Source organism: Setaria viridis, chromosome 3 (assembly GCF_005286985.2).
Source record: "Setaria viridis chromosome 3, Setaria_viridis_v4.0, whole genome shotgun sequence".
Taxonomy (NCBI): Eukaryota; Viridiplantae; Streptophyta; class Magnoliopsida; order Poales; family Poaceae; genus Setaria; species Setaria viridis.
The window spans coordinates 17,177,230-17,247,889 of record NC_048265.2 but is presented as its reverse complement, the minus strand read 5'-3'; the positions used below and the strand labels follow the sequence as shown (position 1 = coordinate 17,247,889).

The 70,660-nt window shown below is 48.4% G+C and overlaps 4 protein-coding genes and 2 long non-coding RNA genes across 6 annotated transcripts; 3 read left to right on the top strand and 3 right to left on the bottom strand.

Annotated features, from left to right (window-relative positions):
* Positions 1-19,737: 19,737 nt before the first annotated feature.
* Positions 19,738-21,516, bottom strand: LOC117851055 (uncharacterized acetyltransferase At3g50280-like). The gene has a single exon (XM_072292750.1). The coding sequence runs from the start codon at positions 21,468-21,470 to the stop codon at positions 19,998-20,000; it is 1,473 nt and encodes a 490-aa protein (XP_072148851.1). The 5' UTR covers positions 21,471-21,516; the 3' UTR covers positions 19,738-19,997.
* An 11,357-nt stretch (positions 21,517-32,873) lies between these two features.
* LOC117848767 (coronatine-insensitive protein homolog 1b) lies at positions 32,874-36,279 on the top strand. The gene is made up of 3 exons (XM_034730302.2): positions 32,874-33,646; positions 34,609-35,083; positions 35,170-36,279. The coding sequence occupies exons 1-3, from the start codon at positions 33,129-33,131 to the stop codon at positions 35,971-35,973; spliced, it is 1,797 nt and encodes a 598-aa protein (XP_034586193.1). The 5' UTR covers positions 32,874-33,128; the 3' UTR covers positions 35,974-36,279.
* A 10,027-nt stretch (positions 36,280-46,306) lies between these two features.
* On the top strand, positions 46,307-47,051 carry LOC117849816 (uncharacterized). The gene is made up of 2 exons (XR_004639097.2): positions 46,307-46,651; positions 46,816-47,051. It is a non-coding gene; the product is annotated as an uncharacterized lncRNA (long non-coding RNA).
* Positions 47,052-55,704: 8,653 nt separating this feature from the next.
* LOC117849815 (uncharacterized) lies at positions 55,705-59,359 on the top strand. The gene is made up of 8 exons (XM_034731509.2): positions 55,705-56,148; positions 56,284-56,374; positions 56,453-56,601; positions 56,681-56,924; positions 57,011-57,124; positions 57,203-57,385; positions 57,670-57,871; positions 58,687-59,359. The coding sequence occupies exons 1-8, from the start codon at positions 55,778-55,780 to the stop codon at positions 59,181-59,183; spliced, it is 1,851 nt and encodes a 616-aa protein (XP_034587400.1). The 5' UTR covers positions 55,705-55,777; the 3' UTR covers positions 59,184-59,359.
* A 1,989-nt stretch (positions 59,360-61,348) lies between these two features.
* On the bottom strand, positions 61,349-62,202 carry LOC117849817 (uncharacterized). Its single transcript, XR_004639098.1, has 2 exons — positions 61,806-62,202; positions 61,349-61,710 (listed from the first exon to the last, which is right to left on the bottom strand). It is a non-coding gene; the product is annotated as an uncharacterized lncRNA (long non-coding RNA).
* A 5,791-nt stretch (positions 62,203-67,993) lies between these two features.
* On the bottom strand, positions 67,994-70,080 carry LOC117850631 (transcription factor DIVARICATA). Its single transcript, XM_034732488.2, has 2 exons — positions 69,087-70,080; positions 67,994-68,992 (listed from the first exon to the last, which is right to left on the bottom strand). Exons 1-2 carry the CDS (start codon positions 69,533-69,535, stop codon positions 68,548-68,550), a joined length of 894 nt encoding a protein of 297 aa, XP_034588379.1. The 5' UTR covers positions 69,536-70,080; the 3' UTR covers positions 67,994-68,547.
* Between the last annotated feature and the right edge of the window lie 580 nt (positions 70,081-70,660).

Sequence of the window (70,660 nt, the reverse complement as noted above, 5' to 3'; positions counted from 1 at the left end):
CCATGGGAGACAATCAAGTTTGGAACTTGGTTGACCCACCTAATGGTGTTAAAGCCATAGAGTGCAAGTGGATCTATAAGAAGAAAAAGGACATGGATGGAAATGTTCACATCTATAAAGCACGACTTGTCGCAAAAGGTTTTCGACAAGTTCAAGGAGTTGACTACGACGAGACCTTCTCGCCCGTAGTGATGCTTAAGTCCATTCGGATTATTCTAGCTATAGCTGCATATTTCGATTATGAGATATGGCAGATGGATGTCAAGACAGCTTTCCTGAATGGAAACCTAGCTGAGGACGTGTATATGATACAGCCCGAGGGTTTTGTCGATCCGAAAAATGCTGGAAAGGTATGCAAGCTTCAGAGATCCATTTATGGATTGAAGCAAGCATCTAGGAGTTGGAACATTCGTTTTGATGAAGTGGTCAAAGGGTTTGACTTCACCAAGAACGAAGAAGAATCTTGTGTTTACAAGAAGGTTAGTGGGAGCTCTGTAGTATTTCTAATCTTATATGTGGATGACATATTACTGATTGGAAATAACATTCCTATGCTTGAGTCCGTAAAGACTTCACTGAAAAATAGTTTTTCGATGAAGGATTTAGGGGAAGCGGCATATATTCTGGGCATTAAGATCTATAGAGATAGATCGAGAAGGCTTATAGGTTTAAGCCAAGATACTTACATTGACAAAGTGTTGAAGCGGTTCAGCATGGAAGAGGCAAAGAAAGGGTTCTTGCCTATGTCACATGGCATACATCTCAGCAAGACTCAGTGTCCTTCGACTGCTGATGAGCGGGATCGCATGAGTAGAGTGCCATATGCCTCGGCTATTGGATCTATCATGTATGCAATGATAAGTACTCGCCCAGATGTTTCATATGCGCTAAGTATGACAAGCAGACACCAATCTGATCCAGGTGAGAGTCACTGGACAGCGGTGAAAAACATTCTTAAGTACTTGAGAAGGACTAAAGATATGTTCCTCGTCTATGGAGGTGAGGAGGAGCTCGTTGTAACAGGTTACACCGATGCTAGTTTCCAAACCGACAGAGATGATTCAAAGTCACAATCAGGATTTGTGTTCACGCTGAATGGTGGTGCTGTTAGTTGGAAGAGTTCCAAGCAGGAGACGGTGGCCGATTCTACGACAGAAGCCGAGTACATCGCGGCTTCGGAAGCCGCGAAGAAAGGTGTTTGGATAAGGAATTTCCTCATTGAGCTTGGTGTGTTCCCGAATGCGTCCAGCCCATTGAATCTCTACTGTGATAACAATAGGGCAATTGCGCAAGCAAAGGAGCCAAGGAACTACCAGAAGAACAAACACGTAATGCGGCGATTTCATCTCATTCGAGACTTCGTTAACCGGGGTGAGATCAAGATATGCAAAATACACACGGATCTGAACATTTCTGATCCGTTGACAAAACCACTCCCGCAGGCTAAGCATGATGCGCATGTAAGAGCTATGGGTATTAGATACCTTCTAGATTGACTCTAGTGCAAGTGGGAGACTGTTGGAGGTATGCCCTAGAGGCAATCATAGAGATGATGATATTCCATTTGTATCCATGATTTGTATGTTGTGTTCATTGAATATCCATTGAAGGCTACTTGAATTGATTTGCAATTATGTGAATTGTATGTGAAACTCTTTACTTGTATGGTTATTCTAAAGTTGTCCCTAGTCGGAGTTCATGTGAGGACACACATGAATATTAGACTAGCACATGTATTAGTTGATGACTATGTTTCACAAGTCATGGACATGGAGATGTTGAACTAATAATGTGGACACATGTGGAGACATGTGCTAGGACTGACCCAACACGAGAAGTAGTTCTCTCTTTAAACAACATATACGCTTTGTCCTTAGACCTGAGACTGTCGCATGTATTCTAGATGTGGATCGACCTACTTAGGGGCTATCAAACGCTACGCCGTAACAGGGTAGTTATAAAGGTAGCTTTCGGGTTTGTCAAGAAGCATGCTATGAGACATGGTCAGTCAAGATGGGATTTGCCCCCTCTGATTGAGAGTGATATCTCTGGGCCCCTCGAGTGATCGGATCCGAAAATGCATGGCCATGCTACGTACGGTTAAGAGTTAACCTACAAAGGGATTCCGAATCACAGGATCGAGAAAGAGCGGTCGGCTTGAAGCTAGACCAAATATCGTGAGGCAAAGGGATTAGCATGTATATTATGTTGTGATGGTTCGTCTGATATGATCTTCGTGTGCGTATAGGAGTTGGCACGTCTTGCTAGAGGCCGCTACCGACTATTGGGCCGAGTAGGAGTACTCGGGCCATGTCTATACGTATCCGAACCCATAGGGTCACACACTTAAGGGGCTCGAAGCCCAATTCGGATCTGATCCGAGTTGGATTAGGTTTAGGAGTACTAATGGGCCTCGGATCCAGAGGCCCATCAGGAACCTCTATAAATAGAGGGGTGGGGGCGCCCTAGGGTCGACACCTTTTGGCGAAACACACCTGTCGCGCCTCCCACGCCCTCGCCTGTTGCAACTCGCGAATCTAGCAGTCCGGCTTGCGACGCTTCCTCCCTGCACGTGTGGATACCTTGGAGGTGTTGCGCCTGCAGCACTTGGACGAGCCATCGACGAGCCGCCGACGAGCCATGACAAGCCGACGACGAGCCGCGGCACCGGAGGCGATCTTGCTGCACGTGGAGGAGCTGCTGGACGTGACGTTGATCGACTACGTACGACTACGTGATCGTCTTCACTGCATCGACGCATATCTACATCTTCCGCACCAGTAGTGCGTTGAGTGGTAATCCCGTGATCCTTATACGGCAGTTCTTCCTGGTTATACGCGGTAGAAATTTTGATTTGCGCTAGTGTAGCCTACCTCGTATCCCAACACAATTTCCATACCAGATCCCCTTGGGAGAACTGCTTGACTTTGACCTTCTTGTCATACCATCTGGCTACCTTCTTTTTATTCTCCTCAATGCTGATCAAGGCCCTCAAACGTTGACCTGCCAAATCATCGAGTTCCCTTTTCATGAGCGAGAAAAAGTCGTCGGCAGCCAACAAATCCTGAAGCGATGTACGTCTTGACCCCGTTCTCAACTCCCATGGCAATACTGCCTCGTGACCATACACCAGTTGATAAGAAGGTACCTTGGTAGACCCGTGGCAAGCCATCCTGTACGCCCATAAAGCTTCGGTCAAACATAAGTGCCACTTTTTGGGCTGTTCTTCGATCTTCCTTTTGATCAACTTAATTATCCCCTTATTGGAAGATTCGGCCTGGCCATTAGCTTGAGCATAATACGGGGAGGAGTTCAGCAGCTGGATCCCCATATCGGCAGTGAATTCCTCGAACTCTCCCGAAGTGAACATCGTTCCCTAATCGGTTGTGATAGTTTGAGGGATGCCGAAGCGGTAGGCAATGTGGTCTCTTACGAAATCGACCATAGCGGCCGATGTTACGGCCTTTAATGGAATCGCCTCCACCCATTTGGTGAAATAGTCCGTGGCTACTAAAATGAATTTATGCCCCTTACTTGATGGAGGGTAAATTTGTCCGATGAGGTCTATTCCCCAACCTCTGAATGGCCATGGCTTGATTATTGGATTCATGGCCGATGTGGGTGCACGCTGCATGTTTCCATATTTCTGACAGTCTTGACATCCCTTATAATATTTTGAAACAGTCTTCAAGGATCGTCGGCCAATAATATCCATTATTCCTAATCATCCACTTCATTTTATGAGCCGATTGGTGAGCTCCGCATACGCCTTCGTGGATTTCCCCCATCAGGATTTTTGCCTCCTCCATTCCCAGGCACTTGAGCAGAACTCCATCAATCGTTCGGTACAACAAATCGTCTTCTAGTAATACATACTTCGTGGCTTAAAAACGCACTCGCCGATCCACTTTCTTGGACGGATCTTTTAAATAATCGGCAATCTCTTTTCGCCAATCGTCGGCCGTGAGTTCTAGAGTCATGGCGCCTTGAATCGGCCGATACCCGGATGCGTGCTGGGCAAGCCTGTTGGCCTCCTCATTATAGTTTCTGGGAATATGCTCAATAACCGCGGACTTGAATTCTTTCAAAAGTTGGAGGCAGTCCTCGTAATAAATTCTCAAAACATCATATTTGCACTCGGATCTTCCTGTCAATTGGTCCACGATGAGCATGGAATCCCCAAAAATTTCCATAGTGTCGGCCTTGATCTCTCTTAACAATTGTATCCCTTTTAGGACAGCCCGGTATTCCGCCTGGTTATTAGTAGCGGATGCTTCTATCGGCAGAGAGAAATCATAACTTGCCCCCCGAGGCAATATGAGAACGATGCCGATTCCTGACCCGGCGCCGCATGACGAACCATCAAAATATAGAGTCCACGGAACTGGTTCCACGACAGCGACTTTTGGTCCGCAATGCTGGGCGATGAAATCGGCCATGACTTGACCTTTGACGGCTTTGGCCAACTCGTATCTTAGATCAAACTCTGATAAAGCCAAGATCCACTTTCCAATCCGCCCTTTCAAAATCGGCAACGACAGCATGTACTTTACTATGTCATCCTTGCATACGACTACGCACTCTGCCGATAACAGGTAGTGTCTGAGTTTGGTGCATGAGAAGTGAAGACACAAGCACAATCGCTCTACCGGGGAGTATCTCGTTTCAACGTCCAGAAGTCTTCTGCTAACATAATATATCACCCGTTCCTTTCCTTCGAACTCCTGTACCAGCACCGATCCGATAGCTCATTCGTCGGCCGACAAGTATAGCTTGAATGGATTATCAACCTGTGGTGGGACCAATACGAGTGGAGAGACTAGGTATCGTTTGATGTCTTCCAGTGCCTTGCGTTGTTCTTCTCCCCATACGAATTCTTGGTTGGGTTTCAACTCTAATAACGGTGTGAAAGCTTGGATGCGTCCAGACAGGTTGGATATGAATCTTCTGATGAAATTGACTTTGCCGATTAAGGGCTGCAGCTCAGTTTTATTCTGTGGAGCCACGACTTTATTGATAGTCGCTATGATTTTTCGGTTGACCTCTATCCCACGCTCATGAACCATGAATCCTAAAAATTGTCCAGCGGATACGCCGAAGGCGCACTTGTTCGGGTTCATTTTCAACCCATGCTTTCTCGTGCATTTCAATACTTGCCGCAAATCAGCCAGATGTTCCTGGTGTCCCTTCGACTTGACCACGACGTCGTCGATGTAAATCTCTACCAGTACGCCGATGAGTTTGTGGAATATGTAATTCATGGCTCGTTGATATGTAGCGCCGACGTTCTTCAACCCAAAAGTCATTACTACCCACTCGAACCAACCGAGGTGGCCTAGGCATCTGAAAGCCGTTTTCGAAATGTCTTCTTCGGCCATTAATATTTGGTTGTACCCGGCGTTTCCGTCCATAAAACAATGACTTTATGACCCGCGGCCGCAACTATTAACACATTGGCTGTCGGCATCGGACATCCGTCCATCGACATAGCCTGATTAAGGTTCCTGAAATCAATGCACACGCGCAGCTTCCCATTCTTCTTGTATACAGGCACAATGTTGAAGATCCACTCGGCATAACGGCACTGCCGAATAAATTTTGCTTCAATCAGCCTTGTGATCTTGTGTAACACCTGGTGTTTTAAATCATCACAGGTAGTTAAGAAAAATCAAAAGCAGAATTATGGAGAAAAGAAGAAGAAAGTGACTAAAAGTCAAATTCGAGTCAAATTTGACCAAAATTTGAATTTTGAGTTCTAAATTCGGAAAAATTTGGCAAAGATATGAAATGGGAGCTTAAGAGTGTTTAAAACTTTGGGAAACCAAGATGTGAGACTAAACCTAGTCCTAAACATCTCAAGAAAGGTAATTGAAAAATCAAATTGAGAAGGTACTGTTCACTGTCCGACAATGGAATTTTTAGAAAAACAGCACAAGTGTCCATTTTGGAAATTGATTTCTGCCAAATTTTCCAAATAAGTGGACCAAGGCAACTATACAATATTGAAGTATAGACTTTGGACAAGTATACCAGGGTGTTGTTGATCAGGAACTACAAAGGAAACAAATTTAATTTAGGGCCTAAAGTTGGCACTTTTCCATTCTCGGCTGAATCACTGAAGCTGCCATTTTTCCTAAGTCTGAAAACAGTAATAAGTGCCTATGTTTGGAGCTGAATTCAGGAGAATGTGGTACAAGAAGTATAGGTGATTATGAGCAAAATGGAATCCCTGATGATTGTAGAGTATAATTGGTTAGTAGTTGGATTAAAAAGAAGGGATTTAGGCCACTGAAAGTATTTTCAAAGATGGGTCAATGACCCTCATCAAGTGACTGTCGAACTGAATAGGGTATTCAAAGGGATTCAGTTAAACTGAGAAAAGAATTCAAAATTTGACCACGTTGGGATGTTTATCTCGGGCAAGAGCCAAAATAAAACTTGGAGAGCTCGAGATTATCTGCAACATTGCTTAAAGGACCTTGGGACCATCGGATTAAAAATCGACCATGATTGGGGTCTGAATTTCGGGCGTCAGAAAAACAAAGAAGGGGGGGGGACGACAGAGCAGGGCACGACGTGTCACCGCCGGCGTCGTCGACCCTCCGCCAGCACAGCAGCTACACCACCTCCTCACCACGCAAGCCTAGCACTAGGCCACGGTGTCGTCCATGCGCACGGTGAAACTTCGTATATCTACCGCTCCCGCCGCCGTTGCTTACCGTGTGTCCTTTTTACCGCCGCCGCCCCTCTCTGTCACACCGCTGCCGCCGAGCAAAATTCCTCCACCACACCGCAGCTCTCGTCGATTCCTTTCGTCCACACCTCCACTCACACCCTACCAACAACCCTAGCAGCTTGTTGCCCAGCCTCTCCGCCGGTGTGCCCTACACCGCCGTCGTTTCTGTCCACCACCGCCGCACCTCCTGCTCACGGTGAGCTTTACCTTGCCGTCGTTCTTTTTCCTTGTGGTTAATCATAGGTAAGTCCTTGGGATGCTAGGAAGCTGTAGGGGTAGTCGACGAGGTAAGTTGCACCGTCGTCGTGCTTAGTCCAACCGGCCGTTAGCTTCGCCGCCCGCCGCCATGGAGAGGATGGCTCCGGCCACCTCCCGAGGAGCTGCCGCCGCGCATAGGTGCGCTAGGGCATGGGGATGCTTCCCCAGCCTGGCCCCGTCGCCGGTGGGGTGCCGATCGGCGAGCCGCACCGCCCCCTGCCGCGCTCGGGTTTTGGCGCGAGAAAGAAGAAAGCTCTGGTGATAGCGGGCCCGCACGACAAGGAAGAAGGGAGAAGAAGGAGGGCGGCCGGGCGATGGTGTTTAAGTGGGCTGGGGCCCGTGAGGTCCAGCAACCGACAGGCCGGTGAGGCAGGCCGGTATCGCAAAAGGAAAAGGAAAAGAAGCAGTTGGGCCGTTGGGCCAGTGCCGGGTTAAGTAATGAAAAGGAAAAGGGAAAACGGCCCAGTGAGCCCAGCAGAGGAGAGAATAGGTCGGCGGGTAGAGTGAATAGGAGAAGGGGTGGGTCTGAGCTGCGGGCCCAGCGTTAGAGAGGGGGGGTAGGAAGGGGGTGCGTGAGAAAAGTAGGCCGGGGAGTTTTCCGGGAAAATTTAGATTTTCTTTTGTAGAATAATAGATTAAATCCGGTTATCACCATTTAAATCACAGAAATTTCTAGGGGTGTCCAAAATTAGTGAAACCAATTTTGTTAGGATTGTTTTATTTTCCTTTATGCATTAAAATTTTTATACCCTAGGAAAAGTAATAAAAATTTAGGTATTTGTTTAATGCCTTTTCTTTAAGGTATTTAAATAAATACTTAATCTTTATTAAATGCATAAAATATGGAATAACATTTTCATAATCACAAATTATTGTTAACTCATAGGAAATTAGGTTTCAAGACTAGAAAATAGTTACAACGTTTTCTAAAAATAAAAGAAAGAGCCTTAGGTAAGGTTAGTAAAGGAAATAAAAATGGCGGGTTAATCTTTTCGGGTTTTTGTGTGTTGGCTTGCAACTTTATCATGATAAATCGTATAGTCCCTTGTTGGCTTGCAACTTTATCATGAAGGAAAGTTGTATAGTCTTGTATTCAAAAAGTTGCATCACTAACCCCTGCATATGCTTTATCATAGACACCGAAGCACCGGAAGGGGATTTCTTGGAATTTTCAGAAGGATCTCCGGAATTCGAAGAGATCATTGAGTTGGTTCCCTGCGAAGCCGATCCATCAGGCAGTGCTAACATTTTTATAGAACAAGGCAAGCCCCGGTGCATTATACCTATTTATTTTGATAGTATTATTTCATGTGTCCAATTATCGGTTATTTTCTATTTGAATGCACTAGGTCTAGGAGTTGATTGAAACCCATTCTTGTGCATTATCATACCTTGTTTTAAGGACATCTTTGCCACTTGTTCAAGCATTTAGTAAGTAACCCAAGTCTAGAAATGCTTAGTTGCCTAAGTAATTTGTTTACCGAACCTTAAGGTGAAATGTTGGGTCATACATGCTAAATTATGAAAAGATAGCTTGAAAATTAAGAAGCGGACAGAAGCTAAGGATGTAGTTCTGTCTGCTAGATTAATTTGGTTAAGGCCCGATCGTTGTCTTAACCTTTGATCAAGTGAATGACACCTGGTTACTTACTAGGTATGGGACCAGTAAAGCCCGGTAGGTTAGTAAACCCTCTGATCGGGAATACTCCGTACCCGTGCTTGACGTGCTGGAGATTGGCAGGGGCGTAGCCTGAAACTCACATGGAGATCAGGCCAGATGTGGGGTCCCATGTGGGGGTGCGTCCCTGGGTCCGGGTAGTCTTATTCCCAATCCTTGGTTTTGCAAATCGAAAGGGCGTTACGTACGACCTGGACAGTCGTACATAACTGGTGACCAGGGTACTCTCCTGCAGGATGTAATTTGATCCGGATCACCGCAATTCTCGGTTATGAATGCACTTGATCATTGTTGAGCATCGTAGTATAATTTCATGAATGCAATATCTTTCCACTAATGATTGGTGTATGACTTAATATCTTGATGCTTGTAAATATTTATTTTTATCATCATTTAGAATGATTAGGTAATAACTTAAGTGTATTAAAAGATAAAGCTAAGGATGAAATTTTAGTAAGCTCTTTGGCAAAAAGTGTGTCAGCCAGTACACCCAAAAGCTATCATATAGTTCCAGGAAAAACTATTATATTGGTTAGTCGGGTAAGCCTTGCTGAGTACCCCGTACTCAGGGTTATCCCTTGTGGCTATTTTCAGAGGCACCGCAGGAGCCCTCCGAGGAGGAAGCCCCAAAAAATTAGGGCATTGTTACGAGTCTCGCAATACCCTTGGAAGAAATCTTTAACTGCTCATCTCCCACCTGAACCGTTTATGTTTAATTCCTAGAATTTCTCTCTGACCTGCACTGTTAAGTTTATTTCAAACTACGTCTTGTAATAACTCGTACCTTATGTATGTATGTAAAAATGTAATATTTGTTGATGCTTTCCCATCATGGAAACAATCCTGGTGTATGGCTATGAGACGTGACGTGGATCATTCGAGGAGTCCTAGGGACACTCGACGGATGACCGGACTTATACTGTTTTAAGTGCGTTTCAGATAATCGTTGTTCCGACAACGATTAGGCGCATTTAAACCAGTTTAAGTTGGGCAGTTCCGCCACATCTCGGCCTTTATATCAGGTACAATTTTGAGATTACACCGCCGTGCGGGTTGCTGATACGGCCGATATTCCGGCTTTATGGGCAACCGGTGTTCAACAATGGACCGGTCCAGACCAGGCATCTCATGATATTCCCAAGCAAAGCAGTCTTTAAACTCTTTCAATAAATTTGTCAATTTACATTTGTATCCTGGATCCAAATTAGCACTAATGTACGTCGGCCTTGGCTTGGTGCCATCACCTAAATCTATCATCTCTAATGAATCGGCCGACATAAACCCGTGCTCCAGCTTCCCATCTTCTCGGACGAATTGATCCATTTAATCTGAATCCTTAGAGCCGACTGCTCGGATGGGCTGTAGGCCAAAATCGGACACTTTCAGGAAATCGGTGTCCCAGGTCCTCTCGGATATGCACTTGACGTGCTCGCAGCTCCATTGTTATGCATCGGCCGCCGCAACGCTGTAGGCGGAATCGGCGGTGACTATTTTGATGTTGTCGCCGACCCATTGTACGAGGCATTGATACATTGTAGACGGGACGCAGCAATTTGCGTGTATCCAGTCGCGATCGAGCAGCATATTGTAGGACCCTTTGCCATTGATAATAAAGAAGGTGGTGGGGAGGGTCTTACTGCCGATGGTGAGGTCGACGCAGAGTACGCCGCGGGCGGGAGACACGTTGCCTTCGAAGTCTTTGAGCACCATGTCTGTCTTGGTCAGATCTTTGTCGCTTTTACCCAACTTCCAGAACATGGCGTACGGCATGATGTTGACTGCAGCGCCTCCATCCACTAGTAGTCTAGTGACAGGTCGGCCGTTGACATGTCCTTTGAGGAACAGCGCCTTGAGGTGCTGCCATTTGTCATCTTCGGGCTTCTCAAAAGTGGCCGTCATTGGCTCCAAAGCCAATTGCGCCATCTGTTCTTCCATCTCTGACGTGTCATATCGATCTGCGGGGGCTATAAACTCCATCGGCAAGATGAAAACCATGTTGACATCAGCTGTCGATTCCTGGTTGTCATCACCTTCCTTGTCATGTCTTTTGGGGCGCCAGACCTGAGACCTGTCGTTCTTCTTGTCCATCATTTGTTGTTGCTCTTCTTCCTGTTGTTCCCATTGGCGCAGACGTTGGATTCTTCGTTTTTGGGATTTGGTCAACCCATCCGAGCACCACCTAGGGTTCACTGGCTTTGCCGATGGTCTGGCACGCTCCCATTCCGGCTCCCGCCCTAAGGGATTTTCGTCTGATACCCGAGCATCGACCATCTCTTCTAGCCGATCGTGTGCGCTGACTCCGTCCTCTGTTCAATCGTGCTGATCGGTCCTGCCTCCCAGCCTATCGTATCTCTCACGCCTGTCTCTTGACCGATCATATCGGTCACTCCTGCCCCCCAGCCGATCACGCACTGAAAGGCGCCGATCTTCTTGCTCACGCCAGTTTCTGCAGATTGGCTCCGGCCTTCGATCTCTGGAGCGAGACCTTCTGAACGACCGATTGTTGCGATATGGGCCGCTGCATTCTGGGTAGTTATCGGCCGATGGCAACCTGAGGTTATTTTCCCAGCAATGGATGAAGAACGGGCATCACCAATGATCTTCATGTCGTCGCATCATCTCTTTGTGAAACCTGGAACTTTCCTGTTGCCGCTGGTACTTGTTTAGCAAAAATTGGGAACTGATGTGTCTGCGTGGTCCTCCTGATCCCTCGCGTTCATTATCCATCGGCCTTTTCCCTTTGACATCTTTGGGTGCAGCTTGATTCCTGGGGTCCACGGCGCCGCTCTTTTTAGCCGAATCGGACGTCAGCACCTTGATTTGAAGTGCGTTCCTTCCTGTATCGACCATGTTGGTGGGGAAAGGATGCTGATCAATCTTCATCGGCTTTGCTGGCTTTGTAGGGACCTCAAATTTGAGCCTGCCTGGCTCAATCGCTGATTGTATTTGCTGACGGAAGATTTTGCACTCGTTTGTGTCATGGGACGTGGCATTATGCCATTTGCAATACTTCATCTTTTTCAGTTGTTCAGCCGATGGGATCGTATGGTAGGGTGAGAGCTTGATCTGACCTTCTTGGAGGAGTAGGTCGAAAATTTTGTCGGCCTTTGACATGTCGAAACCGAATGCCTCTGGTTCCTTTTTCCCGAAAGGACACGATATCGGCTTTTTCCCCTTAACCCACTCTGCCAGGCCGATTTCTGCCTCCTCTTCGGATTCAGATCCTTCTAAGTATGCCACCTTCTTCTGAAAATTCCTCCATTGATCAAAGGGGCGTACCTCCTGACCAGACAGTCGGTGTACGATTTGACTCAGGCTTTCAAACTCCTGTGAAGCGTATTTCTCTTTGATGTGCGGCAGGAGACCTTGGAAGGCTATATCGGCCAACTGTGCATCGGTCAGGACTAGGGTGTAGCACTTGTTTCTGACTTCCCTGAACCTCTGCACATATGTGGACACTGGCTCGTCACTCCTTTGCCTGAGGCTGGTCAGATCTGAGATTTTCATCTCATGCACTCCCGCGTAGAAGTACTTGTGGAACTGCCTCTCCAAGTCGGCCCAAGTAACTATGGAGTTGGGTGGTAGTGTAGTGAACCATTGGAAGGCCGATCCGGACAGAGATGATGAGAAGAGACGCACCTGTAGGGCATCCTGTGTAGCCGCCTCCCCACATTGGATGATGAATCTATTCACGTGCTCCACAGTTGAGGTATCATCAAGTCCCGAAAACTTGGTGAAATCGAGAACTTTGTACCGATGGGGGAATGGCAGTAGATCGTAGGCTGGCGGGTACGACATTCTGTATGTGTAAGTTTGTACCTTCAGCTTTAAACCAAATTGATCTTGGATTACTTATGCTATCCGTGCCGTCCAGTCTCCTTGCTATTGATGAACTACTGGCTGAGGAGCCGGCACATGTTGGTGGATCGGCGGAGGGATGATTGGGTGATGAACGAAAGCGTGCGGCGGGTTATGCGGTGACGTGGCCGGCTGTGTGGTCGGCATCTGGTGTCTTAGCAAACCGGTCGTTTCATCATATAGTATAATCGGCGCAGCGCCCCGGAGCGCTTCAGCAGTCTCTGCCCCCCTGCCAATTTCCGACGTGGCCGGTTGATACTGTGGAATTGTCGGCCGAACGGCCGATTGGAAGAGTGCCTGGGTTGGAGAGCCTCCATAGCCAGCCGATTGATCTTGGACCGCCGCCGCCGATGGTGCCCCCCAAGGCACTGGATTTAATGGTGACGATTGCGCGGAGGAAATCTTAACGGATTGAGGTGGCGCCTGTGACTGGAGGTATGGTGCGCCGTTGTATCCCGGATGCGTTGATGGCAAATGAGCGTTGGGTCCTCCATGTTGAGCTTGGATCGGCTGAGGAGCCGAGTGGGATATGCTTGGAAAACTCCTGACCGGGGCTGTGATGGGTGGGGCGTACGCCGGCCCTTGGTATCCTTGAGACACGCCATTGGCCAGGGAGCTGATGACGGCATTGTATACCGTATTAGTTATCACCAGAGATTGATCGATGAAAGCTTGATAGACAGACAGCTGAACCATCTCGGACATCTTGCCCGAGTCTTCGATGATTGTAATCTGGCGGGGAGTTGGAAAAGGAACTTTCTTGACAGTTTCCCTGCTTCTGGTACGACTGAAGGATTGTAGGCATGTCTTCCAGTACTGTGCTATCTGCCTCTCCAACTCTTCCTTCTGGTCGTCCTTGAGGTCTGCTTCCGTCACCTTGATGATGTTGTCTTCGGAGATTTCGGCAGTTTTCAACATCGTAGTGGTCGTATTTGTCCCACTGGGCGTGCCAAAAGTGTGTTGGCGCTAAAAATCAGCCGGTTGAATCTCAGCGTCAGGCACACGACCCGGGAGAATCTGCTTAACTCCTATTCGGGTAATCGTCCTGGTGCGGTTCGCGCGGCGTGCCAGCCAATCTGACCTATTGATTGGCAAGGAAGGAAACGTGTCAGATCCCAGAGGCTGCGATCGGCTAAGGTTCCGATCTCGAGGAAGCTTATCAGCGAATCGGCCGATTTGCTATAACAAGGAAATCGGCTATGGTACAGCCGACAACTAGGTAACGTTTGTAAAGAAAACTGCCAGAGAAAACTAGACAACGCTACAGAAACAACACTTGAAACAGATCTAATCGGCTATGCGAAAGCGATAGATAAGCGATAAAGGTAAATAAGCCGAAAGCTCTAATTCCAAGCTGGATAACTGGTGATAAAACTAGAACAATAGGTAAAACCTAGAATTCTAGTAAATATCGATAACTGGTGAATAAATCTAAACGAAACGACAGCGATGCGCCCGAAGTTAAAGCTTAGATATTACTCGATAAACGGAACTTACAGAATCAGCCGGAGATCGTGTCGATGCAGTCCTGCCAACCCGTACGAACTCGTGAAAGAAGAAAAGTATTGGCGAAGTCGCCGACTTGAAAGTAAAGTACGAGGAAATAGTAGATTGTTGTATTGATTTGATGTTGTTTTTACAGATCTCTAAGGATGGCTATTTATAGCCTGTTAGAACCAATCTTTTAACCGACTAGGATTCTATCTCTAATTTTAAACGAAAACAAATATTTACAATTACAACTCGCATCGGAGTTGGTCGTTGTGCTCCTGTGGGCCAATCCTCCTTTATCTTCTCTTTGTAATTCACTTTAAGCCCGTATTGGCCCAATTGCCCCAGCCTCTTAATCGGCCGATTTCTACCAACTCCGTCCGCCAAAACACTGCAGCGCCAATCGGCTGATCTCCAACTGTAGCACCAACCGGCCGATTCCCAATCGCACCCTTTTTACTCGCCGCATCGGCTAATCCTTTTATTTTTTGACGCCGATTCCATACGTGTTCGGCTAATCCTTTTATTTTTTGACGCCGATTCCATACGTGTCAAAATCTGACGTCAACAAGTATCTATGCCACAAACGTGTTCCAGAACTTAATTAGGAGAAGTTGGTCAGTTGGGAATTTATTTACTTGAACAAACAATCAAAAAAACTTAATCATGTTTCTGAGTGATAGATTCTTTGTATCTACTGGCTTTGGCCGCATACGAGAACAAAAGGAACAAATCACATCTATGCATTGCACAGACATCGCACAGAACAAATCGCATCCTAGCAAGCAGGCAGCGTACTGCGTATATATCGCACAGAACAAATCACCTCGAAGCGGTGGAGCACCTGCGTGGGAGCGGCGAAGCACCTGCACGGGAGCGGCGCGGCCCCTCGCTGGGCTAGATCTCGAGCGCCGCCGTCGCCCTCCCAGGCCCAGCCGGAAGATTCGTCTGCCGCGTCCGGGGTTGCCGTGGCCAAGCTGGAGTCGGATGCTTGGTGCCGGTGGTGGCAGCTCGGATGGCCGCGGCCAGCGGCGCGGATCGGGACTTGAGCGGATGAGGACGGAGGCGGATAGACGGTGTACGGGATAGGGACGGACTGGACGAGAATTCCCAGGAAGCAACGACGGGAAAAAGGAGTTGGGGATTTTTTTTTAGTCAGATGGTCCCACACATGGACTCAGGTGCTGGTTCTCTACATTGCGGCTCTGGTGGTAGTTGATGTTAAATCCATGGTGGGTCCCACCTTAGACAAGGGTCGCGCCCATACATTGCTGGTGCCCTAAAGGACACATGTATTTAAAAGAAAGTGGTGTCTCCATCATGAAGATTTTAATACTATTGTCTAGAAAGCTCGGATAGGTCATGTTTAGAGGGAAAATATTATGGACATTTGGCAGCAAAAAATTAGACAAATTAGGAATGTAACATAAGGGTGGAGTATCAATTTGAAAGCCGAGAGTAGAAGGAAAAAGGAGAATATAATTAAAGAATATGATGTTCTAGATAAATTAGTTGAATCACAACCTTTCAAAAATGAACAACTGAAGGGAATAAACTATATTTAATTTTTGTTGAATAAAAATTGGGAGATGGAGGAAATTAAATCTGGGAAAATATCAAGGACGACAAATATTAAAGAGAGGGATAGGAAAACCAGATATTTTCGGACAATAGCTAACCATAGGAGGAGAACTCTTATCCGTGCCCTAGGAGGTCCTGATGCAACTATACATATCATTGATGAGATTCTTAAAGTGGCAATTGATTTAAATGTTTCTTTAAGCATGAAAATATGCCTACATAAATAAGGAAGTCTTTTTTCTCACCATGATAGAGTTATGTCTCTAGAGAATTCCTTTCTTGTGGCATACTTTATTATAGAGAAATTAGGGTGGACATTTTTGAATTATATTCTGACAACCCTAGCCCTAATGACATTTCTTTTATGTTCCGTCAGCACTTTTGTTAATGATGACACAATTTAGATATTGAACCACTTTTATGATGATAAGATGGATATTTTAGGATCAAATTTACTGTTACTACTTTAGTTCACGAAGATATGGATGCTTGTTCGATGAATAAATTAGATTAATTACAATGCTAAATTTTAGCTCTAACATTTTTATAAAGGTTCTTGTTGGCTCAATTAATTACAATGCACAATTTTCTATGTATAAATTTGGTCAGGAATAGTCAGGTTGTATAGATCAAATGTATGTAGACTCTCTCTATAGTAACCGCCTTGTTGGCTTTCCTTGTTGCCACCCTTTTTATGATATTTAAGTTGTGTTTTTAGATTAATTATTATACTGCATAATCAGAGAAATTTTTCATGCGGAGATGAATTCATAACTGGACGTGGGTTGTCGGGGAAAGCCAACACGCAAAAGGGAGGACCAGATGGGCCAGAAATGGCCCAGGTCGATCGGCCTGGCCTGTTCCGAGGCCAGGTCACTCTTCGATTTCTTCGACGTCAAGTCTACCAAGCCTCTACAATTCTACCGGAGACCATTCGCCTAGAGCCGCCTCCCAACCAACCAATTGGGAGAGGAGTACAAATACCCCTTGAAGAACCACAAGCAACAAAGAAAGGAGAGGAGTATAAATACCAATGCCCGGTCGGGCCCCTGCTCCGCCACCTCCTCTCGGCCTAGTGCCACCGGCACCCTCCATAGGTCCCTGCTTCACCGCCTCCACTCAGCCCAGCTGTCGGGGGAAAATATTAACGACTTTGTTATTCTCCTTATTCGACGGTCGTAAGGGCCCGGGTCCACCTCCAGCGACAGTGACCTCCGCCGACTTGACATGACCAGGGAATATTCCGCTTCGCCTCGCCCGACCCATGGCCCTAGGGTCAAACGCGCCCGACCGCCCGAGAACCGCTCCACATCCCTCGCCGCAAGCTTCCGCCTTGCCCGACCCCGGGCGCAAGGGGTCGGACGAGCCCGACCCCTCACCGCAAGGCTCCATCTCGCCCGACCCCTTGCCGCAAGGCTCTATCTCGCCCGACCTCGGGACGCTGGGTCGGACGCATCCGGCCCCACAGGTCAAATCTTTGCCTCGACCGAGGACATGCGCGGACCTGCAGACGAGGACGCAGCTCTCGTGGGTCCTCACCGATCTCGCCATAAATGCAGATGGGACGCGCATGTCCGGAATACGGCTCTGACACAGGGAGATGCGCCTGCACTCCTTGACGCGACCCGCCGGAATGTTGGGCAGTGCACTGCTGCCACGACTGCACCGTCCTAACCTCCCACTGTAACGTCCGTCATAGGGCACTCGTCGCCCATGCTACCTGACGGAGGAGGGCGTGTCGCCCGGTTTCCCGCTCGGCTTGGCAAGAAGGGCACATCGGTCGCGCCCCCCGGCCAGCACGCGTGGCTACAGTGGTCAGCATCGCCCGCGACGTGCACGGCTACAGTGGCCAGTCATCATCATCAACTCGCACGGCTATAGTGGTCGGTCGCCACACACGTCTCGCGTGCTCGGCTACAGTGGCCGACCGCTGGGTCATCGATGGGACCCAACGGCAACCACCCCTCCTCGGTGGCCATGCTGACGGAACGCAGAAATCAGAAGGGAAGGCGGCAACCCCGGTGGCTCGGCCCGTCTCCCTGTGCATTGCCTTCCTTGCTTACCTTTCTACCTTTTTACTTTCCTTACGCCCAGCTCATTCGTAACCCCTGTATCCTCCTTGCACTATAAAAGGAGACCCGGGGGCCGAGGGCAAAGGATCCAGAGAGACCGAACCCCGAATTCACCCAAGTACGAACCAACCGAACCACCAGACGAAAAACACCCACAGAGACTTAGGACCAGCTTCCCTCTCTCACCCGTTTGTAACCCCTACTACAAACTTGGCACAAGTAACACGAGCAGCCTCCCACACTGGACGTAGGGCTATTCCTGCCCGAACCAGTATAAATCTCGTGTGCTCTCGTGCAACCATCTGAGCCTTACGCGCATAGAAAACAAATTTACTTGCCAGAGTCCTGACCCGTGATTCTTGACACCGACACCAGCGCCGGCGGCCTCCCCGCGCCAGCGGCCTCCGTGCGTCCCACGGACGGACTTGAGACGAAGATGGATGGATAGAAGTGGGTCGAGTGTGTCCCGTCGTTTTGAGCGGACGCAATGAACCCGCATCTCCACGGTATATCCCTCCTGGGTCCGATCCAACCCAGATGCATTTTCAACCAAACGCGGGTCGATGGGGTCGAACCCGTTCCAACCCAGTTCAACCCCAAACCAAACACACCCTAAGTTTAAATAAAATCAAACCACAACAACTCTTAAACAACTTTCCAAACTAAATTCGAGCTGGAACCTCTCACTCCGCTCCTAGGCCTACTTCACCTCGCACCGACCCAACCCTAATTTTGGCTCATGATTGATAACTTAAATGTTGCCATTACTGTAGAACGAGAGAATGCGAGAGAGTGTTTTGATCAACAACAACTTTACATTGATCATTAGATAGAGTTATATACATGTACAAGAGGCTCAAGGCCTTAACTAACATGCACTCAGTCAATGCTACAAATAAATCATGGTCCGGAGCTATTCCAGGAGGAGCACGTTGCAACAGACATGTACACATATACACACACGTTCAACAATTACCATGACCTACTCTCCGAGTCACCTTGCGTCGCGACACATGCATTAAAACATTGCTGCTGCAATGGCGTAAATCTGTCGCGATACAAGTACCCACGTCACCTGCAACGTCACATCTGCATCGCTGAACTTGAGACCATAAACTACTAGATTATGTCTATGTGAATGTGCATTTGTATGTGTTGTGTGTTTAACTATTTAAGACTTGTTTGCGATTTACTTGGGAGTTTTGCAGTTTACCGCATGTGTTTTGCCATGGGGGAGGGACGAAAGGGGCGACAATGAGTTAGTGATGATTGATTAGACGATTTTTTTGGCAAGCCAAAGCCTTATGGAGCACCAGGCATCAATAATAGAATGGTCACCATGCGCCAATCGACAGCTCCAAGTGAGCGCGCGCGTCTTCTTTGCAGGCCGCTTGCATCCGAGATAGGGATCGGTTCGTGAAGGGGAGCATCACATCTTATTTGTGTTTCCATAGCAAGAATCAGTCGTAGTGCAGGGAGTAGGGCTGGGAAGATCCCTCGGCATTAAGTGAGCCATAGCATGGCCATTGTTGCCCTGTTAGTTGCTAGGCCGATCGAGCCCCCAAACTAGTGGCCATGGTGCCTTGGAAGATCAAGTGGTTAGCTATTTCGTCACAAGTTGCGTCATTGACCATGCTCTTGTTCTGAGGCACATTCCCATTTTCAATTTCATTTTCAAGACAAAATGTCAGTGTAAAAACGGGAGAGGGATTATTCTAACAGCCCATGTGGTTTTCAGGTCTAATTGTGGTGCGTCTGCACTGGACATACCTAAACGTGCTATGTCTCGTTTTTATGTAGGAAGTGCTGTCTTGTTTGACTGAAACATGGCAGGACAATATTCGCCCGTTCTGTTGGACAAGTGAATTGTCTACCTCCTCCTATTAGTTTAGTCATTTAGGTTGAACATGTGGGTGCATGTAACTTAATTAATGTAGTATCAGAGTCAGAGATCTTGAGTTCAAATCATGTCGGGGGCGGTTAAAAAAATAATTGCAGCCCACTCCAATTTCCACGTATGCGCCCTAAATGAGACTGCCGTAAGGGGGAGTGTTGGAGAATAATGAACCTAGAAAAATCAAAACGACCTACAATTTGAAACGGAGGGAGTAGTGAATGCATCCGTACATCATCCTAGTTTGCACCCTACTCACAAACACAAGTCACCAAGTACTAGCCTACAACGGCATCACGAAGGAACCAGCAGTACGACATCTCTACAACTACAAGGCCACAACTCACAAGCACTTGATATCTTTTGAAAGCGTGCAAATCCAGTAACGGTGGAGCTGCGCGGCAACAAGCATGTCGCACATCAGATGCTTCACTCTGTCACGTACTGCAAGAACGCCTCGTCGCGGAGGAGGCAAGCCATGGTGTCAGGCGCGAGGCAAACCTCCACGTCGACGCTGCCATCCCCAGCCTGGCCCGGGAACGCCGACATCTTGCCGTCGAACTTGTTCGCGCGGCCGCTCCGCACAGCGAGGGCGCGGCCCCACCCGAAGTCGTTCCCGTCGTACATCGGGAACCGTGGCGAGCTCCCCATCGTGAGCGCCGCGCCGTCGGGGTTGCCCAGCGGGAAGCACCGTGGCGCTGCCTCCCACTCCGCCGCCGCCAGCCGGATCGCGCCGTCCTCGTGCGCCGCCACGGTCGCGTGCAGCTTGGCCGCCGCCCAGCCCAGGTCGTTGGACGCTAGCTCGGCCACGGTCGCCTTCGTCGCCACGCTCTGGATGGCGTTGCCGAAGTAGAGCGGGGAGATCGCCGGGCGCAGGCGGTGCCGGCAGTTCACGGCCATGCGGAACGTCGTCGTCTTGTCGGCCGCCAACAGCCGGCGCGCGCGTGTCACCGCCCTCCATACGTGCGCGCACAACGACTGGAACGACGAGATTTCGCGGCACCCGCACTGAACCTTGGAGTCGTGCGTGACCTTGCCGTTAACCTCGGAGTCTTGACCGGTTCTTTTCCAGCGGTTGGCTGTCGCCTTCAGCTCGCGAATCGCGGCGGCACTGAAGTGGAGGATTCGCTCGCGGAGGGGCGCCTCGGCGTCGAACGTCACGGCCGGGCCCACGCCGCCGGGGAAGCGCAGGACGGCGGTGGAGTCGCCAAAGAAGTTGCGGCGGAAGTCTGGCTCCCGGACCGGCGCGCCGCGGCACAGCCCCGCCCACGTGTTGAAGAAGTGCCAAAAGGAGGTGCCGTCAACGACGGCGTGGTTGGCGACGAAGCCGACGAACACGGCGCCGTCGCCGAGCACGGTGAGCTGGAACGACGTGAGAGGGCGGCCGTGGCCGCCGTAGCTCACCGTCCGGTCCATAGGGAACAGGCCGTTCGTGAGCCTGATCGGAACGTCGGCGCCGGGCACGAGAAAGTCGCCGAGCGACAGAGCCGGCGCGACGGCGTGGTAGAACTCGACGGCCGCGTCGCCGCCGCAGCGGATCACGATGCTGTCGTCGTCGAGCGTGACGAGCCGGCCGGCGAGGGCAGGGAAGACACCGAGCGCGCGTGAGAGCGCCGCGACGAGCGACGGCACCAGCGAGGCCATCACCACGCCGGGAGGCCGGAAGAAGAGCCCCTTCTGGATGTAGTGGCACGAAAGCATGGGCATGTCCGAGACCGAGAGCCTGAGGTCTCCAACCGCCGATGTGCCGGCCGGCCGAACCGTCTGCTTCGAGACGACGGAGATCGGCGGCGGCGCCGGCACGTCCTTGCGGGCCATTCCGTTCGGCGCGATGGCCGGGGCCGCGCCGACGGCCGAGGCAGCCTCCACCACGGCATCGGCGGCGGGTATCGGTGGAGCCATCCTCGGACCGCGCTTATCTGGAGCAATTTGCAGTGTGTGGTGATGCTTGGTGCTGGGGACGTTATATAGGCATCCAGGGAGCTTGGATTCGTGCACCTGCCCTTGTCCAACTGCATATCGACTGGACGTGTCGCATTCCTGGGCCCATTTCCGGAGAGCTTCAGCTTCAGGCTACCAATCGAGGGAGGAGTTGAAGGTTACCCCAAGGGAGCAGCGAACCAACAGCACACAAGCATCAGCCTCTCAGGGCTTGGCTGTCATGCTCTGCCGTTGTCTCGTGGCCTAACCGCGGTGGTGATCCGACGGCTGTCGCGCACACGTGCTGGAAGCGACCGCCCCTCGTGCGGCCTGTCTCGTGGTCCACCACGCCGCCACAAGCCGCCACGGCTTCGCGAAATGCGTATCTCCCGCGACGGTGCGGCGTTGCTGTCAGCCTGTCACGGGCTGGCCGTGGCCGTGGCCGTGCGGGGGCGGGGGGAGAGCACCGGGCACCAGACAGCGGCCACCCGGGCCTGGCGGGGGCCAGAGCCCACGCGCGGCGGCCGCGGCGGGTGGCAGCGCACATGGCCCCCGGGGCCCGGATCCCCGGCGCGGGCAGCGTGGAAGCGGCGGAGCCACAGCTTTCGCGTCGGAACTCGGGAGGGGGCGCGCCGTCGGGTTCGGTGGCTCGTGGACGGTACGCTGTACAAGGCCACAAGGGGGCATGGCTCGGCACGCTGCCTTGCCGCCGCGCGGTAGCGACGGGGCGTCGGCCGAGAGCAACACCGACGCGCCGCGACGGGGAGCACCGTGCCATGGCCGCGCTGCCGCTGCGTCGTCGTTGTCTTGTCCCGTCGGGCCGTCCGTGGCTGCTAAAATCTGATGGATGAGTGATGACCAGAGGGGAGCAAGCAACTTGTCAAGTTGTTGTTGTGTAACTCTACGGGTCCAGAATCTGCCCAAAAAAACTCTATGGGCCCAGAAAGCGTAGCGAACACTACGCATTCTGGAATGGGCCTGAGTGCAAGATAGGGCCCACTAACAAGAAATGAAAGCTAATTGGGCCTAAGGCCTTCTGGGATAAAACCCACCAGCACAGTCAGTTTCATTTACCACCCACCACGCTTCGAGCCCAAGCTACTGCCAGCCTAGCATTCTCGTCGCGCTCCTGGACCATCCCTGCGGGCTGCGGCTTTCAAGTGGAAGTGGCATCCACCCTGCGTCCGTACCGACGGAATCCTCCATCCCTCCCTGTTCCTGCGCCCGTGTCCTACCACGTTGCAGGGCTCCCCCACGGCATCAGGATTCAGGGCGGCAGGGGCTGCCCCACCATGTGTGCCGTACCCCGGCAAGGCTGCACGAGAGACCGCCACCAGCTCAACGGACGCGCAGGTCGGCCGATCCCCTCCGCCCGGTCCCCATCGCTGTCGCGAGCCAGGACGCCGGAGCCATGGCATGGACCGACCACCGACAGCGACGGCCGGCGAGCAGGTACCGAGAACCTGGAAGCCGCGCTGCACATTTTGCCTAGGATCGAGCGTTACGTGCCGCCTGATGGACTCATCATTATCTACTGCCCAAGTAGCGAACAAATATCTCGACCGGCGTTTAACTGGAAGGACACAGCTCGAAATCAGTAAAATCTACTTGCTCGCTGCAATCGCCTGCGTCGCTGTCGTCGAGCTCCTGTGTGACTTCATCCATCGTCTTGTCTCGTCGAGGACGCAACCTGGCCTTCTAGAAGTCGGGGACGGGGCGGCATGGATGGATAACCATAACCCCTCGACGTCGCGGATGGGCCGGTGGCTGGTCTCGTCTTACCGTCCAATGGCTGCGTCGTTGTTGCTACGGTTGAGTTCCTCTTCAGTTGACGTCTGGACGAGACAAATTAAAGGCAGCTGCGCAGGTTTTTTCCCGTTTTGGTGTCGTCTTGGAGCTGCAGATACTAATGAAGATTCAAAGGTGAAAGGAACGGTATAGTAGTCCGTACCGGATAATAAGAAAGATCAACAACTGCAGGTTCGTCATCATCCTATGGTAAAAGATGACTGTGACATGAGGAGGTGAGGAAAGGTCTCAATTAACAGTGGTAGTACTTGTACCAAAGAGAACAGTACACTACCATAGTGTCAATGAAAGCAGATACTAACCTCCGTTTTCATCTACCTGGCACCACCGTATTAATTTTGACCGTGTGTTTTTATTACTTCTAAAAGTCTATAGATGTTTGAAATTGTAATTACATATATGTGATTTGTAGGAATATGCTTCACTACAGCAGTTAGCACTATAGATTTTGAACCGTGTAACAACATTTTATGCAAAAAAGATGCATGATCAAATTGCTACAGAAAAATCACGTAAATGAAAATGGAGTCCTTTCAAAAAAAATCAAATATAAATACAGAGAAAATATTTGAATTTCTCGCGCAACATCTAAAGTACATGCCTAGCTTTTACACCCTCCTTTCCTTTTTCACACGTGCCCTAAAGTAGATGCAAAAAGTTAGCAATTTTTCTAGAGTGCCTAAGCGCCTTTCGATCGATTAAGAAGAAAGCAATTTACAGACACAATCTCGATGAAGCCAAGCAGAGTGATCAGCACGAGAGCACAAAGGACCAAAGAAAAAGAAACACTGAAAATACACACAAACAACCACCACACAACACGAAGCAACAAAGAGGAAGCACACTCGAACCCACAGACCTAGACATAGCCACTCTTCTAAACCTGCCAAAAGATACAACCTCAACAAGGGTGCTAAAGGTTACGGCGGCAGAGCATCCGCCCGAAACAATAACGGTGGCAAAGCATCCACCCAACCAGCACGACCGACGGCGAAAAAGCATCCGCCCGGAGCAACCAACGACGGCAGCAAAGCATCCGCCAAACGACGACGACCTAAGCAACCAGGACGAGGTAGACGAATCGAAGCGAGGGCAGGCGCAGAAGAAGACACTTTCCAAGACGACCACCACGAGGACCCTGACCAGCCGGAGATGACTAGGGGCGGCGTTCAGCAACAATCCCTGCAGTGACGGCAGCAAGAGCCCGCTGAGCTTCCAAGACAACGCCTCAAGGGAGGGGGTGACACCACTGACGCCGTCGTCATCCGACTAACACGGTCCAGGCTTTCAGTTAAAGCTTGCCGTAGCGGAGGAAAAAGGGGAATGAATGACGCCTTCAAGAAAGGAAGCGGCGCCCGAGGGCGTCGCCGTCATCAACCCGCAAGCAGGCACAAGGCTTTCGCCTACCTCTTGTTCATTCCCCAGAAATCACCACCGCCACCAGGAGCACGGGGACCATCTGGCGCCAAGGAGCCGAAGAATGTTGCCACATAGCCAATAGGGGGACGGCCACCCGGCCGGTCACGCGGCAGCGGCGCACGGAGCTCCACCCCCGGCGGACCCGACAGCCGAGGAGGGACGCGGCCTTCCTCGCCGCCCATCCTCCGGCAGCGGAAGGGGTGGCAAGGGGAGGGACACGGATCCGGCTGCAGTCCACCCAGCCGGTCACGCGGCGGCAGTGCACAGGGCCCCGCCCCCGGTGGACCCGACAGCCGGGGAGGGACGCAGCCACCCTCGCCACCCGCCCTCCAACGAAAGGGGTGGCAAGGGGAGGGACGCGGATCCGACCGCGGTCCCCTGTCCTCCGAGCGGCGGAGGGGGGGGGGGAACGCGGCGGTCATCATCGGGGAAGGAACCCCCGCGCCAGGGATGTGTAGATCTAGGCTCAGGGGGGTGGATCTGCCAGCAGCAGTAGGCGACCGGCGGCGGATCCAAGCGATCGGTGGCGCCTAGGGTTTGCGGAGTGGGAGTAGCGAGGGAGGGAGAGAGAGCAACGCGGAGGCTAGCTTCGGCGCCGCCACCGATCGCCGGAGTCAGGCAGGTAGCCCGGCTGCTAGGGTGTCGAGCTATCGCCTCCCGAGTCGCCTCTCTGGAGCGCTCGGGAGTCTTCTAGGTCTAGTGGAGCTATGCGTTGTTTGTGCTTCCTCGCAAAAAGTTAGCATTGTCATCAATTAATTTCTACCGCATAGATAAAGGAAAAACAGTGACTGCTGTTTCTAGAACATTTAAATCTAAAATAACAAGAACTTGGAGTAATTCTTTTCAAGCCATGATAAGCAAAGGTTGATTTTCCTCCAAAATAATTGTTGTATTTTTGTATTTATTTCTGGAGTGATGATTGATGTCATGTTCGGAAGGAAAAAAAATAGACCAACATAAAAGGAACTTGAGAGCCTCAAGATATTGAGAAATAGCCACTAACGACCCGAATTTGAATTGCCTGGTCAGTGTATAAACATACACCACCCTTTGACAAAGTTGAAAAGAACCATTTCATCGAAAACATCTAGAGCCACATATAGACGCTCTGTGAGTGGTGGCTCATACCTTCTTCACTTGAGGTGTCAATTTCATTCAGTTTCCACAATTGCCGTTTTTAGCTCGAACTTCTCTAGTGATATGTGTGGAATTTTTTTTAAAAAAATGGAGGTGGACCGGTCGGCTACGGAGAGTTTGGATCTTTAATGCGGACTAAAATTCATATCATATCGAATATTCGAAGGCTAATTATAAGAACTAAACATGAGCTAATTATAAAACTAATTACACAAATGGAGACTAATTCTCGAGATGAATCTATTAAGCCTAATTAATCCATCATTAGCACATGTTTACAGTAGCACCACATTATCAAATCATGAACTAATTAGGCTTAATAGATTCGTCTCGCAAATTAGCCTCCATTTGTGCAATTGGTTTTGTAATTAGTCTATATTTAATATTTCTAATTAGTATGTGACAGGAATTTTAGGATTAGTATGTGACAGGAATTTTAGGAGCTCGTGACAGAAACAACAGGGCTACGTTTTCCAAGTGCAGTAGCCGACATCGATATTCCCAGTATTAATACGACGGCATGGAAGTAGGTATTTTCTTTGCCCTGCAGCCAGCTGCACCATCATCAGCACCGAAAGAAAATAAAAACAAAACCATAAGAGACGGGAGTGTGGGCATCCCCCCACCCCCAAGGACGAGAACGAACGTGACGTTCGACGTACTCAAGATATTCGTCAGCAAATCGATTGACTGACCATTCGTAGAACAGAGACGAGAGACGAATTGCGATGGTGAAAGGTGATCGATCGCTCGATCGATCGAGACTTGTGGGACCCAGGAGAGGAAAACCTGCAGCTCTCTCCTACGAGGCCAGAAAGGGAGAGGCAGAGATGGAGCCACGATAAGAAGATTTTATATGAAGAAAGAAATTCAGAACTGATGGAAAGAAAGCGCCGAAGCTTATCGCTTGAAAACCTCTGCATTAGTTGTCGTTCTCGACTTTTTGATAGTGTGCAGAGCAAGTACTCCCAGGGAGCCACTTGCGAACAGGGGTTGGTTTATGCTTTCATATTTTTTAATTCTCGTGAAGTACGGGCAACTTGGCGATGGCTCCTGTTCGCCATCGGCCGCAAGTGGCCGTCGGCTCCGGCCTGCCCGGCGCCACCGGCGACTCTCGCCAACCAAATCCGCGCTGCAGCCTCATCTCCCTGTCATCGTCCAACGGCTGGCCGCCTGGCCGGTTGGGGTGTTTGGGAGAGGGAGCTCCCGTCACATCAAATGTTTGGACACTAATTAGGAATATTAAATCTAGACTAATTACAAAACTAATTACACAACCCCTAGACTAAATCGCGAGACGAATCTATTAAGCCTAATTAGTCCATGGTTTGACAATGTGGTGCTACAGTAACCATTCACTAATGATGGATTAATTAGGCTTAATAGATTCGTCTCGCAATTTAGCCTAGGGATTCTGCAATTAGTTTTGTAATTAGCTTATATTTAGTCCTCCTAATTAGTATCCGAACATCCAATGTGACATGGCTAAAGTTTAACCCCCTCCTCCCAAACACTGGGATACAGCTTCCCAATTCCCAAATGATGGCATGGCTTGGTTGGAGTTTGGACCCGTGGTTAGGGCAGAAAAGGCAAGACGCAGGCCCTCTTCTCACGGCACCGTTACCGCAGGGTCCCACCCGTCAGCGGCGAGCGTCGGGCTCAACTAGCGCCCGGTTGCGGCGGGATGGTGATGATGCGCGAGGGACAGGGCCGCGTGGGCCGCCGCGCCGTCCAGCCCAGGACCCAGGTGCACCTGAAATGACGAGCGCGCTGCAGGTCGGATTACGCCGCCGCAGATTCTCTCCGCCCTCGAGATCCGGCTCCGGCACGCTGCGCCTGCACCTGCATCTGCCAGCATGCAAGCTGATGCTGTGCCAGCTCCCGCCTCGGATCCACCCGTCGTCCTCGTCCACCGGTTCCAGGCCGGCGCCGCGCCGCGGCTGTAGCTGCTGCTGTAGCGGTCGCTGCTCGTACTTGTCGGCGTCCGTGCGACGTCACGAGTTCACGACGCACGCCAGGTATGAGAGCACCAGAGAGATAAGGTTGCTGCGATCCGCGCGGACTTTCACGGGCGCCGCGCTGCATGGCGGTTAGGAGGGAAAACAAAATTTTCAAGCAAGTGGATGTGTGTGTTGACTGTTGCAGATCATATTGAAAAAGCTTAGGAGACTAGAGTAGGCTACATGTATAGGTTACCACGAAGAGCTAGGGGCTAGGATGTTGAGATCTAGTAATACTCCTAGCCCTTTCTTCTAATTCGGCTCATCATTGGTCTATGTAGCAGTCAGGGGGCATTTGGCAAGGCACACGGTTCTAGTCTTCTAGATTTGGTAGTAAGGAAGAGAGAGTTTTCATTTTCTTTGTTTCTTTCTTCCAGTCTTAAGCAAAGCTAGTAAGACTGTGGCTCGACAGAAACGGAGACCATTTCTCAGTACTAATTCCACATATGCACGTCTCAAACGAAAAAAGAAAAACCACAGATGCACAGCGCACTGTTCAGCTCCGGCTTGAAACTTGGCGGAAAGTACCATCTTTTTAGGTAATGGAGGTCACACTTCCCTTTCCGTTTCTGGCGCTGGCTAGCCGCACAGTGCACGCTCACCTTTTATGCCGGTGAGTGATGATGTTTCGCGCGCCTCCTGTTCTGCGTGCTGCCTGTGACCTTTTACAGATGCCTGGAAGAAAAAGTCGCCCGGTTGGACCTTCTTGTCGCCATGAAAATTGAAAAATACTCCCTGTCAAATATGCCGCGGCCCTAGCTCCATAAGGCCGTGTCCAACGGTTGAGCTGGCTTACTAGCTCATGGAGTTACGTGGCTCTGCCACGTCGATATAAAAGACAGCTCGTCCATCAGGTTAGCTCTTCGCACGCCTCTCAAAGTGACCGTGGGACCCACCCAACTGACCTTTTTACTCTATCTCTTTCTCACCCGTTTGTTTCCACGCACAGCCGCACACACAGAGCCACGGAGGGGCAGGCCGGCATGGCCTCCGAGACGCGAGCCATGGTCCACCCCGGAGGCTGCACCGCTGCACGCTTGATGGAGTTGAGCTGCCGGCGGCCTCCGTGGTGCCGCTCCCGCCTCCTCGTCGGTGGCCGCCGCCGACCACGCTGCAGCCGCCCCACGCGAGGCCGTCCACTCTCCACCTTGCCTCATGTGCCCGCCGGCCGGCGAGGCCGTCCTCGTTTCTCTCGTCACGCGCACCGCTGCCGCAGCCGGTTCCGGTCCAACCCTCCGCGCTTCGCTCGCAGCGCGCCGCCGGCGGCGGTCCTGGTCCGCGGTCCGACCGTCCGCACCCTTCCAGCTCGCGAACAACGAGTTTGATTCTGGCGAGGTCACCTCCCTCTCCTCCGGCGGCTCGAGCTCGGCCCCGTCGGCGCACGGGCGCCCGTCGGTGCACGGGCGCCCGTCGGTGCTCCCGGCCTGCACAGTTTAGCGCAGATGGGGAAACGAGGGAGAGAGACAGGACGCAGCGTGCGCAAGAGCAGGCCCCGCGAGCACCTTGTGGGAATAAGAAATAGCTTCTTCTCTCTCCTGCTCTTCTCTCTCCTCCACGTTGGCAAAATGTTGAGTTGGCTCTTTATGAGCTCATAAACTGTCTCAACCAAGTACAAACTGTCCGTCCATTCAGTGCAGGCAGCATCATGGAAAATCTCGCCGATTCTCAACGGAAAAGGATAGAAAAAACCTGCTCGCCAACGCCAAGGTGATTATATGCAAGCTGCTATATCGAAATTCTTATTGGCTGCTAGTTGTACTAGCAGAAATAATTGCTACGGATTCTTAATTACTCTCACGTTATTATTCGTTTGTTCCTAATATGTTAGCTTCACCATAATATATTAGTGTGTTGTTCCTAGTAATCCTCTCTTTGCAAGTATAGTAGTAGAAGATATTTGTAGGTGGTTTGATGCCATCTATTTATTACGTGGGACATACATATGGAAATAAAAAAAATTCACCACTTAACCTCCGCTCTATCCATTCATTCGATTTCCTCGTACTCATTGTCATCCAGCCAGTCGCTGCCCCTTCATCCATCGACGCCACCCGCATCTTGCCCCATCCTCGCCGTCTCCCAAGCGCTGCGCATCTTGCCATCCTCACCGTTGCCGAGCCAAGCGCTCGTCCTCCCCGTGCCTAGTCTCATTCCCGCTTCGAGTGCTAGGCCACAGCACCTCTGGCCGGCATGAGCAGGAGTGTGTCCTCCTCCTCTTCTCGTTTTCATCCACCTCTCTTCTATAATTAACTCCAAATCGTTCCAATCAAGTGCAAAATCAAGCCCCGAATTGGTACATGTGGAGGCCTTAGTTCCGGATTTGAAGGGTATGAACGTCATTGAGGGTGGGTGTGAGGTCCCGACCTCCATCCCTGTTTGCGTTGCCTACCAACTATTGTTGCAGCCCCCTAGGAAGGATGGAGCTAGGGGTGGCAGTCATCAATAGAGGAAGCTCGGGGAAGCGCTGGCCGTTAAGGGAGGGGATTCGAGGCGGTAACTGGGAGGGAAGGAGAGGATCTTGAGGTGCGTGACAGTGGTCGAGGAACGGAGGGTGGAGCGGTGGTAGCGGCATCTATTTATGGACTGACTTTTACTCAATTGTGGAACCTAGCTTCCTATCTCATTTTCCTTTTTAACATTGTGAGCTGAGAGCGACACATCCCCGAGAGTGAGCTCCTGGTGGCCGGCAACCTATTCACCTGGACCTGTGTATCATTCCATGACCTCTTTCGGTAGTTCTTCCTTTTCTTCCCTAAATTTTTGGATCCTCACAGCTCCGGATCCTCTATTTCTTTCCTTGATTTTTTGGGCCTGTTGAGTTTCTCGTGATTTATGGTTCTGCCCTCCTATGTATCCAAGCGGGCAGCCGCAAGAGTTTGTGTTTTCGCTCTTGTCACGAGATTTTGAGTATGTTAATTGATTATGAGCAAGCATATCCGAGATTCCACCAGCGATATGGTATTATATAAATATATGATGATACCTGCTCATAGTTTTTTTTCGAACCGATACCTATTCATAGTTTGGGCTGTCATGAACATAACCCAGTAGGATTATTCGGCTGGTAAAGCTAGCAACGGATTTGCTGCTTGCATTGTTTTTTTAAATCCATGCGCTGATAGGTATTGATTTCTACTTCAATTTTGAATTTGATTCACGCACCGACTGTCGTGTCCCATTGGGCATCGGTATCAATGATCCAAGGGTGAATCGAAGTTAGGAAAGGAGAAGGGAGGCCCACAAATAAGTGGATTGTGGATTCATTAAGAAAAATAGACTTCGGGTCAATTACAGAATCTTTTTGCAAAATCATCAAGAATCATTCGAAGGGAAATTTTTTTACAAAACAACCGCGTCAGCCCAAGGAAACAGCCGCACGGCACGGTAGAGATTTACTTCGGCGGCGAATATTTTTGGGCGGTGCCATGAGCGCAGCAGCGGAGCACGCACGCACCCGGTGACCCGGATCAAGCGAGCGGGCCCGGGGAGGCTGGAATATGTCAGCCGGCGTCAGTGAGTGAGGGTAAGATGGGCACTGGCGTAGCGGCGAACGAGAGGCATTTTTTATGCCCTAATGACGTACGGTTTGTCCAGATGCCCACTAACGAGGTGAGGCTCAGATCGGAGATGCATCCCCGCCGCGCCGGCCCCGCTCGGTTGTGCCACCGCCCAATCCCCGACCTGCTTTCCCGGCCGCAAGAAAAAACTTAAGAAAAGAGCATAATTGCTGGTGAATGCTGATGCCATCGCGTGCTACGTGCACCCGGGCACCCGGGCTTGTGCGGTGAACGCCTGCATATAACTGTGCGTCTGTACCACCCTAGACACGCTACCTGTTATTTTCAAAAAAAAACAAAAACACGTTGCCTCTAGTAATCACCTGTGACTTGCTATCTGATCAGGTGGTGAACCAAGACGATTCCGCTCTACTCCCTCCGTTTGAAAATGTGGGTCATTTTGACTTTTCTAAATACATAAAATTTATAGCAAAATCTATTTATTTAGAAAAATTAAAGGGGTCTACATTTTGAAACGAAGAGAGTAGTAACAAGCAGTGCAATAAAAGCCGTCACGAACTTTCCCTCTTCAAACAGTGCAAATTTCTTTTATAGATCCGACCATCTTCTGGTTTACATATGAACACTAGTAGTCATCTACTTTCTACATATTTATTTCTGTATTTATATTTTTCTAACAACCTAAATATTGATAAATCAAAATACCTCTCTTCATAATTTAAAATCTAGTTCTACTGAGTTACGTTATTGTTTAGGACTTTCGGTGATAACAAGGTATTAGAAGCAAAAGGAGTTACTTAGTCCCGATCTCAATGTGTACCTAGGCCAACGACAGTGTGTCAAGAAAATTAATGCAACAATCGCACAACTATGTACTCGAATTGTACCAATTGTTTTTTAGTCAAGGATGTTGAGACAATATACCAAAAGAGATGGTTGTGCTAGAAAATAATGTCTTTCAAAGCAATTTATATCTCTGTATATACACGTGTCAAGCTATGCATATATTGTGATGGTGACACATCTACTAAAACTTTTTCTAAAAGATGATATGAGCCAACTTGAACTAAATTACCTATTCATCTTAATAGCCCGTCCAGCCAAACAAAGTAGATCTTCGAAGCTTATAAAATCTTCCTTTATGATATGATATATGCTTTACATCCTCCATAACTTTCATGTTAGCACATAATTAGGAAGAACTAAAGTTACTAACCTCAAGGCTCAAAACTTAAAAGTACAGGCTGACGATAATCATCGCTTCAACTAACGCTCACATGGTATAGTGCTAGCTACCGCATCCTGCCCCTGGTTTAAATTTACCGCCCTGTTCATCACCAGTTCACTTGACGGCATCCACCGCCACCCCACAGACACAGAGGCGACAGGGCGTGTGTCCGTGTCGTGCGTGCGTGTGTGCCGAGCAAATTCCCCGCCCGGCCCCCAGCCGACGTGGCTCGGCATCCCCAGCTGGATCGCGCAGAAGTAAACGCCCCTACCCGGCTTCCCCAATCCCCACCCCACCTCGTCCCTCTGCTCTCCACTCGCGCTTCTCCCTCCAATAATTCTCTCCGCCTCTGCTCGCTCCTGCTCAAGCCACCACCGAATCAGGCCGAGAGGGAGCGGAGGAGGGAATCCCCATGTCTCCGCCCCTCGCCGGAGCATATCCCCGGCGAGCCGTCGCGGAGCTCCTGCCGTAGGAGGCCAGCTGAGCCTGCGAGGGCCTGATCCGCTCGCTCGTGGCCCGATCGGGATCGATGGGCGGGGAGGCGCCGGAGCCGCGGCGGCTCACCCGCGCGCTGAGCATCGGTGGCGGAGACGGCGGCTGGGTGCCCGAGGAGATGCTGCACCTGGTGATGGGGTTCGTGGAGGACCCGCGCGACAGGGAGGCCGCCTCGCTGGTGTGCCGCCGCTGGCACCGCATCGACGCGCTCTCGCGGAAGCACGTCACGGTGCCCTTCTGCTACGCCGTGTCCCCGGCGCGCCTGCTGGCGCGGTTCCCGCGGCTCGAGTCGCTCGCGGTGAAGGGGAAGCCCCGCGCGGCCATGTACGGGCTCATCCCGGAGGACTGGGGCGCCTACGCGAGGCCGTGGGTCACCGAGCTCGCCGCGCCGCTCGAGTGCCTCAAGGCGCTCCAGCTCCGCCGGATGGTTGTCACCGACGACGACCTCGCCGAGCTCGTCCGCGCCAGGGGGCACATGTTGCAGGAGCTGAAGCTCGACAAGTGCACCGGCTTCTCCACGGACGGGCTCCGCCTCGTCGCCCGCTCCTGCAGGTTCGCGACTCCTCGATTCTCTTGCACCCCTTTTGCTCCGATCTGGTGTGGGGAGAAGTAGCTCGAATTGGGGTTCGGAAGATGGTGACAATGACTGGGCGGGCGTTAGCTACTGTTTGGTTGACTCCCCCCGAAATGGTGTACTAGTAAATAGCACTGAACTGAGCATCTCTTTCTGCACGTAGAAACTCGTTCTACCTTGGGAGGATTTTTCCGAAAAGGTGGCTCTAGATCTGGCGCCCAAATTTGGGCGCCTGACCTCAATGATTAGAGATCGTACGATCAGCAGCACAGAAGGTGTGCAGATGCCTTAAGAGTGCACTTTCATTCCTGTATGATTACAATTCGTGGCTTCATTTGTAGATTTCTCCAAAGAGAATTTCAAAAGAAAAGGTTAATGCAATGGTGTTAACTGTGCATAATTTGATGATTCTGATGCCTTAATTGGATATATGAAGAGAAGGGGAAAGCATTGAGCACATCACTGGAAACAGTGAATCAAATAAGGGAGCATTTAGTTAGATCTACCCGAAAAGGAGTCTTTGAATAACCCTAAATTTAGTAACCTGTACGTCTGTAGTATTGTTTTAACTGTTATACTTATTCATTGCATTTCTTGGATTCTTGGAAACATTTAATACCACAACACTTAAACCACTGAACAATCTGTACTGGTTTGAGTTGACTAATGTGCTTCTCCAGCTTCTGAAATTCTAACAAAATGGTCAAGCAACACTGAAAACAGTGGTATGGGAAAAGTCTAGGTTTTGTTTCCTGATTCCCCTCATGATATACAGTTCAGTGTCAGACACAGCTAGCATTGTTTGTGGAGTGCTAAAGAAAGTTACATTTGTTTGTCCGGACTGCATCCTTTTATTCTACTATTTTTCCCTTTAGCATACTTATAGCTGCTAGTATTGTGATGAAACCATCGCACTAACTTGTTCCGCTAAATTCATCAGGTCACTGAGAACTTTATTTCTGGAAGAATGTCAAATTATCGATCAAGGCAGTGAATGGATCCGTGACCTTGCAGCCAGCTGCCCTGTTCTGGCAACATTGAATTTCCACATGACTGACCTTGAAGTGATGCCATCTGACCTAGAGCTTCTTGCAAGGAACTGCAAGTCACTGATTTCCCTGAAGATTAGCGACTGCGATCTTTCAGATTTAATAGGTTTCTTCCAATCTGCCACAGCATTGGAAGAATTTGCTGGAGGGACATTCAACGAGCAAGGAGAACTTGCCAAGTACGGGAATGTTAAATTTCCATCAAGATTGTGCTCCTTGGGTCTTACTTTCATGGGAACAAATGAAATGCCTATTATATTTCCTTTTTCTGCGATACTCAAGAAGCTGGATTTGCAGTACACTGTCCTCACCACCGAAGACCATTGCCAGCTCATTTCAAAATGTCCGAACTTGCTAGTTCTTGCGGTAATGTCTCCTAGTCATGTAAATTATGAAGATACTCAATTGCTGATCTTTTTCATGGTAACTAACTTTATACATTTTTTCAATAGGTGAGGAATGTGATTGGAGATAGAGGATTAGGGGTTGTTGCTGATACCTGCAAGAAGCTCCAAAGGCTCAGAATTGAGCGAGGGGACGATGAAGGAGGTGCACAAGAAGAGCAGGGTGGGGTCTCTCAAGTAGGCTTGACGGCTATAGCCGTAGGTTGCCGCGAACTGGAATACATTGCTGCCTATGTCTCTGATATAACCAATGGGGCCCTGGAATCTATTGGGACTTTCTGCAAGAAACTTTATGACTTCCGGCTTGTTCTGCTAGATAGAGAGGAGAGGATAACAGAATTGCCACTGGACAATGGCGTCCGAGCTCTGCTGAGGGGCTGCACCAAACTTCGGAGGTTTGCTCTGTACTTGAGACCGGGTGGGCTTTCAGATGTTGGTCTTGAGTACATTGGACAGTGCAGCGGAAACATCCAGTACATGCTTCTTGGAAATGTTGGGGAAACTGATGATGGATTGATCGGTTTCGCATTGGGATGTGTGAACCTGCGAAAGCTTGAACTCAGGAGTTGTTGCTTCAGCGAGCGAGCTCTGGCCCTCGCAATGCTGCATATGCGGTCTCTGAGGTACGTATGGGTGCAGGGCTACAAAGCCTCTCAGACTGGCCGTGACCTCATGCTCATGGCTAGGCCATTCTGGAACATAGAGTTTACACCTCCCAACCCCGAGAACGTACAGTTGAATGAAGATGGGGAGCCTTGTGTAGATAGTCAAGCTCAGATACTTGCATACTACTCCCTCGCCGGGAAGAGGTTGGACTGCCCACAATCCGTGGTGCCTTTGTATCCTGCGTGACTGTAAATACACTAAGCCGGTGTCTTTCTCCCGCAATCCTTTGCTCCCGTAGCCTCCCCTGTCAACAAGAATGTTGATAACTTGATATGTGGTTATTGTATGGATCTAGATGGCTAGCTGCTACGTACTGTAATAAGCTACTGGTAGCTGAGATGTGCTTGAATAAGCGCTTACTGTTTTCGCCTGTACTGCTATCTAATCCTAGGAGATGTATACTGAGTAACGATGGACGCTGTGAGTCTGTGCTTGCTCCCCCCTGATTTGTACCACTGGAGGTATAAAGAATACCTGGGTTTTGGCAGCCTACTTTGAGCATTAAGAAGTTATCCATTGTATGTAGTTGCTCCAAAGTTGTTGAGGCAAACTCAAAAACTGCTTTTTTGTATGCTATGTATGTGCTGAGTGCACGATGTTATGTCAGGGTCATGGAACTCTCTTTATGATGAAAATATTTTTCAGTGGAGATGATGTATATCCATACATGAGAACAGGAAATCATGGACTGCCAGGGAAACACCATTTGACACCATCAAACCAAGGATTGCATTTGCCGCGGCCATGACGGGCATCTTCGCGGTTGCGTTTCCAGCCCTCAGTCAGCATCAAGGATTCTATCGCGGACGTGGCTCCAAGAAGGCGACAGCACGTTATCAAGACCAAAAGGCCGTGTGAAAGAACGGCGCGATCGCGTAGCGCCACACAGCCTGATGATCTCGGCACTAGTTTTTAAGGGCTGGCGTACAAAAGATGCCTCGGATGGTGTCCGCGTCTCGCTCGACACTCGACAGGTGGGGGAAGCCGACCTCACCGCGACGGCGACGGCGACGGCATGCGAAAACGCCAACGGGGAAGCGGCTGACGCTGCTGATCCCTGCGATCCATGCACAGCAAGGTGTCTTCGCCTCTTCGTACGCTCGAAATGCTACTACAAAGCACTTTGTATATATTTTTGTGATTTTGTCCTTGATTGATGAAAACCACTGAATCGAAGCACAAAGGAGAGAATAACGGAGCTGCGTCTAGGTAGCTGACAGCTGGGCCACGTTTCCGATCTTACCTGCCGCCGCAAGTTAGGAGTTAAGACTTCCCGTGCATCGCACGCATCACGGCATCAGGGGGCTTTCCCCCATGTGCATCAGGGATTCAGAGTCACTGATCCGGGACACGAGGATCAGTTCGATACTTTGATCCAGATTCCAGGGCACGGAGCCGGTGTTCAGGCACCGACCGATCCCCCGGTTGGCCGGTTCCCAGTGGTTGCGTGGTGAGAGTGTGAGGCTGCATGCGTCGGTTTTGAATTCTAGAGCAGCGTGAAGCATCGTTCCCAATTCATAGCTTCTGCCAGTATGTAATTCATGCTTTTCTTTCGGCGTAGCCCCATAGAATAAACCTTTTCATAACGAGGAGCAATGTCCCGCCATTTGCGTAAAAGAAGTTTTACTGTCAGGCTGTGGGAAATATTGCGGCGTGTGATCTGTACGGTCTAATCAGCTGGTATAAAAAGTTTGATTAGACTTTGAATTAATTCTAAAACGTCGCGCAGTTTTGGATAGCCTTTTGAATTTACTAACAGGGGTATCCGAAGATGTTTTAAACTATGCAACTCTATCTGATCCTCCATTACGATCCAGTGCTTACTGCTTAGGTGCTCAAATGCTTGCCATGCAAAGGCAAAGGCCACATGGGCGAAGAAAGATATTCATTTTAAAAATGAAGTCCGAGGTTTTGTGACTCTAGTTTTAAAAATACTACCACAATTCAAAAAAACTAGTCCATCAACCCGTGCTCCCACACGGGCTAATATTTTTTTAGAAGCTATTGTATTTAAAAATTATTTAGAAATTAAACTTCTAGCTAATAATCAAAATTGTTCACCTACTACTCTCTTATTTTTCAATACTTCAACATAATACTTATAGAGATATGTATCTATTTTTGTCCAGTTGTGATTGATTTTTAATTAATAATTACTCAATGCACTTTTTCATCCATATTCATATTTTTTCCATTTTGTATCACACCTCCAATCCTCCATACATTATGTTTAGCATACAAATCAATATTTTTCATCGATTCCTCACATACATGTATAAATAGTCTAAATGGTGGCAGTCATCATGTGTATATCCTTTAACTTAGTATTTTTATATTAACAATGACATAAATACATAATTTAAAATCATATATTAATTTACCTTTTAACATTTTTGTATGATGCACATGACGATAATTAGATTAAGATTTAAATGTTTACTTTAGGTTATTTTTAATAACGACATACATGGATAACATAGATAAAATTTTAGAATGACATTTTAAGTTATCCTTTATAATAATGTATATTAGTAAATTGGATGAAGGTTATGGGGTTACTTTAGATTATTTTTTATAATAGCTGAGCTCGGTAATTGAAATATAGGTTTAGAGCTCTTTTTTGAATATTTTCATAATAATAGTGGTGGGTAACTTTTTAGAAAATATAATAGATCAATGGCTATGATTATTAGAGTTTACAGGATTGATGTTTGATGTTTTTAATTTTTATGAGAATTTGTCTCTTTTTTTCTGGCTTGTCTCGTGGGAACTAATGCGAAGCCTCCAATGAAAAAAAATGAGACTATAATGCTAAAAAACTATTACCATAAGCTAGCTCTCGTTTATTAAATATTCGAACACACAATGCTTATATAGATATATACTTAATATCTTCATCCAATTGTGATAGATTTTAGTTAGCAACTACTCTATAATATTTTCATCCACATTTATAATCTTTAACTTTTCACTTTGCATCGCAGGTATGCGCTTGAATTTGTTTAATGAACATTAAGTTTGAGATACAATTTTAGCATAGAAATCTATATTCTCATCACTTTATATCCTTATAAATGGTGACATACATCATGCGTATAGACCTTAATTATTATATCGTATACCAATAGTGCAAGATATAGACGATTTAGAATCATATATTGTTGTATATTTTTAATTAAGGTTATTTGATTCAAACGTAGAGTTACCTCATGTTATTTTTAATAATGGCATGTGTGGGTAATAGAGATGCAAATTTTAAGGGGTTTAAATTTTTTAAGTAATAGTGGTAGGCAATTCAGTTGCAAATTAAGGGGTTATTTTAAATATTGTTTATAATGGCATAAGTGGGTAATTTTGATGAAGATTAGGGGGCTTACTTTAGTTTATTTTATATAATGGCAGAGGTGGGTAATTTATATATAGATTTAGGGGTTTACTTTAGGCTATTTTCATAATGGCATAGGTGGGTAATTTTTTAGAAAACATAATAGATCCAATGGCTATGATGATTTGAATCTATCGATTGATGGTCGGATGTTTTGCTTTTTTGTGAGAATTTCTAGGATTTCTCTCTTTTTTTAGAGTATCCACCTAAGAATCCTAGGTGGCTTCACCTGGAGGTTTCAAAAGAGCCTCCAACTAGTAATAGTAAGATTCTAAGCTGGTCAAAACTAACATCAGCCCAGCATTGGGAGAGCTCCCCAAAATGGCCGAAACGACATACCAGCCCATAATTTTAAAGCCCAACTGTCTTCAGGCCCACAGCGGAGTCTCCTTCCGACTACACGATCGGATTTCCTATCCATCGAGTTGCAATTAAAAGCAACTTCAAAAGGTTGCTAATCTTACCTTCAATATCCTTTTTAGGAGAAAAAGAGAAAAAACGAACGCCAACAGTTCACCAAATCTTTCCAATTTTTTAGCGACGCTAAAAAACAGCCTGCCACCGCGTATATTTTAGCGTTGGTGTTCCTCACCCAATCCTGATTCCCGTACACCCGCACGTCCCTTCTGATGGGCCCAATACGATGACGTGGCCTGTTTTGAAATATTGGGGACAATTTATTAGCGATCTGCTGTGGATTGATATGGTTTTGGGGGAAATTTTTTTAGAAAAACCCCCAATACATAGTTTTGGGGAAGAATTTTTTAGATACTCTTAGAGTTGCTCTTACCCTCATCTTCTAAAGTTCCTGGTTATTACAGAGGCTTCCACCAACAGTTAAGCTAGTACACTAGCTTTAAGCATGTCCATCTCATAGAAATAATAGTTTAGAGATTATCGCTCCAACGGTTTATCTTATAGCACATTGTTCAAAATATCTACATCCTCTCTCATATTTATAAGTCCACTTTCTCTCTAGGAGCTACCTCCTGAATAAGAGATATTACACTCCATCTCTTTACTTTCACTCTCCTTTGTGCAAGCAAAACGACGAGTTTGACTGATCTGGTCTTGTTGCAGGAGGCTTTACGTTTGCCTACTTTCATATTTATGAGAGCATTACGACTGCATCGTATGTTACTTAGCCCTTGTTTAGTTCACCCCTAACTCCTAACTTTGGCACTATGCACAAAGAAGATTCCCCATCACCTTAAACTTGTGGTACATGCATGGAGTACTAAATGTAGACGAAATTAAAAACTAATTGCACAGTTTTGTTGTACTTTGCGAGACGAATCTTTTGATCCTAATTAGTCAATGTTTGGACAATAATTCACAAATACAAACGAAACGTTACAGTGTGCTACAGTGCCAGCACAGTAATTTTGGCACTCCAAATTTTGGCAATCCAAATTTTGGCAACTAAACAAGACCTTAGTCGCTTCCTTTTCTGAACTTCTGACATCAATAATTTGTGAGTTCTGCACGTTAGTCTTAAGCATCTTTAGCTTTTTCCTCTACGCAACTGGTTCACGTATGCAGCTATTAGCAGTAATTGCGTGCACATACTCCCTCCATACTGGTAAAAAATGACGTTTAGGACAGCATTTAGCATACCAAGGAGTGATTAATTAGGGTAAAGTTTTCCCTGTCTACCCCTATTAAATACAGCTGTGGCTGCATTCCATACAAGAAAGTTCCACACCCTTACTGGCTAACGCAGTGGGGGTTGGTGTCTGGTGTTGAGAGCGGTGCGGGTTCGACTCCCCACTGTCTCCATTTTTTTTGTAGTTTTAGCGCATTTTGCATGGCACCGTGCAGCGGCGCATTTTGCATGGCTTGCACATTTTTTTTGTAGTTTTAGCGCATTTTGCATGGCACCGTGCAGCGGCGCATTTTGCATGGCTTGCGCGCGGCCTGGACGATTTCGCGCTGCATGCATGGCGCTTCTACTACTCCAGCCCCGCTTCTTTTTGGCAAAACACACTGGTTGCCGCTTCTTTTTTTTTCTTTGCGCGCGTTTTGAGCGTTTGGTTGCGCGCGTTTTACCAAAAACAGTTCGCGCATTGGACCTTTGGGTTCCAGCGGCCGCCTGGCTATTTATTCCCTTGTTGCATGCGCCTGTGTACTAGACTGTTCATTTGCTAGAACCAGCTGAACACATGGCCAGCAGTTCCATTCGCCTGTAGTATTAGAACCAGTAGAACGCATGGCCAGTTCGTTTGCTAGCTTTGATCTAAACGTCCCTGTAGTAGAAGATGACAATGGCAATGCAACCTTCGATCTCAACGAGCCTGTACTGGAGGATGTCAACGACAACGGTAAGTTTCCTTCTGCATATGATATGATTTGATGGGATTCCATCTCCACGGCATATGATTTCATATCATCATTTACTTTTTTGACAGGAATCGATTTGAACTTGCCTCTAGACGAATATGGCGCGGTTAATTTTGATTTTCTAGAAAACATTGCTGGTAAGAATTTTTTGTTGCAACAAGCATTTCATATCCTTGGTTCCTTGCTGTTTTTTAATGTGTTCTTTTACAACTAGAACATGCTCCCGTTCAAGGGAACCAACGGAGGAAAGACATGCCCGAAGAAGTCAGAAAACAAGTTTTCCAAGCTTTGTTGACAAGAAGCAAGAATGGAGGACTAGGCAAGAATGATACGACAGATGTTGCTGCTCAGTTTGGTCTACACATTCGTGCAGTTCAGCGCCTGTGGAAGAAAGGTAAAATACCACTTGCAAATAACATTCCGGTTGACCTTGGTAGTCGAAAGAAGGGTAGAGTTGGTCGTAAGGCATCTCCTGTTGATTTGGAACAATTGCGTAGCATTCCTCTCAAGGAAAGAATGACCATAGAAGATGTTTGCACCAAACTTAACATGAGCAAATGGACAATACAAAGGCATTTGAAAAAAGGTTTGCTTAGGCGCCACTCTAGTAGCATCAAACCATATCTCACGCAAGCTAACAAGAAGGCTAGATTAAAGTGGTGTGTTGACATGGTTATGAGGGATTTGCTAGCTGATCCAAGGTTTAAGGATTTGTATGACTATGTGTTCATTGATGAAAAATGGTTCTACCTTTATCAAAAATCTGAAAAATATTCAAGCACCCAATTCTCCAGATTTCAACATTCTTGACTTGGGTTTTTTTCGTGCTATTCAAGCAATTCAATACAAGAAGAATGCAAAAACAATAGAAGAGCTAGTTCCAGCAGTGCAAGAGGTAATTTGATCAAATTGTTCACACATGTTTCATTGTTTCATCAACTACAAATTTGCTCATCCATTCATTCATTTGTTGCACACTTGTTTTGTAGGCATTTCTAGATTACTCGGCAAAGAAAGCTAATCGAATGTTTGTAACACTACAAAGTGTTTACATTGAAGCTATGAAGGTGAAGGGATGCAATAAGTTCAAGATTCCTCACATGAACAAAAATACACTAGAAAGAGAAGATCGGCTGCCAACTTCTATCCCTTGTGAACCATCTTTGCTTCACGAAGCCGAGGCTACTCTTGCTGCACCAAACAATTAGAATGATGCTAGTTAGCTTAAGTAGTAGAGACATCCTTGTAAAAGTTAATGAGAACTCAAGCTTGTTATCTTACTGATGCTTTGGCGTCATCCTTCGCGGCTGCTAGCTTCTCGTCGAGCATCTTGATCACGTGTGCAGGTACCTCGATAGAATTTCCATGCATCACGACATTGTTGGGATCGGGAATGAAAATCTCGCAGTCGAACTCGTCGAGGCCGTAAAGCATGGCGCCGAGTTCGTACTCCATGTGGACGAGACCGCAGCGAGAACACGGCCAAAACACCGAGTGCGCACGATTCCATGCTTCGCGGTCCTCATGGACGAGATGACAGCGACCACATGTAAAAGCGCCCGGCGGCAAGGAATCCGGCACCATCTCGGAGTCCGGCGCGAGCTCCTGCAACTCCGGCGTGATGGAGTCCAGCACCATCTCCTGCGACACGGCGATGGAGTCTGGCACGAAGGACTCCAGCAGTGAGTCTGGGACGATCTCCATGGCAAGAGAGAGCTTCATGGTGGAATCCGGCGCCACCTCCTCGGACACGACGGAGTCCAGCGCCATCTCCTGCGGCACGACGGAGCGGACCGGCGAGCGTGAGTGGCGCGGCGAGCGGACCGGCGAGCGCGAGCAGCGAGCAGCGAGCGGCGCGGCTAGCGGCGCGGCGAGCGGCGAGCATGAGCGGCGCAGCGAGCAGCGAGGCGAGCGCGAGCGGACCGGCGAGCGCGAGCGGCGCGGCGAGCGGACCGGCGAGCGCGATGAAGCCATGCGCGCGACGAGCGGACCGGCGAGCGCGAGCAGCGAGCGGCGCGGCGAGCGGCGCAGCGAGCAGCGAGGCGAGTTGGGGCCAAGCACGAGCGGCGCAGCGTGCAGCGATGCGAGCTGGTACTCGAGCGGCGCGCGGTTTTAAGACGCAGACGACCACACGAGAGGGCGAGCGTCGCACGCGCGGCGTGAATCGAGGCGAGCGTCCCACGCGCGGCGCTGAGTAACTGCACGCAGAGATCGATGAGCCAGGGGCAAACAAGTCCAGGGGAGGCGCTGCGGCGCTACAACGACGTTTTATCCGCAAACTGCGTGAGGAGCCAGGACGTCGTTTTATTTGTATACGGAGGGAGTACGTTTGACAGACATCCACTCAAGTAACCCTGCCACAACGATACAATAAAGCGATGTCCTGGCACTCGAGGAGAAAAGGCTTATAAATGCACAATAAAGCGATACAATGATAAGTACTCTTCGACGTACTCCTTCCGTCCCAAATTACTCTCCTGTCCTAAATTACTATTCATTTTGGCTTTTAGCTTTTCTAGATACACTAGGATCTACGGGCAAACTAAATTCCCTCCACAGTCCATAAGCATCGGTACATAAAGAGTCTGTTATGGGTCATGCATGGAGCATGGAGTTGTGATCTAACAACCTACAGAATCACTAAAGGAAAACATCCATAGATGTGTATCACATCAAGCATCTAGGTATATTGCAAAATCTGAACTTTCTACCTCTTTACAATCGTTGTTAGGCTGACAATCAAATTGTTTCATTATTATCAACATTTTGGGATTTCACCCTTCACCACAGTTAATGCAAAACTTCAGGCAAAGACCAATGATCTATGTGTAGCTGCCTAAAGAGATTTTGTGTCCCAAAAGTCTAGGATTCAAAAACGCATCCAGTATTCACAACACATTAGCTATCATGCAGAGTAGATTCACCAGAGTTGGCCGATGACAATTAGCAGCTACAGTGATTCAAATAGATATACATAATAATGCCCAAATCTGAAAAAGCAATATTGAACAAATTGGAAAAGGTCTGCCTGGTTCATTTAAAAAAAAATTGGAAAAGGAGGAAAGAAGAAGAGCTCCAGAAAATCCCTGTTTGCTTTACCTTGCCCCAAAGTGTTTTCTTCTTCTCAGCACCTTAGTGTCAGCTCTCCAAATCCTATTGGAACAGAGGAACGGACAGATTGGATTGCGAACTCCTTTGGCAACCATAGCCTGCTTGTTAATTCACCAATTAGAATATCTTCTCATAAAACTTCTGGGGGCTCCACCTGGTTGAAGCTCTTGAACAACTTGGGCTCTACAAAGAAAGAAAAGTTAAAACTAAAACCTCTACAACCATCACGCTGGAACAAACAAGAAATAAGTAACAGATGAATGCAGATCGTAAATCAAATATGGGGATCACCCCCCGACATGTCTGTAACCTAGAACAAAACAAAGAAAGTATAAGTGCCACTTAAGTCGAAGCATTCTGCAGCATACCATGGAGCTCCTTTGTTTGTAGATAGGGCCATGAGGAGCTGACACAAAAGTACACCATCCATTTCAGTAGCTACAGTGATCAGTTCTAAATCTTTCACAGCAAAATAGATTTGAATCATAAACAACAGAGGATTCATAATTGACACATAATCTGATTCCTGTAGAAGACAGGTTATAGCTAGGACATTAATCTATAGAAAAAAAATATTCTGAGAAGGGAAACCGAAATAGCAACTGACTGTCTTGGAAAGAACAGGTGCCAACTGCCGATAAACACCATGTTTGGATCATTCATAACAGCGATGTTGCCAGTGCATTCCAAGCTGCAGAACAACCCCTCCATTGGTCATTTCAGCAATAACCTAATCATAAAACTGTGCATTACATTCAAAATATTTAATTGGCCCAGGTGAAGATAGAAACCTGCATGTCTCTTAAGTGCCTTTCTCTGATGCTTGAAACAATTGCAGTCAACCAAGTGCTCTGCCTTCTAAGCAATAACAGAAATTCATTAGTAACCACAAGCAAGATTTAATAGTCACTACAAACAGCCATTCATTAGTAATCTGCCTTCTAACAAAAGAAAAGGCATTAGTCACCAAAGGCAATAAATCATTTCATAATATTTTAGCAGATATTAAAAAAATTAGAGATATTCATCTTAGAAAGCATACTGACACGCACTCAGTATTAGAATTATCAGTGGCGCAATATCAGAATAGAGCAGATGATCTGGTGCTTTTTTCCCTAGACATGCATAGATTCTTTAGAAATGAGTTATGTGCATGTGATTGTAAAATATCACTGAGACACCAAGCATCAAATTCACATAGCTCACATTCAGATAGGATTTGGGATAAGGATGGTATCTCCACACCAACAAAGAAAAATTGCAGTGTTAAAGAAGTGGGATGAAACATACATCGGAGATTGAAACATACATCTTTTCCTAGGTGAGAGATCTCCTAATTATCAGCCTGTTCGCTTCAGCTTATCAGCCACCGAACAGTATTTTTCTCTCACAACAAATCAGCCGTTTCAACTTTTCAGCCGATTTATAAGTCCAGCCGAACAGGCATGTCATACTGAGCACTAAAGAAGTGCGATTGAATTCTTCTCTCTTCGAGATTTATTTCTGGTTGTTTCGGTCTGTGAAACACGGATACGCCAGGAAGGGTGCGTATCCCGTTTCGGATACGTATCCGATATGGATACACGGCCGGAATACGTATCCGCGGCGTGTCCGCGTATCCCTTCTTAATTGGGCCGGAAACGAAGGAACGGAAACGTTTCGGCCCAATCGATACGGCCCAGCTCAACTTACCAGTTACCACCATCCCTTGCCCTACTCCCGAGTCCCGACCCTGCGCAGCCGCCTCCGCCTCCCCTACGCAGCGGCGCAGCGCCCGTGTCCGCCGCCCGCCGGCGACCAGCCTCCGCCGGTCCGCCCTCCCACGCGCAGCCTCACGCCTCCGCCTCCCCCACGCAGCGGCGCAGCGCCGGCGGCGAGCTTCCGTCCCTACTCGCTGGCCGGCAGCGACGAGTTTCCGCCCCTGCCACGTGGATCCAGGCTGCAGCGAGTTCCCGTTCTCGATCTCCCCTTCTTCTTCAGTTCGTGGCCGCTGCGACGAGTTCCAGGCCCCTGCGACGAGTTCCTTGAGTTAATCCCCTTCCCCGTTCTCGATCTCCTCTTCTTCTTCAGTTCGTGACTGCTTGTTGCTTGATTTCTTTGCTCCCCACTTCGTCTTCCTCTCCCCATTCTCGATCTATTCTATTTCTGCAGTGCGGTTAGTGACATCCTGTTGCTTCATTGCTTGTATGCAGTAGATGGCGTCTCCAAATATGAGCAGTGCAGCAAGTAGGAACTTGCTGCTGCATGAATTGCAAGCCTGCATGCCTTTTATTAATTTTCTAAATTTGAGACTACTATATTTGAGAGTTGAGGAGACTTGAGAAGGAGAACTGCTGTGTTGGAGTAATAGTACACTTAAGTAGTTAATTGCAACGGTTTATTGTTATCAGTTTTAAAATTTTAATATGCATTATTATTTTTTATTTTATTTTTTAAATAGTAAACGTATGCGCGTATCGGATTTTTTAGGAAATTGCTGTATCCGCGTATTCGTATCCTTCCGACACCGATACACGTATCCGTATCTGTGCTGCATAGGTTTCGGTAGTACAGTCCTCCTGCTTGTCGAAGAAAAAAAGATTTATTTATAAGATGATATGTTCACTAAAATTGGAAGTCACATTGTTACATATTGACTGTGACTGTTAGGAGATTGACAGGTAATACTTGGTAAAAAAACCCATCTCCACTTGTTTATAAGGGTAAAGGGCGCGTACCTAGATGTTTCAATTGGTAATGCTTTGTTTCATGAAGCAGAAGTGAATGTCTATATCAGTGGCACAATCCAAAAACCTGATCGAAGGAACTCTAACAAAAAAATAAGTCAAAGCAAAATATATGTTCATCTTCTTAACCTTGAGTTTTCTGGGACACCTTGAATCCACAACACCCCCCCCCCCCCCCCCACCCCCCCCAAATTTTTTTTTACAAAGATTACCACAGTAAAAATCAAATATTGGAATGCCTGAGAACTCGCATCTTGCCATTCAGCTTATTAGAGGGCACAAATGAGAGAGAGAGGAAGGGAGGGAGATCTTGCGTTTGTGGCTCGTGCCTGTGCTGGGATCGAAGGGAGCAAGACCCTCTCCATCCATGTTTCCACCCTCATGGGTGCAGCTGGCAGCCTTACCGGACCAAGAATGGAGAACTTGTTCGAGAACCCTTGTTTACTTCCCAAGTTGGGAGGTGTCAAATTGGCATTTTGCCATAAATGCGACACTGTAGCGTTTCGTTTGTATTTGTGAATTATTGTCCAAATATTGACTAATTAGGCTCAAAAGATTTGTCTCGCAAAGTACAACAAAACTGTGCAATTAGTTTTTGATTTCGTCTACATTTAGTACTTCATGCATGTACCGCAAGTTTGATGTGATGGGGAATCTTCTTTTTGCATAGTGTCAAAATTGGAAGTTTAGAGGGAAGTAAATAAGGGGCAATTCTAGTCTGGCTGTCCAAGGGCTTATCATGGGCGTCTGAATAGGCAATATTGAGCAGATAAAGCTTCCTTGAAGCAACAAATGCAGCTAAGATCCGCTTCATCCCTCCCGTGGTGCTATCCAGTGCGTACTCGATTTCATACACTGTCAGGCCACCATGACCTGATCTCTCTCCAGCTGAAATCACCTCGGCAGACTTGGTGCTTTCCTGTTTTAAGTGAAAAGATTCAATCAGTTGCCTGGAGGCTAATAGCACTGATTCGCCAAACATATCAAAAGAAGTAAATAGAACACAGGTAGCATCAATGACAATGAGAATCCTGATCAGCACATTAGCAGTTCATCTAAATGGGGCATTCCAACTGCCACACTGTGTGCAAGCATTAATACCTTCTTCTTCTCTGCCTGCAGAAGCCTGCCGGCGACAAACTGCCGCGTCCCAAACTCCGTCAGCGAATTGAGCCGGACAGGATTGACGACAACCCCAATATTGTTAGGCCCCCATTTGTTTCTTTAGTAGCTCCTAAAATTCATGTCACATTCGAAAAATTCATGTCACATCGAATGTTTAGATACTAATTAGGAGTATTAAACATAGACTAATTACAAAAATTAATTGCACAGATGGAGGCTAATTTGCGAGACAAATCTATTAAATCTAATTAGTCCATGATTTGACCTTGTGGTGCTACAGTAAACATGTGCTAATGATGGATTAATTAGGCTTAATAGATTTGTCTCGGGAATTAGCCTCCATCTGTGTAATTAGTTTTATAATTAGCTCATGTTTAGTCCTCCTAATTAGCCTCCGAATATTCGATGTGACATAAATTTTAGTCCAGACTAAAAATCCAAACACCCTTTTACTCCCCTTCCCCTCCCGCTAAAACAGAGCCGTCGCGCCCGCCTTCTCCTCCTTCACCAACCACACCCAGCAGCAGCACATTATTTCACATACGCAATTCGCAATCCCAGTACAAAGAGCATCCTACGCTGCTACATTACATTGCTACGCACGCAGTACATACGTCGTTCAGGTTCAAGTGCTCCTTACCTTGGGCCAGGAGGACGGCTTGAGGAGAGTGAAGCCCTGGTCAGTGTACCGCTCCAGTTCTAGCCCCTCCGGAACTCCACGTTCTCCTTGTGCTTCCGCCGCCGCCGCCGCCTTGGACGCGGAGGCGAAGGGAAGTTGCGACAACGAGGGGGGAAGGGGAGGGCAGTGAGGAACAACGTGGCGGTGGACACGGCTCTCCGGGTCGGGAGCAGAGGCTGGGAGGGGGAGGCCTCGCATTTCGGTGCGACGGCTCGGGCCCAATGCGGGCGGCGGCGGTGTCGGCCGGCGAGCGCTAGCGGCGGGCCGCAGCGGGGACAGACGAGCGTCATCGGTATCTCGTCATGAGCTATGCCGCTGTGGCAGCGCCAGCACGCTGCGAGGTCTCGCCGTCGGACTTGTGGCCGAGATCCGCGCGGGCATCCGGATCCGACGGGCCCGACCATCGACCTTGGTGTGGCGATCCTTTTTGGAGCTCCACCACCGGTGCCGCCACGTGTAGTTGTTGCTCCTTCCCCACCGCCTCCGCCGCCAGAGCGGGTGCCCCAACCTCCATGGGAGCATCGTGGCGGGGTCCAATAAGAGGGCAGAGCAGGCGGGTTGGGCGGGGCGACGGCGACCTCCGTATCGGGGAGGCGGCGGCAGCAAGGGTAGGGTTTGGGTGGAGAAGGGGGGGCGGCGGGTGGAGCAGCAGGAGGCGTAGGTGCTGCGGAGTGTGGACGCAGAGGGTTGGGCGGAAGACGTACGGACGACGGTAATTTGTGAAGGGATTCCGCGGAAGGCGCATCGTCGATCGGAAGGTTGGAAACGACTAGAGGGACATCGGGCGAGTTTTCACGGGAGGGTTTAGGGGGTGTTTGAGTTTAGATCGTGCCACATTGAATATTTGGAGGCTAATTAGAAGGGCTAAATTTGAGTTAATTATAAAACTACTTACACAGATGGAGGCTAAACGGCGAGACGAATTTATTAAGCCTAATTAATCCATCATTAGCAAATGTATAAGCACATTGTTATCGGTGTTTTATACCGGCAGCCTACCAATGGGGTACCCGAGGTAGTCGATTAGTCGGTTGGGGGATCGCCGGACCTGGAACCCGAAGGTAAAAGCGAGGGCACAAGCCACGAATTTATACAGGTTCGGGCCGCCAAAGTAGTGTAATAGCCTACGTCCTATTTTTGGGTGTTGTATATTGCGCCCTGCGCTTGGGTGTTGAGCTTAGGTGAGCTGCCGATCTAGGTACCGTCGCCCTCCTTTATATACTCCAAGGGACGGGAGTCCTAGTCGGATTACAAGGAGGAGTCCTAGTAGGAGTACACGGTATGAGTCCTAGTCGAATTACAGGGGAATCCTAGTAGGAGTCCAACTTCTTCCTTCCTTGCGGGTACTGGGGATCTATCCCCGACAAGCCCCGAGCGCTTCATAGTCGAATGCAGCAGTCTTCGAGTAGTCTTAAGATTTGTGCTGAGTAGTCTTGGTGCTCCTCGAGTACTTTATCTGGTGGAATTTTCAAAGCTTCTCAAAGCTGCCATGAGCCTATGGTGTGCTCAAAGCCTTGATCAACTTAATATTGTAGTCTTCATGTATGGAGGGCGACGAAAAGTTGCACTCCATATGGAGTAGCGCCGAGCCTTAGGTTGAATCGTAGAATCAGGCTGAGGGTCAAAAAATCTTGAATCTTCTTCTTCCGGCTTGAAAAATTATTGGGTGTAGCTTATCAGCCCCCGAGCCTTGAATTGATTGAATAATCAACTCAAGGATCTTCAATCTTCACTCCAGTCATCATCCAAGTAGTCTTGCGGCGTCCAGCCCCCGAGCTTATGTGCCAGGTGAGCCGTAGGAGCCATGTCGAGTAGTTATTGCCACTTAGCCCCTGAGTTTGGAACTAGCCTGTACGCTTGGCATCCTGGAGCATCGTCACCGAAGTTTGATCTAAAAGAAAAGATGCGTACATTATGTAGCATTTTTGCGAAATATTAAAACTGCTAAAATTTATTCAGCGATCAATGTAAACATTGTGTGTCATGCTCTTGTTCCAGTCATACTCTTCTCGAGTAGTTAGCCTATTATGTTTTAGGCTCTCAGTCCCCGTTTAGCCGTAGCCGCTGCGTGTGTGAGAGTTGTGTCTCGTGTACGCGTATGAGCATTGCTGTTTGCACGTGTATGTGTGCTAGCATTTGGCGTCACAGGTGCACCCGAGGCTTTCACGAGTTAAAGCGTGTTCTGCTCGAGAAGAGTAGTGACCTTAAGAGAAGACAAAAAGGAATAGTCGTTGTTGCGATAAAAAGAGAGCGCGGTAGCGCGAGAGAGTTTGCTGCCCTCCGACGAGTAGAGCGTGAGAGGAAAGCAAGTTAGGAAATAGTCAGAAAAGTGACTTAGCTTGATTCGTGGTTAATTGTCGATGAAGCCGTGGCGGTCGTCGATGAAACTGCGACGGTTGTTGATGAAGGCGACTAGTCGGAGTCGATTCCGACTAGTTGCCGACGGTGTGAGGCCCGCCCTCGACTAGTTTTCTAGTCGAGGCGAGTAGTTGGAGTAGTCATCGGTGAGCATCGCGATGTAGTTGGAGCAGTTGTCGGTGAGCGTCGTGATGTAGTCGAAAAAGTCGTCGGCGGGTTGCCGAGCGCCTTCCTAAGGCTGAAATAGTCGTCAATGAGCATCACGACGTGATCGAAGTAGTCGTCGGTGAGTCGGCGTGGCCGGACGTTGATGCTGTAGTGCCCGCGTACATCTTCTGTGCTCGCGAGGTGAAGATCTTATCGGTGCGGTGATACATGCTGCTGGCGCTTTATTATTGGGGGCACTGTATAGCCCGATCAAGGAACATGCAGGCTGTGTACGCCTTGCATGTGTTTTTGACAAGATCCGGTATATTGACCTCCATCGGTGATAGCAGGTAATTTCTTTTACGAAGTACGCCGATGGTAGCCACCTTGATGTTTATTTTGTTGCCGTGGATCCTTCCTCCTTGATCCGCGTGACTATTAATTGCCCTTCCCGCTTCCGTTCGGGACTCGAAATTCTTGTTTGCTTCGGACTTGTCAACAGTAGGCAATCAAATCGTGATGTGCCTGGTCATTGGGCGTGTTTGAACATGCCGAAAACGCAGGTGCAGCTGCGGATGGCGTCGGCGATGGCGTGAAAGGGTCGGCGTGGAAAACCTTGAGGCGGTGCCCGTACGCGTCGCCGCCGCACGACAGGTGCTAGAGCAGCGCGCCCGCCACTGCTGCTGCCAATTCCTCCTTGGCCTCCTCGCGGCCGGACGTGGCAGCGTGGACGGTGGACCCCTCTGCGGAGGAGGCGGTTGACGAGCATATGAGCCGGACGTGATAGAAAATGCATCAAAGGAGATGGGTATGAGACTCATATGAGCTACACCATGGTGATAACCCAACCTATGTGATCGGAGATCCCGTGAAGTAGGATCTGGGAAGAACAAGCCATGGGATAGTATGAGAGTATCCTACTAACCCACTCGAGAAATGATGCAACACTCTCAAACCACTGCATGGCAGGCTGGCTACTGCCTTAATATATTTTGTTGGCTTTAATTAGCAAAGATGTTGCCCTGCAGAACATCTTGGAAAAATAATTATATGAGCCCGACTGTTGTAAGGTCGCAGTCTGTGAGACTTGGGTGATCTCTATTAAGCTCATGAAGAGACCAGGGGGTATGACCTATATGCCCCACCCGCGGGGTAGGCTACAGACAGCCAGGTACTAGTCCCAACTTTGAGTGAAACTTGTTCGCACAAAACTTGCAATTCAAGGCTTAGTCCATTGTTCAAGTTGTGGATGAATGTAGCTTGAAGCTCTAGGCGAGAGTTCAACTTAACAGTCCTCGCTGAAACACTAGTATATAAACAGCAGTGAGAAACAGACAAAATCTCTGATGGGCATTTGAGATCTGGTGGGGGATTGTTGAAATAATGGGCCTAGCCCATAAGTAATTTCAGAATTTCAAATAAATCTCAAAGGCCCATTAGCGTAAAGAGGGGGTACACCATCTATTAGTCCCATATTGCTAATAGATGAGGGTGTTGGGGCTTTTCCTCCCTATATATATGGACCACCTCCCTCATGAAAAAGATGCGATATAGACTACTATACGGGAAGGCCCCCAGGTTAGGGTATCCCTAAAGTGGTCTGTACTAGTTAGGTTTTTGCCTCCTCTCGCTGCTGCGCCGCCACCGTAGTCTACTCCATCCCGATTGTCGGCGTGCACCGGCGATTGGGAGAGCAGGTCTTCGGAACCGTCGTCTTCAGCGATCCTGCACCGGGAGAGGGCGAATAAGGTTTTTGGGAAGCACTCTGCGCGACTGCTCGATCGCTTCCTCCGCTTCGTCAAGTTCTTCGTCGACTCCTTCACCACGGCTCGTCTACCTCTTCGTCGCTCGGGCGTCACTCGTCGTCGCGAACAACGTCAGGCTGCTGATCGTCGTCGCCTGCTGTACCCGGTAGTCGTCCAGGAGCCGGTCTTCATCAAGAAAGAAACGTACGATCTCTTATCTCAAATTATGTCTTCCATACTAGCTATTATGATCTGTTGCAGTCTGATAGCACTGGATAGTATGATAGAATGTGTGATTCTATTTGCAATGATAGACTTGTCTAGATCTTGCGTAGACATGTCTAGTTTAATCTGCTATCTCTTCATTGTATTCATGATTTATTTCTGGATTAAATTAAAACTAAAAGTGCTTATATATCCAACAGGTACCCTCGCCCTCCTTTATATACTCAAGGGGGCGGGAGTCCTAGTCGGGATTACAAGGAGAAGTCCTAATAGGAGTACACGGTATGAGTCCTAATCGGATTACAGGGGAATCCTAGTAGGAGTCCAACTTTTTCCTTCCTTGCGGGTACTGGGGATCTATCCCCGACAATTGTCAAATCACGGACTAATTAGGTTTAATAGATTCATCTCGCCGTTTAGCCTCCATATGTGTAATGGATTTTGTAAATAATCTATATTTAATACTCCTAATTAGTATCTAAACATTCGATGTGACATGAAATAAAGTTTAGCCCGGTCCAAATCCCCCCTTAGTTTTATTACCAGATATAGTTTTTGTTACGTGTCTGGACATAATCTATGTCGAGGGATATGTTAAAGGTTATATATTAAAAAATTAAAATAAATAGTAATCTGGAGTAGATCTCTTCCACACTGGACCATGCAGCAGAACATGTTTCTCGGTTATGTTGGAAACATATTATGGATTATCCCTTTTTTTGAAAAAAGGTGGCACTACGCCGACGACATGTCAGAGCGCACAATGGCATAGTGCCAGCCACCTGATGTGTTTGGGCACTTGTTTAATGACTAGCCAACAAGAGATGAGTAGGATGGTGTCTGCATCTAGCTTTTGAAGTATGTGGGAAACCGATCTCATCGAAACGACGACGTCCGCGCCAGCGTTTCTATCATCTTTTGATCCAAACCTAATATAATGTTCACGATATTTTTTGTCCATGCAAATCATGGGAAGGAAAGGGAAGATTTGCGGCTGCACTCTAGCTCGCCTAGCATCTGGCTCATCGTGTCTGTCAACACGGGTGCTTCCTTCCAGGCCGCGATCCACGCGACCCTGATCCTGTGACTCCGTGAGGAAATGATCCTCCAGTTCACTCCAACCCCATTTGGGAGGACTTCAACTTCGATTTCTCCACCGGCTGAAGCTGGAGCCCTACCAAACGATAAGATGGCAAATGGCTTTGGTGGAGAAGCTCCACGAATCGCGCTGACTGGAGCCGATTGAGGGAGCGGGAGCTAAAAAAATTAGCTCCCCACGGTTTCTCGCGTCGTTGGACACCCTTGTCCCTCTAGTGGGGCCCGCAGGTGGAGGTGGCTGGTGGGCGCAAACGAGGCCTGAGGGCGGCGGCGTGGGAGTAGAGGCGCGGGGTGGTGGTGGCCGGCGGCAGACAAGCCGCAATGGAGGATGGCTGAGGACGGCAGGCGGCGGTAGGCGTGGGGCAGAGGTGGCCGTCGGCGCGCTGGGGCACGGGGCAAGGCGAAGCTGGGGGGAGCTGGAGGGCGCTGGGCGGGTGAATGGATAAGAAAGAGAGAGGAAGGGAAGCGAAGCGAAGGGAAGGGAAGGGGAAAGGATAGGAAGAGAAGAGAAAAGAAGAAAGGAAAAAGGAAAAAAAAAGGAAAAAGGAAGATAAGGGGAAATAAAGAGAGGGGAAAAATAGGAAGAAAAGATAAACCGAAAAATAAAAGTAAAATGAATAAGGTTATCCATGTTAAACAGTTAGGAGAAGCTATTTGCCAAACATATTTTCATCCACACAGAACCGAAGTAAAAAAAAACTACTTCGCTGGCCGCAGCTCTGCCGACGAGCCCACGTGGTCGTTGATCGTGGTTGCATTGTGTCGGGGGGCGTTTGTCGGTTTGGACACTACCATCGCCAGTTCATTGCACATCGTCCGATCCGAGATCAACGGGGCTAGCGTCGCAGACTGCGACATGGCGGGTCCCAGAGCCGCTGACGATTTCAAACGGCAATCCCGAGGTGGCCAGGTGGCGCGACCAAACATCACAGCGCACCAACCCGTTCCTCTCGTGTCGTGTGTCCAATCCAAATCCCCCCTCCCCAAGTCCCCATCGGCCACGGCCAGTACCCGTCTCCTCCGCTCTGCTCCTTCCCGCCTGACCCGCGCGATGGCGGCTGGTGAGGCGGCGCCGCTGTACAGGGACGCGTCGGCGCCGGTGGAGGCGCGGGTGCGGGACCTGCTGGGCCGCATGACGCTGCGGGAGAAGGCAGCGCAGATGGCCCAGATCGAGCGCACCGTCGCGTCGCCGCGCGCCCTCACGGAGCTCGGGGCCGGCAGCGTCCTCAACGCCGGGGGCAGCGCGCCCCGCGACCGGGCCTCCCCGGCCGACTGGGCCGCCATGGTCGACGGCATGCAGCGCCACGCCCTCGCCTCCCGCCTCGGCGTCCCCATCCTCTACGGCACCGACGCCGTCCACGGTCACAACAACGTCTACGGCGCCACCGTGTTCCCCCACAACGTCGGCATCGGCGCCACCAGGTATCGGTCGATCGGACCACGGACCACGTGTCTGTGTGATGCCGCAACCGTTTGCCCGCGTCACCGTGCTATGCCCCTGTCCCTGTGTTTTGTTATCCGCCAATTGTAGCAACCGTGTTACCGTCGACCTCACAGGGACACGGAGCTCGCGCGTAGGATCGGCGAGGCGACGGCGCTCGAGGTCCGCGCTACCGGCATCCACTGGACCTTCGCGCCCTGCGTCGCTGTGAGTGAAATTCAAACTCTCTCCTGATTAATTGGTGGCGGGATATTCCTGATGGGCGTTTGGTCTGGTGCATGCCAGGTCTGTCGGGATCCGAGGTGGGGGAGATGCTACGAAAGCTACAGCGAGGACCCGGAGATCGTGCGCTCGATGACCACCATTGTCAGCGGTCTGCAGGGGCAGCCGCCGGCAGACCACCCTCATGGTTACCCCTTCCTCGCCTCGGTCAGGTACTTCGATGGTGATATTTTAGTGTGTTATCTGTATGCCCACGACCTGTTTGTGGAAATGTGCCCATGTGGTTTGCAGGGAGAATGTACTTGCTTGCGCTAAGCATTTCGTAGGGGATGGTGGCACGGACAAAGGGGTGAATGAGGGTAACGCCATTTGCTCGTATGAAGATTTGGAAGCGATCCATATGACACCATACCCTGATTGTATAGCTCAAGGGGTGGCTACAGTGATGGCGTCCTACTCTAAATGGAATGGGGAGCCATTGCATTCAAGTCGCTATTTGCTGACAGATGTTCTGAAGGGAAAATTAGGCTTCAAGGTAGCTGAGCCTATAGCCATTATTTGGTAATAATTATTGAATCTTAGGTTGGCTACAATGTTGACGTGCGTAACTTCCTGGTTCAGGGTTTTGTCATTTCAGATTGGGAGGGCATCGACAGGCTCTGTGAGCCTCAACAGCCTCGAGGGTCTGATTATCGCTATTGCATTGCACAATCAGTAAATGCGGGAATGGACATGGTATATGGTTATTGAGTGTTCACATGAAATGCATTCTTCTGTTATCTGTTCTTTTTGCCTACATTGAGCAATCTATAGATTATGATACCTCACAGGTTTGAGAAATTTTTGGAGGATATTGTGTTCTTGGTAGAGACAGGGGAGATACCAATGTCTCGGATTGATGATGCTGTTGAGCGGATTCTGAGGGTTAAGTTTATTTCTGGAGTGTTTGAACATCCATTTTCAGACCAATCTCTGCTGGACACAGTTGGTTGTAAGGTGACATGCTCTTTTATGCTTATTTTTCTGTTTTAGTCATCCAAAAACTTGATATTCCCAACCATATATACTTCCTCCGTTCCATATTGTAGGTCATATTTATGGCACCGAATAGATATACTATAAAAATATATTTAATGAAGAATCTAATAGTACTTATTTGGTATAATAAATGTTAGTACTTTATTGTATAAATTTGGTCAAACTTGAGATGCTTTGACTTTCCAAGAATGTTGGAGTGACTTACAATTTGGAACGGAGGGAGTAATATGTTGACCTTTCAGGAACATCGGCTGCTGGCACGTGAGGCTGTTTGCAAGTCTTTGGTGCTTCTGAAAAATGGAAAGGATCAGAAGGCGCCATTTCTTCCATTGGCCAAAAATGCAAAAAGAATACTGGTTGCAGGAACACATGCTGATGATATTGGATATCAGTGTGGTGGGTGGACGATAGCATGGCATGGAGATAGTGGGAAAATAACTCTTGGTGAGATGAAACTCTGCTTCGCAAGAATAAAATTTTATTTATAAGTTTTCCGTACTTCATACATTCTTTGTTTTGTACTCCCTCCATCCCAAAAAGAATGCAACTCTCTCTTCCCGAGAAGTCAACCAATTTTAAATTTAACCAAATTTATACAAAATAGTACTAACATTTATGGTGCAAAATAAATATCAATAGATTAATCATGTAATATATTTTCATACTAAATCTATTTTGAGACATGAATGTTAGTACTTTTTTTTATAAATTTGCTCAAACTTGAAATTGTTTGACTCCTCGAGAGTTGCATTCTTTTTGGGACGGAGGGAGTACTGTCAATCAATTGTTTGACCTAGACGATACAGTTGTCTAGTATAAGAGTGCCTGGTACTCCCAGGTAGTGCAGAAGGCTATGTAGTGTTGTCACTTGTCCAGAGTTTGAATTAGCATGGGTATCCTCTTTCCCAAAGGAATGGCCATTGATCCTGAATAACCTTGGTCCTGAATAAACCAGTTCTCACTTGACGCTTGGAAACTCTAGTAGTTAACTAGTTATTGATAATTCATATAGCATTTTCAACTGCCATGGTGAAAAGAAATGGTAACTTGTTGCTCTGAAAAACAAGCTTAAGTTGGTTGTACTATATCATTGAAGTAGTATGTTGTGTTTTCCTTTGAGTAGACCTCTTCCTGTTTTCATATGGACTTATTATTTTTTTTATATAAAAGGAGCATTTCTAGTTTTATCAGATGAAAGCAGTACAAATCTGCTATTTTCAAAAATCAAAAATAGCTATTGATGCGATCTAATCAAACAGGTACAAGCATATTGGAGGCCGTACAAGAATCAATGGGAGTGCAAACTGAAGTTGTGTATGAGAAATGCCCAACAGAAGCTACGATTGAAAATGGGGATTTTTCCTATGCAGTTGTTGTTGTTGGAGAGGTTCCATATGCTGAATGGACAGGAGATAGAACTGACCTTGGTATTCCATTTAATGGCTCCGAGCTTATCACCCGTGTTGCAAGTAAAATCCCTACCCTGGTGATTGTTATATCTGGAAGGCCATTGGTTATTGAGTCACAAGTTCTGGAGAAGATAGAAGCTCTAGTTGCTGCCTGGCTACCTGGAAGTGAATGCACGGGAATTACCGATTGCCTCTTTGGAGATCATGATTTCATCGGCACATTGCCTGTGACATGGTATAGGTCTGTTGATCAATTGCCTATAAATGCTGGAGATGCTAACTATGATCCGCTGTTCCCTGTTGGATATGGGTTGAAAATGTTTCAAAGTGGTGATGGCTCAACATAACCATATCATTTATTTGGTTATACATTCGAATCTTTGTGATGTTGTTAAATACTCTGTACCCATTGGCTATTGGAACTTAAAAGGGAAATGATATCATGTAGCAGTGTTCATTGTAATGTGTTAAAAACATTGTATTCTTCTCCTAGATTTTATTTACACCTTCGATCACCTTTCAACATGAGTGCACTAATTGGATTTCCATCAAGTCCATATTACCATTTCCCTTGACCAGTTAGTGTTGCTTTGTTCATTACCATTTTTCTAGAAGGAAACTATGAACAGGGAGGAGGGAGGATTGATGCATATCAGGAGATTAAAGTTCAGGGATGATACATTGGAGGTAGAATTAAATAGACTTATCAGTTGCTCTGAATGACGTCTTTGAGCACTTAGCTCATTCTCTTAGAACCATGATGGTAAAAGATCAAAGCACTGGGAAACAGATTCCTGCAACACGGCTCCCTTGGAAGGCTTCAGAGCAATAAAATTCTTAATGTGGTCTATATTTTACGATACGGTCATCTTGTAGGTTGGTGGTGGCTGCTTTCTGGAAATATCTTTGGACCTTGATGGTCTTCTCATACTGCCAGTAGCCATATTGTGCAAGCATCACAAATCTCAACTGATTTGCAGGCATATGTCCTATACCTAACAGTGGACATCATCTGAAATGAAGAAAACAGTACGGTGAAGTGGTACAAAATATGGTATTACAGTTGCCTCTGTCATACTATCTCTGCAGCCATGGCATTGTTATCAACTCCAGTTTTCCGTGCGGACTGAAACTCTCATTATTTGAGATACTATGAAGTCACCTTGTGCTTCTTCTACTATGGCAGTTACAATGACTCTTACGCAAAATCACCTGCTGGCAGGACACTCTCCCATGTTTCCTCTCATGCTTAAAGTTGCTTATTCACAATGGTTGTTACTGTCATACTAGGATAATTGCTGGGAATTGGGAGAAGTTCAACAGGGGTGGTTAATGGAAATACATCCTCAACTCAGCATCAAGCATACTGCTGAAAGACATTATTATTTGAATTGTTCTCAATATGTTCTATTATGAAGGACATCTTGCTTGCACGAAACTTTTTCATCAGGTATGGAACTGCTAAAACATTTCCAGCATAGCTGGAATTTCACATTTTTGTCATTCAAATGATGAGTTTTTTTATTATAAAGAAGAAATTGAGACATCTGACGCTGAAAGTAACCATGTTCCTGCACTTTTACTTCAAATAACTTACAGGTAACACTGTTCCTGCAACCCTGAGGCGTGGATTTGAGTAGTTTGTGGATTACTTGAACATTCTGCAAGGCTGAATTTGGCAGGGATCTTTAAGTGAAGGTTCTTTAGAAGACCATTTTGAGCAGCCCCGCACTTTGTGCATTTCTAAATGAAATTGCTGCACGGTAACTTGGTAATCTCTTCAGATGGTTGGTTTTGTGCTTTTAGATATATATATATAAGTTTAGTAAGAGTGTGAAATTATTAACTGTGACGTAGCAGGTGCTAAGAAATGTAGCTAGGTTATCCAAAAGTTAAATTTCAACTGCCAAAGCTCACAATGCAAAAAAAAAAAAGATATCTAAATAAATTGACTTGTATTTTCTTTCATATCTTAAAGGACACGATATTTGAATACTTTTTTTTAGAACGTGAGCTTCATTACTCAAATAGCAGGATTACAGTCGTCATTCAGGATATTTGAACACTTGAGAGTATTCTTTTATAAAAAAAAACTTCTACATGTACCCTGAGAGTATAAAGCATCCACGCTTCAGTAGTTACGTAGTTCTTCAAGCGAATCTAATGGCAGTGGATGAAGCTCTGTAGTTGAGCTTCTTGTGACAGGTTCCCACAGGGTTACTTGGACCGGAGTAATATTTGAGTAATTTAATTTTTCATGCCTTCTACTAAGGTCAGTGGAATTAACACATCCTAATTATGACAAAACAGGTAGTGATGTGGAATAGATACTGCAGTCTATTTATGGTTTCCACCTGTGAAATAGTGAATTTGAGTTACTGCTAAGTTAGATTGCTAGAAATTTTTGCCATTCGTTTTCCTAAATAGAATAGGAAGTATACACTTTCTATGTAGAGACTTGATGTTCATGAGGCGTTAATAGGGCTATAAACCATACCAAGAGATAAGGACAAATGAAAAGGGAAGCAATAGCCGAAAGGAGTAGAAAGTAACGAAGGTGAGAATGAAAACGAAATTCCACCTACTTTAGGATCTTATAGGAAGCACAATATCTGGTAAATCATGGCGAATGAACATGAGATGACTTCCTTCTGCGCTCAGTGAACGTTCACAGACCTGTGACAGAGCACCATGATTGGATCTGTGGTCAGATCCAATCACTAGATCCTTTGACGAAATGAACCTAAGGCATGCCCATCTGTTGAAGGGAGAGCACTAACCACTGTAGTTGATAAGCTTCAGGGGCTAGTTCTTGATTAGCAACCGATGGGAAACACCTTCCACTTCACCACCGGTTCACCTCATAGAGACAGACTGCAAGATACATGTAGCTTGATGTGATGGCTGTCATCTTTCAAATTTGAACAAAATATAGCTTTTAACTGTAAAATCAAAGGTATATTGTTAACCTCTGGTAACGATGTCCTGGATATGTCACCAAGGAGCTGTGCCCTTGTATGGTATTCATGTAGTGCCCATACTACTATTGGACCCTATCACATAGAGGTAAATAGTAGGATTGCTGGCCAAAAATGTCAGGGTTAAGAAAGGGTACTCTAAACTGGTAGATGCTTTGCTACTCCCTGAACCATCAGCACGCTTGATTTTGCTGCGCCTGCATGCACATCACAAGCAATTGTTTTTTCTCCCCCAGTGTTCCCCATGCAGTCTCGTGGCATGTGCCCATTATTGAGCCATCCATCTTCGCTAACCTCGCGTCATGCATGTGCAGCATCCCCAGTTTTCAACTTGTGCATGAACCAAAATAATCGGATGGTCCCTCTTCCATTCTCCCTTGCACAAACAATCAGCATATGTGACACGATCCCAAGTTCTACAATTTGCTGGCACGCTCGGCTCTATCCGTTGCCTGGAAAGGAGCGTTAAGCTAAGAGAATCCATACGCGTCTTGCTAGATTCAAAGAAACAGATACGTATTGTAATGGTGGCAGTTGGGGTGCCCGGTCCCCGTGCTACGGCGATGGCTACCTGCTTGCTTGAACGACCCTGCTGCTGATTCGAACGGCCCTTGATGCAGAGTTGGAGTCACTGCTAGCAGCAGCCGGAATGAAGGGGGGTGTTTGGATACCCGTGCTAAAGTTTAGCACCTGTCACATCGGATGTTTGGATGCTAATTAGGAGTATTAAACTTAAGCTAATTACAAAACTAATTGCACAGATGGAGTCTAATTCGCGAGACGAATCTATTAAGCCTAATTAGTTCATGATTTGACGATATGGTGCAATTAGTTTTATAAGTAGCTCATCTTTAATCCTCCTAATTAGCATCTGAACATATGATGTGACACTGCTAAAGTTTAGCATCTAGTATCCAAACACGTCTGAAGAAGCGACGCGGATGCTCTCCGTTTATTGCCGGGCATGGAGCCAGCGGCCACTGGAGTACTGGACGCCACTGGAACATTGACTGCCGCCCGGCGTGTTGGCGATATTGACCGGTGGCATTTTGTCCGACCCTTCTCGCCCATGACGTCGCTGCAGCGGCCAGTTCAGTTGGTGGTCAGTTGCCCTCACTGACTGCTAGGGAGCGATGCTAACTTTTGCTGAGGCGGCTGGTCTTGACCTGTTTGCTCCCCCTCCTTGGCCGTGTGCAGAGCTTTGCATCACAGCGATAATTGGGCACGACCGCACCAACTTGGCGTTTAACATAAGGTATGTCACTCGACGCCCTGCCATGCTTGCATGTTCTTGGAGAATGCGCCTTTTGCAGTAGTAGTTGCCCCAGTGTTCCCCATGCAGTCTTCCGATCAAGCAATCGAGCTGATTGGCACGGAGAAGGGAGCCGAGTATTCGGATCGTGGTGGGAGTAAAGTACCCGCGGCCTCCTGCCGGGAAACTACACCTGGAGGGGGCCCATGATTCGGCTGCCACTAGACTAGAGTACGCTGGTCGGTGGTGAAGGGCAGTTGTTTACTGCCCCGCGCATGCACGCGTCGATCAGCTCCCTGGCGGCAGTGCGCGCACCCGCGCATGTCAAGTCTGCCAAAATGAGTGCGGGGTTAGCTCTACCTACTCGGGCTGATCTAAGCGCTTTCCACCAAATCTAGGCGTAGATACCTCTGCCTTCCCCTCGTTTTGGAAAAAGGAGGCCCAAGTGGCAGATTTTCGACGGAGCTAGCGTGGATTAGAGGCGGAAAGCACCTATCATTGTGCACTGACAGCATTAGCTTCCACAAGGGTTTTCATCTCCTTTTCCAGTTCTAGTGCTGTACAGTGCTTGCAAACACATAGGTTTTGGAAGAAAAAAACAGAAAAAGATAAAACACATAGGTTCTGCGCTTGTGGCCCAATGCGATGGCACGTTTCGGTAAGTGGTTGGAACGGACCAACCTAGAGCATGTTGGCTAGGGAAGATTCTCGGCCAAATTCAAGTGATATTCAAACCCTCGTTGATGATGATCGAAGCAGAAGAGGCTTAAGACAACCGTAGTGCTGCTGAGTGCTTCCTTGCGAAGCATCTTTCATGTGTTTATAACAGCTAGTAGTATTCATTTCGCCGTGAAGCTCCTTTTCCTCGCTTTCCATTATGATATGCTCTGCCCGCATTGGGAGCAGCAGATCTCGGTGGTCCGGCGCGAGAAAGCAGGGGGGCGGAATTGGAATCTGGAATCTCCGCACCGAGCCGCCTCTCTACGCCTCTAGTCCCGGCTCAATTATACGCCCATTTGCAGAGCAACCCCAGGAATCTGAATCCAACTTCGTGCTGAGGCTTTTACGGACGCCGACGCATAATGCCCAAAAGTGCCGTGGTGTCGATGCGACGCACCCGCCGCCCAATGGCTGATCGGCAACGGCAAGAGCACTTGGCTCCCACGGTACCACCAGCGACCGGCACCTTGCACCGTCGCTGGACCCGGAGGGCAGGATCTTTAGCGTTGCAAGTGTTACTCAACGTTTACGCAACTAGGAACCACCACAGGTGGTGTGCTCTCGGTAATCAGCACCGGTGATGCTTAGTCTGGTGGAGTTCATTAGGACTTGACACGCATGTTGTCGCGGATTTTGTTTTTCCTAAACACATCATAACACAATATATGCACACCCACCCTATCCTATAAGCACCTTTGAGATATTGGACCGGCAGATCTTAAGATTGACGAGGTCACCATGAGTATTATCGAATGGCACGTTGAATAGCTCCGTAAACTGTTAATTTATAAAATAAATCTAGAAAAATACATGCACTCATGTATAAGCTTTTTTTAGATGTTCTTATCTCATAGGTGGTGGATAAAATGTCCTTAGTGGGGGCAGTTGGGCTATTAGCAATGATTCATTTGATAGATTATTGATCTTTATGTAATGACAAGCGCTAATTATGATCCAAAGCTCTAGCTACATTGCTATGTGAATCCTATATAACAAGAGAAGCTTAGAATTTTCTAGGACTCTGAACTTCTTGAGCAATAAATTAAACATGAATGATCTATAGGCCACAGGGGCGGAGCTACAGGGTGGTCCGTGTGGGCCACGGGCTACCTTAGAATCCAGCCTAAAGTCCAGTACCCTCCTTCCTTCATCTGATTTTCAGAAGAAAAAAATGTTCCTTTTCCACATCCGCCCGTTCAAATAGAAGTTGAATTGTCCCCGATATTGGTATTTGGAAAATTATATATGTTTGCACATTAGAGTTGTAGTGTTAAAAAAAATTATGTTAAGTTGGACCACCTTGATCTAGAATTCTAGCTACGCCACTGCCACTGGACTGCCATTCCGATTCTGGGGTAAGAAAATAAGATGGTAATTCGAATTTTTTTTCATAGCTGAATGGGAGTGTTTGATTAATTGCCCTTTCTTGCCACATTTGGCGGATTTTTTCTTTGTCATACAAATTGTTGTCACGCCACATTTGCTGCATGGATTTGTGGCAAACTATGGGAACACGAATATAGAGTATCACGTGATTTATTACAACAAACAATGAGAATATTTTGTTGGAATCTTGCGTTCCAAACTTCCAACCAATGGTTGAGATACCATTCCCTCAAGTCCATATAGCATCATTGCAATACCTTCATCTCCTGTAAATAAAGTTGCGAGAGGCACGACCGCACGACACTGAAGTTCTAGTCCTGCTAGTACTACCATTATTGTAAATTGTATATTGCCATTTCCTAGTGAGTGGAAAAGAGACCAAAAGACAGTGAGAGCGAGCAAAGAAAGCAAAAGGCGAGACGAAAGGCACGCAGCAGCGCCCACTTTGCTTGCGTTGGATTGCATGTATCTTTCGCCCCTGGCCACTTGGGGTCCACATGCAGCCCCACAGCTGCAAGTTGCAATTGCGGTTCTTGGCCTTGAGCATCGAGGGATATGATACTAGCTATAGCTATATCGTAGGATGGACCCAAAAATAATAATACATAAACAATACTCGTGATGCTACTACTGTAGCAGTAACATATTGCCACATGCCACAGTGCCGGGCAGCAGTGTGCTGGGAGCCAAAGGAGATTAAAATACGATCAGAGGGTTCGCAATGAAGGGGACACCAACCAACCAGCACGTAAGGTTCATCAGAGACTTGTGATCATGTCATGTGACGAGAGCGGCCGGAAAGGCCGTAGCACCGAATCCCAAGCTCAAGCTCGCAACGCAATCCCATTCTAGCTCCATTTGCCACTGGACAGACCGGTAAAATTCGGCTACCGATTGGACACCCCGTAAAATAACGCGTGAGGTGACCAATGCGCAAAGAACTGGATGGATCACCGGCACTGGACTGAGAGCGTGGAGGCTTGACGTGACAGGAGTGAAGTAGTATAATTTTTGCTGGAGCTGAGTCAAGTGCCACAACATCAAACAGTGAGAGACCAGTGACGTCCCCGTTTGTGTACCAGTAGAGTGTTCCTTTTGTGTTGACGTCGCCATCGACGGTGGACACGGTCCCTGTTCCTGTTCGTCTGTGGTCCTGCCGGATTCCTCTTTCCTTTGGAGTGCTCATCTGTTCTTTCCCCCCTACTTTTTACTTTTGGAAATAAACTCTTTCCTAAGAAATTTACGAGAATTCTTATGAAATTGCTACGCTCGTTTAATGTCTGTGCAAATCATATATGCCCCTATCAAATAGAGTGGTGGACACCGGACAGGCCACGGAAGCCATTCACCCATCTTTCTCGAGGGCCCGGAGATTCTTACGGTTGTCCAGGGCAGGGGAGATACCGCGGCCACCACCGGAGGCCAGGAATTCCTCCCAAAGATTGCGTCTTCCCCCCGAGCAAATCAACCTTTTCTCCCCACCCCTGCACAGAACCGAGCCAAAAGTTGGCTTCCCGTATCAGATCACCAGGGAGCCCCTGTCCCTTTTCCTTTTCCCGGGAGGCATTTCGGCTCTCACCCACGCACGCACACGGCCACCGAAACTGTCCGATTCCCGGCGCCCGGCCGCTGCGAGCCACCGGAAAACCCACGCGGCCACGCCTTTCCGGGTGGATCTGCTGCAGGAACAGGACGGGAATGTGTGCTCGCGCGCAAGTTGGGGGCTGAGATGCGTCCGGCAACAGGAGCAGACTGCGTGCCGTGCACCCCGCTGCACTGCTGCGCCTGTGTGGCTCTGGTTCTTCTGCTGGAGTGGTGTGGGCTACCTCCGGCTCGGTGCCGGTGCCCTTGGCAGGGGGAGGAGCCTTGGGAAACAAGAGGACAGCGGCCGCTAGGGAGCGGGCATGTGATGCCTTGTGCAGCCTCCATTGGTGGACCTCCAACTCATTCCCGGCCCGGCCACTGTTGCCTGTGTGCCAGCCTGCCCAGCCATGCCATGCCATTGCGTCCTCCATCAACGTCTAGGAAGGTACTGGAAAGGTACAGCCTCCGTTTTCAGCTAAACAAATCATGCCCTCCAGTGCTCTGTTCCCATTGGCCAAGAGGAAAGCTGATTGGTGCCGTATATCAGTTCTATAGACTATAGAGTAGCCCCTGCCTGATCCCTGACATTTGTGGTCATAAACAAAATCGTGATCTGACGATTTTAAGGGGGTGTTTGCAACCTATTGGATATTTAGATACTAATTAGAAGTATTAAACATAGGTTAATTACAAAATTAATTACACAGATAGAGTCTAATTCGCGAGACGAATCTATTAAGCCTAATTAGTCCATGATTTGACAATGTGGTGCTAAGTAACCATTTGCTAATGATGTATTAATTAAGCTTAATAGATTCGTCTCGCGAATTAGCATAGGGGTTCTGCAATTAGTTTTATAATTAGCTCATGTTTAATCCTCCTAATTAGCATCCGAATATCCGATGTGATACTGCTAAAGTTTAGTACCTAGTATCTAAACACCCCCTGGTTTGGAAACCAGGCTGCTATTTGGCTAACAAAGTACGGTGCTTAACACCGGATTTTCTCGCCAAAGAGAAGTCAATGAGAAGCTTATCCTAGCTTAGATTCTACTACTCGTGCACTACGCAGCAGAGAAAAGAGAGGGATTGGCCGTCTAATCTCTGGGACTGGAGTCCCACCACACGGCCACATCCATCTGCAGCAGAGTTTTATCGCCTCAAAGGCGACAGGAAACAGCTGATGAAAACTACAATCATTTCGTCACCATCATGATTAGTAACAAAGAACAGGTCAATGACGGTGTGACCGTTGCTAATACACCCCCAGCTTGAAGTTAAAAACCCTTACAAAAACACCAAACAATATGCTGCTGATGCTACGTGCTACCCAAACACATGAGATTAATCGATCCGTGCATCATTACAGACAAAAGCTAGCGTAATCAGAGCATCTAGCAGTACACTCTCCCGTGCCTCCCATAACACGGGAAACTAATTGCAATCGGAAATTATTTCACCGCGGGCGTGGTGCTTATGTACACAGAGGCGAAATTCAGGAATGGGCATTGTCCCTATCTTCTATTTTTGCCTTTTCTTTTCTTGCTCTCATCTCTGGAGTACACGGCAAGGGGGGTTCAGCTGAGTTGCAGCAGAGAACTAGAGCTCGGCTGTGAGTTGTGCTGAGCTCGTAGCTGTATGATCCAACGTGTTGTACCTAGCTAGATGCTGTTTGCCTGTTTGGAATCAAGAACAGGCACGAGCAACAGGGTGATTCCCTCCTCGTGCATGGCCAGAGATGGGAGGGTTTTTTTTCCTCTTCTGCCATTGTTGCTGCTCAAGAACCAGTCAGTCAGCCGAGAGGCTGCAGCTGGCCGCATTGCATCTGCATCAGAACAGAGTCGTCCAGGAAGCCGCCGTGATGGGAATTGCCAGGCTCGAGCTTCACGTTGCCGTAGGGGTGCGGCATGAAGTGGTGCGACGGCGGAAGCTTGCTGTCGACGAGGACGCCGAACTGCTCGGAGATGACGGGTCCGCCGGTGGATGATGGGGTGGAGGCGGAGGTGAGCACGGAGGGCGGCGAGGGCGAGGGGTTGCCGCCGTCGTCGTCGGGGAGGTTGACGGTGGTGATGTCGTGGATGCTGGAGCGGCGCTTGTCCTTGCCGCCGGAGTTGAGGCGGATGAAGTACTTCTGCGCGTGGCTGGCGACCTGCGTCGGCGTCCGGCTCGTCACGAAGTTGCGCGAGATGTTCCGCCAGTCCCCTCGGCCGTACTTCTTCAGGCCCATCAAGAACAGCCTGCAACAAGCAGAGCAAGTCGATTAGCCATGGAAATCTCACCAATTCAGCGCGCAACATCAATCAAATTCTTGGTCGTGGCGTGGCTGCTTACTTGTGCTCCTCCTCCGTCCATGGGACGCCCTTCTTGCGTTCCTGGTCGGGGCCGCGCCCGCGCTTGCCGGCGACCATGTAGCAGGAGCGCTTGAAGCCCAGGCCGCCGGCGTCGCCGTCCCAGTCGAAGGTGAACCCGGCGTTCTGCGCCGCGCCGCCGCCGTACTGGGGGAAGGGCAGGAGCCCCGCCTCGATGAAGCAGACGTCGTTCTCGAGGTCGTCGAAGTGCGCGACGACGTCGGGCACCATCCTCCCGGGCAGCATCGCGGCGACGCGCTCCCACCGGTCGGGCGCGTCCCAGTCGACCCGTGCCAGCGCGCGCTCGAACAGTTTGTTCTCCTCCTGCGTCCACGCCCCGGGACCGGGCGCTCGCCGGTCCGGCAGGAACCTCCCGGCGGCCTGCCCCGCGAAGTAGGGCGGCGGCAGCACCTCCATCCACGACTCCATCATCGTTCTCCAAACTCCGGCCGGCCGAGAGAGCGCCGCCACCTGCCGATCAGCCGGACCGACCAAGATTTCGCCTTTCTTTCCCTGTCAGGGGAGCGCGTACTTGGGCGGCGGCCGGGAGCGGAGGTCCGGGGAGGAGGAGGCGGGGAGGTGGGAACGGGCGGGGAGGAGGGGGTATTTATGGTGTCATGGCATCGAATTCCTTCCGGGAGATGCCGAAGTGGCCAGAGGATGATTCGGCCTCCACCGCGGGGGCGCGCTTAAAGAAAGGCAGCGAGCCCCCTTGGGCGATTCCGATTGGCCCGTGGCTCAGTTCGTGGCCTCTTCCCACTCTCACGAACACACTCTGCCGCCACTCTGCACGAGCTCGCTCGCTGTGTTTGTGTTTGGCCCGCTCCGCGGCCGCGAGCAGCGGGGAGCTCGAGCTCGAGCCTGGCGTTCCCTTCCCCCGTGGCGCGAGCGCGAGGAGCTCGTTCGTCCCTCTGCAGTCCAGGCTGGAGGAGTAATAGTTTCTGTGTGGTCGCACAGGGCGACGTCGTGATGGCCCCTCCTCGTCTGTCCTCTCCTCGCCTCCTTGCCCTTTTCTTTATTGGCCGTTGCTTGCCGCTTTTCCCAATGCGGACTCGGCCACTGCCACTTTACTTTATGCGCATTTATTGTTTGCTATACCTATATTTCTGAATTTGTGATCAGCCTCCTCCCCGCCATGGTCCAAAATGGCAGCGGCCATGGTCTCATGCTCTCATCCGGTTTGCTGTCGCTTCGACGATGGTGGTTGGCATTTGTTTTTCTCCTGCGATTTTGCTAGAGAGGCCTGTACCTAGAGAGCATTCGACATTTCGACTGCAGCCGGGTGTGCACGTAGATGCAGGTCAGGTAAACAGCGCCTGGAGGAAATTTGGGGGTATGGATCAGAAAAATCAGTTGAGATTGTGCTGCATGGCGGCGGTGGTCTGCAAGAAACAAGGTGGATCATGGGGGGTGTAAGTTGAGAACAGCTGGTGTGGCCAACGCAATCACCAGCCTCTGTTGGGTTGTACAAACTTCAGGAGAAACGCAGCTCAATTTTACCTGCAGGAGTGAAGGATTACAGAGATCGAAACCTCCAATTGATCAAAGACACAAAGT

Coding starts and splice junctions, on each gene's coding strand:
- LOC117850631 (XM_034732488.2), bottom strand. CDS start 69,535: ATGATGGAGTCGTGGATGGAGGTGCTGCCGCCGCCCTACTTCGCGGGG. Junction 68,993..69,086: donor TGGACGGAGGAGGAGCACAA/GTAAGCAGCCAC, acceptor TGCTTGTTGCAG/GCTGTTCTTGATGGGCCTGA.
- LOC117851055 (XM_072292750.1), bottom strand. CDS start 21,470: ATGGCTCCACCGATACCCGCCGCCGATGCCGTGGTGGAGGCTGCCTCG.
- LOC117849815 (XM_034731509.2), top strand. CDS start 55,778: ATGGCGGCTGGTGAGGCGGCGCCGCTGTACAGGGACGCGTCGGCGCCG. Junction 56,149..56,283: donor GTCGGCATCGGCGCCACCAG/GTATCGGTCGAT, acceptor TCGACCTCACAG/GGACACGGAGCTCGCGCGTA. Junction 57,125..57,202: donor TAAATGCGGGAATGGACATG/GTATATGGTTAT, acceptor AGCAATCTATAG/ATTATGATACCTCACAGGTT.
- LOC117848767 (XM_034730302.2), top strand. CDS start 33,129: ATGGGCGGGGAGGCGCCGGAGCCGCGGCGGCTCACCCGCGCGCTGAGC. Junction 33,647..34,608: donor CTCGTCGCCCGCTCCTGCAG/GTTCGCGACTCC, acceptor TAAATTCATCAG/GTCACTGAGAACTTTATTTC. Junction 35,084..35,169: donor CGAACTTGCTAGTTCTTGCG/GTAATGTCTCCT, acceptor TTTTTTCAATAG/GTGAGGAATGTGATTGGAGA.